The sequence below is a fragment of the Watersipora subatra genome, chromosome 2 (genome assembly GCF_963576615.1).
Source record: "Watersipora subatra chromosome 2, tzWatSuba1.1, whole genome shotgun sequence".
NCBI lineage: Eukaryota > Metazoa > Bryozoa > Gymnolaemata > Cheilostomatida > Watersiporidae > Watersipora > Watersipora subatra.
The window spans coordinates 42942736-43014824 of NC_088709.1; the positions used below are offsets into that span (position 1 = coordinate 42942736).

The 72089-nt window shown below is 35.8% G+C and overlaps 1 protein-coding gene and 1 non-coding gene across 2 annotated transcripts; one reads left to right on the forward strand and one right to left on the reverse strand.

Moving 5' to 3' along the window:
- Window positions 1–12072: 12072 nt before the first annotated feature.
- Trnac-gca (transfer RNA cysteine (anticodon GCA)) lies at window positions 12073–12144 on the reverse strand. The gene has a single exon. It is a non-coding gene; the product is annotated as a tRNA-Cys (tRNA).
- Window positions 12145–24177: 12033 nt separating this feature from the next.
- LOC137387500 (uncharacterized) lies at window positions 24178–32438 on the forward strand. Its single transcript, XM_068073939.1, has 5 exons — window positions 24178–24425; window positions 26671–26797; window positions 28180–28382; window positions 29219–29432; window positions 31292–32438. Exons 1-5 carry the CDS (start codon window positions 24308–24310, stop codon window positions 31416–31418), a joined length of 789 nt encoding a protein of 262 aa, XP_067930040.1. The 5' UTR covers window positions 24178–24307; the 3' UTR covers window positions 31419–32438.
- The last annotated feature ends 39651 nt before the right edge of the window (window positions 32439–72089 follow it).

The following is a 72089-nucleotide window of genomic DNA, read 5'->3' on the forward strand; positions in this document are numbered from 1 at the left end:
TTGTATATGAAATATATGTATTGCCACAACATCATTCGTTAGCAGCATAACAACAAGCGAATTATGGACGGTTAGACAACAGTCAATAGGGCGACAGACACTTGGATGACACTTTCAGTTCGGAAGGTGACAACTTCAGACGGAAGGAAGAGACAGCGAACGCAAAGGCGACAATTCCGGACTTTTAGGCGACAATTCTGGACTGAAAGGCGACATCTAGATTTACTCATTAGATCAGATGCATGGACTGAGTTGTAAGGTTTGATGCAACGCAACTTTGGTTGCTTTTGACTAACTGTACACTACAATATTTTAATTCTATAAGTTAAACAATTAAAATACACAACTAGTGGAATTTTAAACAATAATATTATTGTTTATAATAACAAAAAGTTACAATAGCTAATAAAAGTTACACTCATATGGCTGCGAGTCTCAACAGTATTTAGGCGGAAGGTTTCAACAGGTGGGGATAAAGACTTCAAAGGCAAAAGAGAGAGGCTTTTCAGCAGGCAGAGGAGAGAACGCCTAAGCAGGTCCTTAGGAAAAATGAGGCTTAGTCATTAGAGATATGTGAAAAGTAAAAGTTTATGGCAGAGAGGTAGCTGCAAATGCAAAAAGTTAAAGTTAAATGTAGATGAAGAGCCAGAAATGTAAAAAAAAGAGTTGTGTGAAAGGAGTGTGAAAGGAGTGTGAAAGGAGTGTGAAAGGAGTGTGAAAGGAGTGTGAAAGGAGTGTGAAAAGAGTATGAAAAGAATGTGAAAGGAATGTGAAAGGAATGTGAAAGGAATGTGAAAGGAGTGTGAAAGGAGTGTGAAAGGAGTGTGAAAGGAGTGTGAAATGAGTGTGAAAGGAGTGTAAAAGGAGTGTAAAAGGAGTGTAAAAGGAGTGTAAAAGGAGTGTAAAATGAGTTTAAAAAGGACTGTGAAAGGACTTTGAAAAGACTGTGAAAGGAGTGTGAAAGGAGTGTGAAAGGAGTGTGAAAGGAGTGTAAAAGGACTGTGAAAGGAGTGTGAAAGGAGTGTGAAAGGAGTGTGAAAGGAGTGTGAAAGGAGTGTGAAAGGAGTGTGAAAGGAGTGTGAAAGGAGTGTGAAAAGAGAGTGAAAGGAGTGTGAAAGGAGTGTGAAAGGAGTGTGAAAGGAGTGTGAAAGGAGTGTGAAAGGAGTGTGAAAGGAGTGTGAAAGGAGTGTGAAAGGAGTGTGAAAGGAGTGTGAAAGGACTGTGAAAGGAGTGTGAAATGACTGTGAAAGGAGTGTGAAAGGAGTGTGAAAGGAGTGTGAAAGGAGTGTGAAAGGAGTGTGAAAGGAGTGTGAAAGGAGTGTGAAAGGAGTGTGAAAGACGTGAAAAGTGTAAAAAAGTAGAGGTTTGAAACAATATCTGTCTGCAGAAAAATCACCTACAGACACAAAACATGAAATTACACTTGTTACCAGGTAATTCTGATAGTATCGCTGATTTTCATCAACAGTTCCTTTGTAATGAGCTCTTCGGCTTCATACCTAGTCCACAACTGTTTAACTTGTGTTCTCGAGATTTCATTTTTTCTGATTGTGATCATGAAAGGATATGGTAAGCCACTCACTCCGTAAACATTTTGCTAAGCTCTGACTCCTTGTGAAGCTTATTGACCACACAATAAAAGTTTGGGTTGCAATTATTGCCTAGCTTCCTATTCAGTTGGTTGTGCCAACCTTCCACATCGTTGTTGGTTCGTATTAATCGGTGGTAACAAGACCAGCTGGATAGCTGCCATACAGTAGAGTCTATCCAATTGGTTTGATAGTAGTCATACAATTGCGTTACCTCATCTACATTAATATTCTGTGCATTTCTCCATAAATGTCCAAAAGCTGCATGAAACTGGCTTGCTGGTAAGTATGAAATGGTCAATAATTGCCGCATGAACTTGCGGACCTGTGGCGATGTGCGATAAAGTCTCTAAAGGCCTAACTTCTGAGCCTTTCTATAAAACGCCCGGTTTGGTGAAAAAGGCAGCCAAACATATCTATTTCAAAAAACCTCCCCACTGGCTTTCCAAATAGCTGACTCATAATCAGCAACAACTGCAGTTGCTGCTGGGTGTGGTATCAATTATTTTACTGCAGTAAAAACTGCGATTTAGTCTATTGTTCGTTTTTTTGACATAAAGGCATACACCACCGGCACCTGTTTTGTGGCCCCTGTCTTAGAAAAACCTGAATTGAAAAAGTTGATAAAATGGCTCCCTCGCTGCTTCGAGAGTACCATCGACATACCATGTCTTCGTTTTACTCAGTAAGGAAATTCCATGGTATGTGGCAACAATTATGGCTCTTTCTACCCCAATCCGAACATCCTCCTTGAAGAAGTTTGGTGGAAGCTTTCCTTCAACTGCAAGGAAAGAGTTTAAAGGTATAAAAGGCTTTATTGTTTATAATGATAAAAGGCACAGTGATAGATGAAATTACACAATAGAATATTGAGTAAGATGAATTACTAAAATGCAATACTCGCTCACAGTTATTACCAGGGATTACTCTCACCTCATAAATAAATCTAACTCTAACTTCTTGTGAGATAAAAATCTAAATTATTTACCATTGCTGTGAACTACATGTATATAGTCTATGCGCAGCTTCATGCAGTGAGGTCATCCATATTCTGGCAATAGTTAGTCTAGTGAAACCAGTGACTGTCTTATGAAGTGCATTTGACAGTTTATGCAGAAGAGATGCATACCTTTGTAGGATGACTCTTTTTGGCAGGTTTAGTAGCTCATGATTGTCCACACCTCGACTTTCCTAAGTTCCATTGGTACCAATAGCTCTTGCAGCGCACTTTGCTTGCCAATTCGCACATTTCCAGCAAGTTTTTGTTTCCAATAATGACTTCCTTTGTCTGTCTAGTGTGTACAGGAAGCCCTCATTGGCTTTTAGCATTTTCTTGCCAGTCCTGCAGGATTGATCACAAAGCTGAAAGCCGTCACTGACCTGTGTAGGAAGATAAATAAATTATGTATAAAACAAAAGTATGTTGATTAAATTTCATCATTAAGTGTTTATCTTTCAGAACAATATAAATAGTAGAAATTATACCTTATTTGTGTACTACTTTCATGCTGGTCTTCCAGCGTAGTTTCCGATGTACAAGTTTCTGGTACTAGCCGACCCGCTATTCTTAGTGAAGGCACAGGTGGCTTTATTTGCCTATGGGCCATCACATGGAGTATCCATCGCCATCGCGTAGCCATCCAAAGCCATCACCATCCCGTAGCATGGATCGGCCTTGAGAATCTTCCTCATAGTTTAACAGGTTGCTTTAAAAGATAGTTCCGAGAAATTAAAACATTTTGTGACACTGTATGAAGATGAGCTGTGTTGAACTGCATTTAATTTTGACAAATGCATGTGACATCACTTTGTATTTATCTCTGTTTTATTCAAGCCATTAAATAGTTATCTCTAATTAGTAATTGCTCAAAACTGAAATTTTGTGGTATACTGTAGAAGTCAATCTTGTACATTCAGCATGATTAAAAAAGATGTATGAGCGATTAGCTGCAAGGTCTAACACTTTCAAATTAGCTTGTCTTATAAGAAGATGTTGTTGGAAACCAGGTCATAGGTAGCTTACATAATGAATAATTCTGTAATAAGAACCATGCGCTTCACATTAGGGCAAGGAGTCCATGGGCTGCATGTCTACCAGATAATAAAAAGCATCCAAAAACCAAATTTTTTAAACTTTGTGGACATTAGCCTGGAGAGTTATTAATTGCAACTTATGTCCATAATTATCACAAATTGTGAAAAAACGAGAAAAAAAGTGTAAAACTGCAGTAACTTTTAAAGTTGATGATTGCGCAGCTTTATTCTAAAAATTTCAAAGCTTTGGTCATAAAAATTATTCCCTGTGTAATAAAAATTTTAAAATTTTTCCAATTTTATGTCCACTTCGGCTGCTAATTTTGCAATTTCCTTAAAGCAGTTTAAGCAGTTGCTTTAAATAAAAATTTCCTAAAGGATTTATACTTCATGACTATAGCAGAGCAAAATTTAAAATGCATAGCCTATGCATTTTGCATTTTACATTTCATTGTCATTATCGCCATTCTGTACCTCTTTATAAATCTTTACTGAGACTCCTGTGCATTTTAAGTGTACACATATATCGCAGCCATCGCATGCGAAAGCTCGGTGGTTGCGAGCAACAAGTTTATCGCAGTGTCCGCAGTAGTCTTTTGGCATTGTGATAAATATTGTAGACCTACTCTCTTTCAAGTACAACAACCACATCAATGTGTTTCTCAGACTGCCTCTGTTATATATGGGTAGTAACAGGTTCCACTGCGGTGCTTCTCAACATTTTACCTTTGTTTTCAAATTATTCTCACTTTTCAAATTTCAAATCCTATCAGCCTGTTTTTCTGGTTTTACATCTGGTCTAGTTACAGTAAGTGCATTTCTGGCTTTTCATTCTAGTCTGGTTCTCCTGGCTTTACATAAGCATCAACCTTTCGTGCAAGTCTTACCTATTGTTGTTCGTAACTGTTCCATCTTTGCGTCAGCTTTGCACTTCCTCTGCCGCATAGTCAATCTAAGGGGAGCATCAATTTAAAACATTAAGTCCTGATAAGTTGTTGTGAATTAATAGTGAACACTAACAAGACACCAACTTTATCAATGCCCAAATCGGAAATTTGCATTAGTAAATTTTTAATCCATTGCTCTACCTTATTTCCTTGGCATCTATTACCTGCTCATACCCACATTAAGCTGACTAGATTATTCTTTTACACGGAGTTGACTTTCTTATTGTATTAAAGCTTGTACCACATATTCACTTAATTGAGATGGATACTATTAAAAAGAAGCTGCCGAAAATTTATCTGTCTTTAATAACTCAACTATTTTTCTGTTCATCCTTTTCCACAAATTTAACTCATGCCAGTTCGTCAACTCAAAATGCTCAGAAGTCATTTAGATATTCACTACTTTCTTTTTCACTTCCTTCCTTGACTGCTTGTGAAAACTGGCAAGTTGCTTATCAGTGTGGCAAGAGTCTAAAATTCCTTACCACCTAATACATTACATCATGGAAGTACCAATTTTTTAACCCCTTTGAAGCGATGCATTCTTGAGCCCCTTGCATAACCCGGTTGATGAATTATTATACTATTGCTGGCTCATGTATCATGTATTAGCAGCCTCAGTAGTGTGTGTGTGTGTGTGTGTGTGCATCCATGTGTTGTATTTCATCAATTAGTAGAAATATAACATTAAGCAAAAGTGAAGATATAGTTATAATATCGATTGAGGTAAATTAAGGTATTTCCATCATGTCGCCTTTCCGTCTGAAGTTGTCGCCTTTTGAACCAAAAGTGTCGCCTAAGTGTCTGTAGCCCTATTGACTGCTGCTCAAAATCCAGTTAGCTAACAAGCCCTGTAAAAACTATCTTCATAGTTTGCGATGAAAAAATAATGTGTGATTTTTTGTTTTATCTAATAGTGTTTTAACTAGAACTGTACTTATTGGAGTTGTGAGCTCATGAAAAGAGTGTGTCGCTAATAAAATCAGCAGAATGCCCATTTATACAATCAAGTGGTTACTTAATACGACATCATTATAATGGTATTACTAATCACCTACAATTAAAACTAGTGCAGTTCGTTATTATTATTATTGTTGTTGTTCAAAGCTGCTTATTTATTAAAGTAAAAAGCGGGTAGATTGCTTGAGACAAAGGCAAGCTGGTTTCATTAGTAAAGACAAACAATATCCACTTATGGTACAAAGAGGTAATGATATTTATGAACACATCTATAAAAATAATCTAAATGTACTTTTAAATATTAAAGAGATTACGTGTCATATGCGTACAGACAGACAGATTGCTTAACAAATATAGAGTAAGAAAGGGACCCTATCAAAATTATTATATAGGAACTCTTGTAACTGAATTTCAAGAGATAAACTTGTGACTTGCTCACCGAATGTTTTGTGCTGAATGATAATATACTTATAATATAATAATATAAGATAATATTTGACTTATAATATTGGTTCAGACAAGCATCCAAATAGGTTCAGCAAACAATGATGGATTACAAATCAGCAGTAAAAGACTTGTTTGCTTTTTCCGTAAATTTTCATTATAGACTGCAAAAGAAGGTAACTCTGCATTGCACATTTTTGAATATCCATGTAATAATGTATGTACTATATTTGCAACTGGTTCGCATCAACTGCTTCCTAGAATTGCTAAATAAATATTCAATGAGTGGATCACCACTATTTAGGAAAAAAAACAAGATGAGCCACTTGTCTAATGTTCTAACATGGCCATACACTTACTAGACATACACTTACTGGATGTACACTTACTAGACATACACTTACTGGATGTACACTTACTAGACATACACTCACTAGACATACACTTACTACACATACACTTACTAGATGTACACCTACTGGACATACACTTACTAGACATACACCTACTGGACATACACTTACTAGACACACACTTACTACACATACACTTACTGGATGTACACTTACTGGCCATACACTTACTGGATGTACACCTACTGGCCATACACTTACTGGATGTACACCTACTGGACATACACTTACTGGATGTACACCTACTGGACATACACTTACTGGATGTACACCTACTGGACATACACTTACTGGATGTACACCTACTGGACATACACTTACTGAATGTACACCTACTGGACATACACTTACTGAATGTACACCTACTGGACATACACTTACTGGATGTACACCTACTGGACATACACTTACTGGATGTACACCTACTGGACATACACTTACTGGATGTACACCTACTGGACATACACTTACTGGATGTACACCTACTGGACATACACTTACTGGATGTACACCTACTGGACATACACTTACTGGATGTACACCTACTGGACATACACTTACTGGATGTACACCTACTGGACATACACTTACTGGATGTACACCTACTGGACATACACTTACTGGATGTACACCTACTGGACATACACTTACTGGATGCACACCTACTGGACATACACTTACTGGATGTACTCCTACTGGACATACACTTACTGGATGTACACCTACTGGACATATACTTACTGGATGTACACCTACTGGACATACACTTACTGAACATACACTTACTGGATGTACATTTACTGGATGTACACTTACTGGATGTACACTTCCTGGACCTACACTAGCTGAATGTAAACTTACTGGATGTACACTTACTTGACATATACTTACTGGATATACCCTTACTGGATGTACATCTACCGGAAGTACAGTTACTGGGCTTATGCGTACCGTTTAGAAAAATGCATCAAAAAGTACCTCAGAACGAAAGCTGTTATTAACTTACAATTTATAGTTTGTGATCACTTTTTATTGAAAATCGCAGTAGAGTGCATCAAAAACTTAATGATTTTATGTTGCTGTTAAGTTATGACTAGCTATGTGTTATAAAGTCATCCCATGTTGAAATATATTTTATATATTTGTGTGACCCGTAGACCTACTGCTAAATTCTTTATCCTGTATAGCTAGTCTATTGTCCTGTATTATCCTGTATAGCTAGTATATTGTCCTGTATTATTCTGTATAGCTAGTCTATTATCCTGTATTATCCTGTATAGCTATGGTCTTTTATCCTGTCATTATCCTGCATTGCTGTTACTATCTTTTGTGTTCAGTAGTTGTTTAGTCAGTCAAATATACACACATACGTATCCTGAACTCTCACCTGTCATCCATATTCTGGCAATAGTTAGTCTAGTGAAACCAGTGACTGACTTAACAAGTGCATTTGACAGTTTATGCAGAAGAGACGCATACCTTTGTGGATGACACAATTACTGAACATACACTTACTGGGTGTACACTACTGGGCATACACCAACTAGATATACACATACTGAATATACCCTCACTTGATGTACATACACTTGCTGGAGGTACACTAGCTGGATGTAAACTTACTGGATGTACACTTACTTGACATATACTTACTGGATATACCCTTACTGGATGTACATCTACCGGAAGTACAGTTACTGGGCTTATGCGTACCATTTAGAAAAATGCATCAAATAGTACCTCAGAACGAAAGCTGTTATTAACTTACCATTTATAGTTTGTGATCACTTTTTATTGAAAATCGCAGTAGAGTGCATCAAAAACTTAGTGATTTTATGTTGCTGTTAGGTTCTAACTAGGTATGTGTTATAAAGTCATCACATGTTGAACTATATTTTATATATTTGTGTGACCCGTAGACCTACTGCTAAAGTCATTATTCTGTATAGCTAGTTTATTATCCTGTATTATTCTGTATAGCTATGGTCTATAATAATCCTATCATTATCCTGTATTGCTGTTACTATCTTTTGTGTTCAGTTATTGTTTAGTCAGTCAAATGTACACACATACACATCCTGAACTCTCACCTGTCTGATATATAAAACATACTGCAAGCAACCTAACACTATAAAAAATTCTCAACTCAGATTTATTGCAGCAACAAATATACTTTCTTTGTTTTACCTGTTTTGATTTGCAGCAATCAATATTTCTTCTACTTTCCTGATGATTATGCAAATGTAGGAGATCAGCAGTTTGCTTTCGATTAACATTGTGTGAAATTTCAAACCCCTGCATATAATTCCTTTACTTTATAATTTTTCCAACATTCAGTAGAAAGCTTATTTCGATACTAAGGTAGTTTTCGACGTAAGATGTTCGAAGTCTGTCAGAGTGTTACAGTTTTATACATGAGAGAAGTTGAAATCTTATATAGCTTTGGTTAGAATAAGTTACATATGTTCTGCATCTTTGTCCCGAGCCCTGCCACAAACCGATCTGTTACCATGACTACAGTTCTTTATCACCAGCCCTACCACCAACCCAACTGTTACCATAACTACAGTTCTTTATCACCAGCCCTACCACCAACCCAACGGTTACCATGGCTACAGTTCTTTATCACCAGCCCTACCACCAACACAACTGTTACCATGACTACAGTTGTTTATCACCAGTCCCACCGCCAACCCAACTGTTACTATGACTACTGTTCTTTATCACCAGCCCTACCACCAACCCAACTGTTACCATGACCACAGTTCTTTATCACCAGTCCCACCGCCAACCCAACTGTTACTATGACTACTGTTCTTTATCATCAGCCCTACCACCAATCCAACTGTTACCATGACTACTGGTCTTTATTAGCAGCCCATCCACCAACCCAACTGTTGCCATGACGACAGTTCCTACATTAAATATCTCGAAAGAAAGCAATGACAAAAATCTATTTTTACTGATGACCTCTTTATTAATTTACTTTTTTACGTAAAAACAATTTGTCATATAAAACCTAACTTTTCTACCTGTAATTTGCTTTTTATTACATAAACTTTAGTTTTTTACCTATAATTTAGTTTTTTACAGTTAGTTTCATTTTTACACAAAGTTATAACATATTACATTTCTGTCATGCTACCTAGTTGTGAAGCTGTGTAATACATTTCTTTCATGTGGCGTAATTACCAGAGTAGGCATCAAAGAGTTATCATAGATTATAAGGCCACGGCACATGTTATGTGAGTTAAAATATATTCTTACGGAAATACTTGCCTTTGAAACACTTAATAAAAGTTTTACCATATTGAGGGATTAACTGTACATCATGCCTAAGAACTATATGTAAGTCTTAAAAAATCAGATGTTTTTTTGTTAAACCATATATGTGTTCAGTTAAACTCTATATGAGTGCAGTCAAACCCTAGGCATGTACAGTCAAACCCTAAGCGTTTACGGTGTGACTGTACAGTGTAATAGCTAACTGCTCAACTCCGGTATTCTAAAAGAGCAGATGTGAAAGTTCAAGCAATCATGCTGTCTCACTCATGTAGATGTCAACCTCAACTCTGTTCACATCTCTGGCAGACGAAACAATGGATATTATAGCAACCACTCCTTGTGACACGAAGATAGCAACAAGAGTGACAATTTTAGTGCTGGTTATAGCCTTTGTAGTCATGCTTGCTGCAGCCTTGTTATATCTCTATATAAAAGAGCTAACGATATTTTGGAACACATACATCAAGTGCCGTTGGAATGCAGGCCAAAAACAATCAGAAATTTCAGGTAGGCGCAGAAACTTGTCAGCTTTGTGGCTATTTATGTGGTAAATTTAGCCTAAGAATTCAGCCCACAACTTTAGCCTTCATCTTTAGCCAACAATCTTAACCAGATATCTTAGCCCACTCTTTCAGTAGGGCCTATGTTAATTTATAACATCAAATATCTTTTGAGTTTAACTCTTGAGCTATAACAGGCCTCATTGCTTGTTGGTGAAACAAGCCTCGAGGCAGTAGAAGTATTCATCAGCTAATATAATAAATTACAATATAATCTATAATATATATATTTATATTATTGTATTATATCTAATGTATATTAAACTTATCTTATATTTATATTATTATATTATATATATTATATATAATATGTATTGTTTTTATTACATTATGTTAATATAATAAACATAATTTAATAGACTCAACAATACAAGGCATCTGGGCATCTGGCTTGCATCAAAAAAGTTCTCTTCAAGCCAATATATAAATTAGTTTCTAAATATATGAATTATATACTGATAAACTAATATAATTTGGTTTATAAGTATATATAAAAAGGGTTATATATATTTATAAATCATATAAATTCATATTATATATATATAATTCATATCTCTCATATAAATTGGTTTTTACTTATGAAATGGCTTTTCAAACGAATTGATCTCGTAAATAGTGTCTCCACTGTAACTGGATTATGTAGAGCTGTCACGATAACAGGTTTAGCTGTGTACCACTTTTATCAAAATTTAAAACTGGTCTAACTTGAATATAAAAGCCTTTTATAGTGTTTTCTTTCGTGTTTTCTGGAAAATTCCCAGTAAATTTTATTGCCCCACTATTTGCCAGTTTATGTCTACAGTGTGTCCAGACTCCTCTAGTGCTTAATACTCCAGAGTTCCATATACACATTGAGTTGTCCTTTTAATAATTTCTGGCTTTAGATAAGCCAAAGGAACCCAACATTCAAATATAAGTATTAATTTTACAGCTTAGGCACTGAATATATGCTTGCTATTGTGGTGTATATGAAAATTTCTATTCAATGCTATATAATGCTACTAATACTAGAAATATACCTTATATATTTCTATTATATGTTGAAAATAAAAAACCCAATTTATTTTTCAAGCCAAAAACGTAGATAGAACACTTAAATTTGCTTTTTCATAGGCCTAAGGTTAAGCTACAAACATACTGGTTAGTGCTAATCATATCATAGTTAGAACAGGTCTTGAACGAAATATAATAAGTATATGATTCTGTCACTTATTATTATGCAATCAAGTAAAATATTATAAATTGCAAAAGAAAGACCCTGCAATACTTATATTGTATGCTCGAAAACCCGGGAAGATCAGGAATTCCTTACAAACCACTTAATAAAAGAGCTAGAGAAGTACTATAACATTTGCATTCCTGACAGAGATTTCCTCATTGGCTCAGGTAAACCCAAAGTTTTCAATTCATCATAGTTATCAGTTGGTCTCCTTTTAAAGCATGAAGAGCGCGTTAAGGAAATGCTATGTAAGCAGGGAATGCTGGGAATTGTTTTAAACTCTATTCTGTATCGAACAGTTCATTGTTCCGCGTTTAGTGGCATGGGCACTGCTGTGAATCTAGCATATGCTATGATATTTATAATCAATGCAAAAACCATCTTTACTTATACTGATTGCTAGCAAATGAGAGACACTAAGATTTGAACCCAGGGCTGACTAAACTAAAGCTGATTGCTCTTTCCCTGAACTATATCCTGAAAAGTTGACAGGCACACTGAAAAAATCATAAGCATGCGTTTCGTGGCTGTTCTTTTCAAAAGCATATAAAATAATCGGAAACGAATCTGATTCATTCGAAAAAGCACATCATTTACTTCTTTTCAAAAAGGCCAGAACAAAGGGGACACTGGGAGTTGAACCCAGGACCAATCGGACTGCAGCCGATGGCTCTACCACTGAACTATATCCCTAACTGAAACTGTGAGGCTGTCAAAAACAGAATAAAGGGTTTTGAAGTATTTGTTTTCAAAATAAAACAAAATCTTGAATAACTGTGGTGATTAATAAACAATCCTGGTTTCGTCAAAAGAAAGTCACGATGCAAGGAACACTGGGATTTGAACTGACAGCCTATCAGACTGCTCTACCACTGAGCTATATTTCCACCACATACAATGCTAAAACAATAATAGAGGAATTTGAGAAGTGAATTTCCACAAATGCGCCAAATCTGTAATCTAAGGAACCAATGTAAATTTTGTTACAATCATTCCAGTAGAAATGACGGAATACCTGAAGCGTAGCCTCAGAGTCATTGTCATAACAAGCTCTAATCTGCTGGAGACAAACTACTGTGACCTTTCCATCAATGTTGCTATAGCCAACCACATCCCTCTTATCTTTGTCAAGCCTCCTTCTAATGACAATTCAGCAGACAAACAGAAACTAGATGAAATGATTAGTGAAAGACCAGAACTTTCCGCTGCTCTTGCTGTGAGTAACATCTGACAATTTTAAAAAACGTAACATAATTTCCTTGTTTTAAGAAGTTTGAGCAATTCGTGAAGGCTGAATAGTTACAACCAACAGACAACTCCTTTTTAAGCGCAACCTAATTTTCACTTGTTGATAAGACAACTCATAATACTGCCAAAGCATTGTGAACAACAGAATAGCAGCTATTCTATTGTTCACATTCTATATTCTATATTTTATATGCTGGAACCAGACAATAGCTATTGTTTGGTTTTAAATGGTTGGAGAAATTTAGTATGCTAATTGTAGTGGCTGAATAATTACAATGAACAGACAACTCCTTTGTAAGCGTATTGTCGTTTCTATTGGTTAAGAAGTCATGTGAACGATGAAACAGTCTTCTTCTTGTATGTTGCTATCTATTATTTTGCTGAGATTCTTAAAATTTATATGTATTTTAGGTGATAATCTTGATTGGTTATTGATTATTGATTATTGATTATTTACTACATAATAGCTTCACTATTTAAATGCCAAATTTGATTAGTTTGCTCTTATGTAATACTTGTTGGTGTATAGTAAGAAATTCTTTTGCTACACTTACGTGTAAATGTATTAATATTCTCTAAGACAATTGATCAAATTTACGTTACGACACTGTGAAAAGAAAAATGATAAAAAGCATTTTCATTCAAATATGTGTTTTTAAATATTATTTTACTTCTAAGTGAAAAATTATTTCATCAGATGGTACTTGATAAAAATTAAAGGAATTATTTGCTTGTTACTCTCAAATGATTGAAATAACAAATATTCTATGTAATTACTTTTGCTGCTTCAAAATACTCTGGAAATACCTTTTAACTCTCACCAACTTATGTTTAAGTGAAACTTATGCCCATAGAATTAAGGGACAGAGGAGTGACAAGATAGATTTGCTACTACATGTATATCAAAAATTGCTAGCTACTAGACTTATACAATCCCTTAACTATTAATAAATATATCTGTTCATAAAATATCTATTATAATAAAGGTGAATAACATGAACATAAAATATAAATATGAATAATACAGCAATGTAATCATAAGTATAAATAATAAGAGATTAATAACATTGAAGTATTAAATAATGGTAATAATATTAATATAATAATATACTAGTAAACAATTATAAATATTAATAAAACACTTTTCTTTATTTAGGACCAACATGATATTTACTTATCATATTGACCTTGAGAAAGCTTTGCTATGATACGCGTGACAAATGTAACAGGTTTTTATAAAGCTTTTAAATGTTTGACTGCAACTTTTTAAACATAATACTTATTTGTTTCAGGTTTCAGAAGTTCTGAAATACACAAAGAAATCAAATGCAGATAACCTATCCAGCTTCTACAACGTTTTATATTTGGCAATGCCCGTTGCCAACCAGTCAGATATCATGGAAATTTCCCAGCAGCACTTGGCTTCCGGAATTGAAGAGAAACTATCATAGCATAGATTGAATGACTAAACAGTTTTAAATGTATTTGATATGCAGTGTATGGCGACTTTGAATGACTTTCTAATTGGATAGCTTTATTAAACATAAAATGAATATCAAGCAGTGTATGGATCTAAAGCTAATATTTTCCAAGTTACTCATTTATAAGTTTCTATAGAAATGATAGTGACTCTGTATTACCAACATGTGAAAGAATATGTGAAAGTTTATGTTAACGTATGACAATTAATTTTTATAGTATTTTTGTATACAATTTAGATATTAAAGAACAAATATATTGATATTTATTCATACTTCTAAATTAGTTTTATGTCGATCAAACATTCACTATATCCAAGTTGATAAATGAATGGCAGACTTGAGTTGTAGAACAGCATTAAAAGTTGTTTCCACCTTGTCAGGTTAAGACAACTTCTAAAAAAAAACAAAGAATGATCGAGAAACTTAAGAACATACAGTAGACCCCAACAAGTGAGATATAAAGTGAGATATATAAAACAAAAAATGCAAATTTAGAAGTTATTAAAGCTATATTATACGTAACAGAAGTATACTTAAAATGTGTTTGGTATATACCCTTTGGTGCATACAGCAAACACAAAAATGTATCTACTTTGTGAAATGTACGATGTACATAGATGAATGAGTAAGACATAAGCTAGAAATTTTAATGTCATGTTTTTATCGGAGTCTAATTTATGGGTATAAAATGCAGTGGTGTAGAATCACTCATGCTTAGCATTGAGAGGTTTATGTGATTATATTGTGTCCTTAGGTGCAGTTTACTCTTATTCATACAAGAAAACTAGCAAGTCCTGTGATTCCATTCAATATCAAAGTTAATAGGTGCATTTTACCTGGTGACGTTTTCTGTGTGGCTTGTTTTGAGGTGTGTAGAAATACGATAACCCATGGTTTAGCGTGATTAGATTTGTAATTGGCAAATAGCCAACAGATTTTAATGACCTGGAATTATGCCAAAAAACTTCTAGTATTTGCTAGCTTTTGATGTAAAAACAAGCTCTGTTCTGTTTGCTGACCTACATTTTATGAGTAAGTATTTTTGAAGGATCAGTGACGGTTATCATTTTTCGAAATATAATTTTACTCAAAATCCTTCTTGATACTTTGGCAGGCATTGATATGATCGTGGAGCAGAATCTCTTTCATAAATTGCCTACCAGCCAATGAGAGTGCGAGAAGTAAAAAAGAACAGCTGAGACCAATTTGTGACACCTGTCCATTTCTAAAGTTGCACGTAGCACCTGCAGTGATTTGTCTAACACATACAATGAACTGCAGATTTTTTTAGTCTATAGTTTTTTCAAAACAGATCCATTTATTAGATTTGCTAGAACTTTTCCAATAAAGGGTGGGTGTATAATGTCCTGCATGTCATTTAAAATAATTTCCAATTGCTAGCCTCTCACAATTGGAACAACTCATTGATTTGAACCACTCTTTGCAATTTGCATATTTTCTAATAGATGGTGTAATTGGCACATGTCATCACAAGTAGCTGGCACAAGACAACTCCAAATTTATATATATATATATATATATATATATATATATATATATATATATATATATATATATATATATATATATATATATATATATATATATATATATATATATAAATTACTGCTCTATATAATATATTATATATATATAATCGATAATAAAAAAGCAGTGTAAAATTTGATAAAAACTGTATATTGATAAAAACTGATATATGCATATACAGTTTTTATCAAATTTTACACTGCTCTATTATCTATTTTATATATCAGCTCAGGAAACTTTTAGCACTTTTTGGACAACGGGATACAATTCGGATTTATATATAAAAATTGTTTCCTCACCCCGGTTAACTCGTATGGGTGGTACTTTTCTGCTCTAACTCGGGTCTACTACCAGAGACCTGGGAGTTTGAGCACTCACCTCAAGATCTTAGCTGTTCCCAATAGCGCACTTTTCTGCAACTCACCTGAGTTGATTGCTGTTGGTATCTGGGCAAGCCACATTTTATGCGCCGGTGTTATCGTGCCCAGTGCCCCAATGACTACTGGGATTACAGTTGTTCTTACACTCCAGCATTTTTCAATCGCTTCTCCAAGAGGGAGATATTTCTCTACCTTTTCTTTTTCTTTGCTGGCTATATTGTAGTCATTGGGTACCGCTATATCTATTATAGTAGCTCTCTTGTTCTCCTTGTCTACCACCACTATATCTGGTTGGTTTGCTAGGACATGCTTGTCAGTTCGGATGTAGAAGTCCCAGATAATCTTAGTGCGGTCATTTTCATTGACCTTATCAGGAGCTTCCCACCAGTGTTGTGGTTTATTAAGGCCATATTCATCACATAGACTTCTATACACAACACCAGCGACATGATTATGCTGCTCAGTGTATGCGTTTCCTGCTAGCTGCTTGCATCCACTGATGATGTGATGGATGATCTCAGGCGCATCTTTGCACAGTCTGCATCTAGGATCGTCTCTAGTGTGATAGTTTTTTGTTTAGAGTTGCCTTGTTGGGAGCACTTGCTCCTGGGCTGCCATGAGTAGCGACTCTGTAATGGCCGTTAGGTTTTCTTTGTTTAGCCACATATATGTCTGGTCAAGATTGCCAACCTTAGATACTTGTCGGTGGCAAGCACCATGAAGAGGTTTCATGTGCCAGTCAATTTCCTCATCATCGGGGCGAAGCTCCATTGTCAGAGCAGCCGATTGAAATTCATCTAGCAACTTATCTGAAGTGGCCATGGAGGCTGCATAGGCTTTAATGCTTTGTTCTTCCTCTTTCACTGTATGCTGTAATATAATATATATATATATAAATATATATATATATATATATATATATATATATATATATAATAGATAAGTGGTCAGGCCTACTGCTAACAGCACTCTACGCTCTAAAAAGTGCGGAGTGTTATAACTTTTATATATATATATATATATATATATATAAAAGTCTGTGAGGCAACCTAGTTGTTTCATGGCAGGAAATCAACTCTCATTGGTAATGGGATTTGCGTCCCTTGCCTAAGCTCTGAGCTGCACTGATGAGGCTTTAATAGCCGAAACAGTACTGTCTGTAGCATGAGTATATATATAATATATATATATATATATATATATATATATATATAAATATATATATATACATGTATATATATATACATATATAAATGTATATATAAATAAATATATATATATAGCCTACTGATTAAGAAGAAGGTGGCAGTTCACTATAAGATAGTGCTCAATATTAAAATAGAGGATTTATATAAAATATATTAAAAACTGAAAACTTTTAAAACTGTTTACTACTTAAAGTTTCATGGTTGTTACAATTCATCAGGTAAAATTAAATATATAAAAAAAACAAAATATATATATGTATATATGTATATATATAATTTCTGATGTATAAATATATATATGAGAATTTACATGAGAATATATATGTTCTCATATATCTATATATCTATATACATATATCTATTCATATATGCAAATATATATTTCATATTAACATAATATATATGAATAATATATATTTGATATATATCAAATATAAATACATATATATAGTATATATATTACATAAAGTGCATGTATATATTATGATTTTATATAATTTACTATATAGAAGTAATTATATACACTATACATATTATACATATATATATATATATCATATTTCGCGATTTTAGTACAATTGCGTCAGATGAGTGCATCGCACAAAACAAATTTGCAGCTCAATTACTAAAAATTTACTTTCTTCTTAATTAAGTTTTTTCAAATATTTCATACTCCCCTAATTTTCTTTTAGGTTTTGAGTGTAGAGTTCTTTTTTTATATGCTTTTGCACCCACTTTTAGTTACTATATATATCATATATACATGTATATATATATCATATATACATGTATATGTATATATGTGTGTATATTTGTATTTTTACATACAGTCTTTTACTACAACGCAGCCCTCCTTGGTTCTAGCTTATTTTTTACTCGTAATGGTGATTGTTTTATTTTAATTATGTGTACAACATAACAACATGTGCTTGTAGCAGATGCCTGTTTCTAGCGACCTTATTAAATCATATTGGTGTATGCTGTGTTACTGTGATAGTATCCTAGCAAACCGATTGGCTACTTAAAGTCATCTGTGTAACCGTAATAAGATTTTTTAAAGTTTGTTAGTGATATCTACATAAATATTAACCTTTCAGATTCATTCACTTACTAATGGTAAATATTCTGCACTTCAGCTGTTATGTAATCTGTGCAATTTGATAGACGATTATATTCACGCCAAAAATAAATTGCTCCAATGTCAGAAGCTCATTCTAAATATATTTTTAAATGTTTAATGCATTTAAACTTATTTTTAAGTAGGGTATACAATATAACCCTACCACAGAGAACCTGTCTGATGTTGGCAAGATTGACAGTGAGCATGAAAGGCAGTTAAATTGGCTCTTTCACCTTTGTTTACTTAACATGATAGGCTAGCACCTATTGACTAGTTCTATTAGTAGATCAGTCAAACAGAGCTCAGCATAGACAGAGATAGTCTAGTAACATTGGTAGTTGTATACTGAGAAATATATGAAGATTTAGATATCAACAGTTAATCAAACTGTCAATAAAGCACCAACTTTCATTTAAAATAAGTCACTATAAACTTTGAGTAACACTAATGCAAATATGTAAAATGCTGCATAAAATTGTAAAATAGGCTTAAACCCAGGCAAAAGATTAAATATTTACATCGAATACTTATATTAGATATATAGATTCAATATTTCGATTAAACATTAATATTAGATATTTAAATTGAATACTTAGATTGGTCATTTATATTTGATATTAAAAAAACAACTACAACGCTAAATTAAGATTTTAAAAAGACCAACAAGTTAATCCAAACCTATTGTTTGCCTAAGGGCTGATCTATAATTGATCGATAGGAGAGATGGGGTGGGAGGCGCTGAGAAGGGGAAGGGGGAGTGGAGCGAGTAGATAAGAGGGAGAAGGAAGAGGGCTAACCAGGCTTATTACGAATGCTAATTAAATACTTCTTGTGATATGCTAATATATATCCCTAACAGCTCTGACTTTTGTTCTCAGATGACTAAGTTCACAAATATGTTGTATATCCCAAAATATGGCCTTTAGTTGTTTTTGAATCCTAGATAATTTCAATTGTGAAAAGTCGCATCCCTTTTGGCTGATGAATAATTTCTTACTATTTCCTTTTCTTCCTACTGGTTGACATCACAACCAATAAGAGTTCAGGAATCAATAGTACTGCATTTGTTCATTGGTTGATAAGCTGTCAAATTAAAATAAGATAATTGATAAACATGACAACCAATGCGAACTTGGAATGTATTTGTAACAAATTACTTTGGATTAAGAAAGATTGGCCAATCAAATATAAGTTACTAGTAAAACTTTGGCAAGCTGCACTCATTGTCAGAGTCAAGATACGTGACAACAGATGATTGAACATTTAACATTCAATTAATTCTAGTAAGTTTGTATTATTTCAAGTGCCTGCAAAAAGTATATTTTGAGGCTATAAATCATAACGCTATTAATCATTGAGTTGGTTGACGCCATTGAAATTTCTGTAAGAACCCACCTGCACCTGAGTTCTATGGTACATCTAAACCTCAGACAACCCATTAAGTCTCAATCTGTACAAATAGCAATTGTTCTTATTTACAGCTGAAACTTAATGGAGTCTTTTGTCTGGAGATGTTAAAAAGTGTTACTGAATATAGCTTGAAACTGTATAGTTTGTGAATCAATCAAGTTATTAATATAACAACTGCTAATAATATAATTTATGTCGGCCATGATACAAAAATACAATATTCCTATTTTAAATAGGATTTTGACTCCTTATCATGTGTGATAAAAGTAGCAAGGAGCGGATATAGCCCTTTATGTATGCCAAATTGATTAACACCTAGTTAGTATTCCTTATGTAGATACTCAGTTAGCAATAGTACATAGTGAGTATTCCTTATGTAGATACTCAGTTAGCAATAGTACATAGTGAGTATTCCTTATGTAGATACTCAGTTAGCAATAGTACCTAGTGAGTATTCCTTATGTATATTACTTAGTTAACAATAGTATCTAGGGAGTGTTCCTCATGTATATACTCAGGTAACAATAGTACCTAGTGAGTATTCCTTATGTATATACTTAGTTAACAATAGTACCTAGTGAGTATTATTTATGTATATACTCAGTTAAAAATAGTACCTCGTGAGTATTCCTTATGTATATACTTAGTTAACAATAGTACCTAGTGAGTATTCCTTATATATATACTTAGTTAACAATAGTACCTAGTGAGTATTCCTTATGTATATTACTTAGTTAACAATAGTATCTAGGGAGTGTTCTTCATGTATATACTCAGTTAACAATAGTACCTAGTGAGTATTCCTTATGTATATACTTAGTTAACAATAGTACCTAGTGAGTATTCTTTATGTATATACTCAGTTAAAAATAGTACCTCGTGAGTATTCCTTATGTATATACTTAGTTAACAATAGTACCTAGTGAGTATTCCTTATGTGTATACTTAGTTAACAATAGTACATAGTGAGTATTCCTTATATATATACTTAGTTAACAATAGTACCTAGTGAGTATTCCTTATGTGTATACTTAGTTAACAATAGTACATAGTGAGTATTCCTTATGTATATACTTAGTTAACAATAGTACCTAGTGAGTATTCCTTATATATATACTTAGTTAACAATAGTACCTAGTGAGTATTCCTTATGTGTATACTTAGTTAACAATAGTACATAGTGAGTATTCCTTATGTATATACTTAGTTAACAATAGTACCTAGTGAATATTCCTTATGTGTATACTTAGTTAACATTTGTACATAGTGAGTATTCCTTATGTATATACTTAGTTAACAATAGTATCTAGTGATTATTCCTTATGTATATACTTAGTTAACAGTAGTCCCTAGTGAATATTCCTTATGTGTATACTTAGTTAACAATAGTACATAGTGAGTATTCCTTATGTATATACTTAGTTAACAATAGTACCTAGTGAATATTCCTTATGTGTATACTTAGTTAACAATTGTACATAGTGAGTATTCCTTATGTATATACTTAGTTAACAATAGTATCTAGTGAATATTCCTTATGTATATACTTAGTTAACAGTAGTACCTAGTGAATATTCCTTATGTGTATACTTAGTTAACAATAGTACATAGTGAGTATTCCTTATGTATATACTTAGTTAACAATAGTACCTAATGAGTATTCCTTATGTATATACTTGGTTAACAATAGTACCTAGTGAGTATTCATTATGTATATATATACTTGGTTAATTTATTTATAAATATATTTTCATCTTTTTCATTGTATTATTAGATTTCATGTTTCATTCCTACTCCTGTATATTTCACTTCAACATGCTATACTAGTTTTACTTGTTAGTACGGGTATTTTATATCTTTCTCTCTTTCTTCTGCCGCTGTCGCTTATCAACTCACATTCCGCCAGTATAGCTGTCATTATAAAGATTTCTTGGCAAGCATTCAATAAAGAAATTAAAGAAGTACTTTAAAAAGCTAAAGAAAAAGTCTGAAATCACACACCTGCTGCTAGGTGTCAGTTCAGTGTGTTACTAGTGACAAAAAAAAGCTGTAAACCTTATTGGAAAATAAAAAAATCAATATTAAACTGAAGAAATACTTTTTAAAGAAATGAAAATGATGAATTTGCTAGTATTTCACAGCAAGCACTTGTTTGTTTGAAGTGCTGATCAACAGATTGTGATAGAAAATAAGATTAATGATTTTTTTCAGCATGTTTAATTTGCATATGGATACTGATTATGATATTCTAGTCACACCTGGTTCAATATGTTTCCTGGTGATTTGGTAAACAGAGAAACACTCTTAGGTTATAAACACAATACTTGTCACACTCAATAGATGCCATAAAACCAATATTTACAAAGAAGCTTGTTAACACTAAGTATTAATTTATTTTGTAGTTTTAATTATACATATTAATACCATCTAAATCTCACAATATCATTGAGTTACAAATTAATAACTCATATACTATAATGGTGTTATATTAGATTTTGTTTTATTTTATTATTTCAAGTCACATCATGTCATATTATATTACTATAACATTGTACTGTATTAAAGTTTGTCGTATTATGTTGTACCATGACATGCTATACTGTCATATTATATTTTAGGATATTATGATATATTGCAACATATAATATTATTTTATTTGGTTCTATACTACAATATATTATGTTATTTTAACTGGTATTCTAAGTTATTATATTGTATTGTATTATATTACAGTTTATGAAAAATATATACTTTTATTTTGTATTAAACAAAATTAGATCACATCACCTTATATTATACAACAACATATGATAAAATAACATATTTTATTAAACATCTTATGTTATGTTATAGTACGTTATTATATAACAGTATATTTAGGCCAGCATGGCTAAATTAGATGGCAATGCTGAGCATGTATTTAGAGCAAACTTCAATCTTTTAGCAGTTGTGAAATGTGAGATATGCAATAAGATTAATGTTCAAAACTTAACATCATACAAAAATGAACAAAAAAATTTGAAATCAAACAATGAACTCCCTTTAAATCAAACAGCTTAGCTCAGACTAGAAGAGATGTACAGGTACTGATCATAGAGCAGTGACAAACATCTTTCACTGGCATCTATAAAACACCATCCGATAACCTTTGTGTGCAAGAACAGAGACTAATTCACTTTAGTTTGTAATATTTTAAAGAATGGGAAATAATTGTTTATACTGAGATAGGAGATCTCAGAGTATTGGTTTATAGTTTGTATGTGAAAAAACAATATAAAATAGACACAAACATGGATTTAGCCTTACAATTAGGCATAACTTGATAAATCATTGTTAAATACTATCTAGCTTGACAGTTGAATAACAGCAGTTGTTAACACAGCGTTAGGTAAATCTCATAACCGATTTTCTCAAATACAGTACAACCTTTTCATACAAAAGTATATCATTCTTAGATTTACTTTTCATGTTAAAACTATTATATCTTGAATCAAATACTTTCAACTGAATACACAGTGATTACTTTGATTCATTTAACTGAGCAGAAATTTATTGTCGTTCCTTACAGCAGGTAGTTAGTTTAATAGTTGCATAGTATTGAAACATACACATTGCAGAAAACTATATAAAACAACATTTAAAAACTGAATTATATGTAAAAGAACTAATCAATTAAGTTGATTGATAATCAATAAAAGATTGAATGTAACTTCAACATGTGAAAGGAAGTGTTGGCTCAGTATTTGTAGATTGGGAAGTTGAGAATAATATAAAGATATGCATGTGACTTTTTTAAATTTAAACTAAGCAATGCTTAAACTGGTTTAGTTTATATAGTCTTTTAGCTTTTTTAGTTTTCTATAGTTTTTATATAGTATATTCAGTTCTTTTCAAATTTTCTCTTGTAACTTTTACCTATCCTTTTTTCACTTAAAAACCTGCAAAGTTTTGTGAAATTTTGAAAATTGTAAATTAGAATTTCTGTGGGTGTGAAATCAAATACTAGCTCAAAATTTACATCAGGTGTCAGCAAGTTTATCTCTAGAGATGATTGTGAGAAGAGGTTTGATTGCATATAAATTTATTGGAAGGAACCGCAGCATAGCGACTATAATGCCTTGCCTAACTACCAATCATTGCTGAGGTCAAAGGTGACTCAGTGTCTGCATTTTCTCTTAGAATATACAATGATTACTCGCTTGTGGGAACAAAGGCTATAAAGGCTTTGAATCGCTCTTGTTTAATCACCCAATAGATAGGCCACATCTGGTATAAATCAAAGCTGATTACATAAAGTTAAGCCACCAAAAGGTTTTTTACAGAGTAATACAAGTGCTTGATTCCATTGGTTGATGCAATCATTCAGCAATTAAGTTCACCTTACAATCACTATCACGAGTGACATACAAAGCAGGTGATTACTTGTATAGTTAAAAGGAAGGTAGACTGCGAGAAGACAACATGCTACCAAAAGGAATAGAACATCTGAAAAGTTATTTTGTGATGACATTGTTGGCGGCGTTAAGCCACATGTCAGCAGGATATCAGATCATCTGCCCTGGCAACAACATATCTTCAGGTATGTGGAAGAAGTTGGTCTTATCTGTCTGAGAATATTACTCTGATAGCCCTGCTATGTTATTAAATGAATAGGATATATAAGTTGGTTTCTTCAAATTGTCTAATATTGTCTTAATTACCTTAATATAAGATAAGAGTGTCAGGTTCTCCTAAGATACCATAACTAAGGTGTGGTGGTAGCACCATGTATAAAACAGTTTGGGTGACTTGACTTAAGGGGTCTTAACTGATGTACTTGAATAAGTATTGTGTTTATCCTATACTAAAGAATACATAATTGAATTTCATCCTTAAAGTCATTAAGTGAAGGCTGAGGCAAACCGGTATCCTCAAGTGAATGCTGATACAAACAGGTACTCTTAAGTGAGTACTTAAGGTAGCACTTCACAAAGCTTTTAAATAAAGGTGGAGTTCAATTAAAGGTTTTACGGTATTTACTGATTTTAAAATGTATTGAAGACTTGCTGTTCAAATTTCTATCATAAACTGTGGTATATTTTCTACCCAATATATTGATCAGACAAGTGATGGTCTAAGAGTAATAGTGATGATTAATTTTAAAAATCTATTGAACATTGACGATCTACAGCGGCGGGGTAACTCCTAATGTTTACCATCTTCTTAAGCGAGTAAAGTACCATAGTCTGAGTACCATAGTATTAACAATGTCAAAACTTTTTCAATGCAGCTACTGAGTTTATCAACTTTAGTAGACGAGTATTTTACTGAAGAGAAGATGTAAAGAGACTTGGTTCTCTCTGAGGATTACTTAAGCTAAAGCAACTGATTTTGCTAACAACTTTGTAAAATAGACACAAACATAGTTCAAATATAAACTCCAGTAGTTTGATTTCAAACACCTACAGAAAAAGTTAATAAGATCTATCATTAGATTCATTTTTTGGCCGAGACATGCAGAGAGTTTCCTATTAAAGCACATTTGAGATCTTTGGACTCTAATGATGCATCTCTTCCTTCCTTGTAAAAGATTTACTGTTGACTTTTGCTGTCATGGTAGTACACAAGGGTAGATGGAAACTAAGTGAAGGAGTGTTCATCAACAATCTATAAACACAGGCAGGTTGCTTCTTGATTAAAAGTCCACAACTCATGATCATTATAAACAGCTTAAAGTTTCTCTTACAGCGAACAGATTGGTGGCTGCTAAAAATAGAATAACTATTATCAGTCACGCATTGCTTAATAAGTCAAGTAGAAGGCAACTCCAAGTTTACAGATACTCATAGCTTAATATTACTATACCTATAGCCACACATTTGTTCAGGTTTAGCTAAAGGTATGAAAAAAGCAGAGTGGGTGTATATAAATGATTACCTGCAAACAGCAGTTTTTAGGCTAATAAGTTTACAATGTGAATGTGCTAAACCCTCTGTTTCAATATATAACAATTTATAACATTTTCTCTTTATAAGGAATGCTATGCAGTTTATACAATGTATATGGTTCTAAATGCTTTTTTTACAAAATCAAAAAATACTTACTCAACTTTATCATTGTCTAATATTTTATCACTGAACTGTCTCCGGTTTTGTTTTCCCTATAACTTATAATAAATAATGCTGAACTGAGAGAGAGAACATCGTATCTCTTTCAGGAGTTGTGAGAAGCATTTCGGCAAATAGCATATAGGCATCTTTGTTATTTCGACATATTCAGCACACCAACTGTCAAAATTTAATTTCGAAGACTTTTTTTGTTGATATTGTATGGAAAAAAAATTCATATGGCGCGGACAAAAAATCATTGTGTTCTACATCATGAGGTGAAAAAATCGTATAACAGGGACACCGTAACTCGAGGGTGCACTATAGTTGCTGCAGGTTTATCCAAGCTGCAAATATGTGTGGAGCAACTTCTCCAACAATCCATCAGTTGGAACTGAAGCTAAAACACATGAATACATAATAAGCGAATGACTGTATATGTAGCTGAGGTACTTAGCATAGCTCCTATTGTTGTAATCATCAGATAATGTTTCCATGATGTGCAGCTTTAGTAAGATAATGACTAAAACACCAACAGCTATCCTCAAATAAACCATAACTTTAGGTTGTATTCATAGATGTACTTCACAGTGAATCAAAGCCTGTAACTAAGACATCAAACCTACCTACTACTAATGTACACTTAGACTATAGCTGTTCGTGGTTCGATTATTAGTAGTAGAAATATAGATGATGCTGTTAACAGTTTTCATTTATATTTTATTGTTCTGTCTATAGATCTCTCATTTGTGAAACCCGTTGGAATGGAGTATCTTTCTGTTTATCCTCCTGTAATTATTTATACATATACTGGTCGACCTTTCATCATCAGCTGCTGTTCTACAGGCTTCTCTGACATTACATGGTGAGTCATGTTTAAGCATTTTTATTGCAAAATTCTAGATGCATTCTATCCATTAATAATAGTATTAAGAATAATAATAATGAAAATGAAAATGACATGACTACAACATCAGTTAATGGGCTTCGAGTTGTTAAATAGCACTCGTAGCAAAGGAAAAACTTGAATTATACTTGGGAATACTATATATAGCCACAGAAGTAGACAGATGTAGAAAAGACAACTCCCATCTTAACAATGCTTCACTCTTCCAGGTGTTCAGGGAGTGTCTCTTCTAGAATAACCCATCATCCTGGTATACTTGTGATCTATTGAAGTAAATAACCACAGCTATAGTTTGAGTACCCAACAATATAAAACTATGGGAAAGGAAACAGCTGACTTTGTAATTCATAAAGTTGGTGCAGTAGCGGCTCTAGGTAAAACTTGTTGCATTGAGAGACACTTTTTCATAATGGTACAGAAATCACTAAAATCTGTAAAACTAGTTTCATACACCAGAACTGGTTCAGAGACTTACATTAGCTTGAAAATAAACTTACACAAAATCTTAGTAGATTTTATCAGAAAGTATCAGTATTTTTTATTATATGCGATTGTTTTTGATCTTTGAGGTGATCTGATTGCAAGTATGTTTCAAAATCAAAGTTAATAAAACTTTATCGCGATTAGCTCAATTGAAAGTGTGATTATGACTTCTGTAATTGCAAAGAGGTTGACAGAATTGAAATACGTAAAGCTTCAACTTGAATGCAATAGCCGATATCAACTACAGCAATTATAGCGACTAGTGACATCAACAGCAGATATCAACTACAGCAATTATAGCGACTAGTGACATCAACAGCAGATATCAACTACAGCAATTATAGCGACTAGTGACATCAACAGCAGATATCAACTACAGCAATTATAGCGACTAGTGACATCAACAGCAGATATCAACTACAGCAATGATAGCGACTAGTGACATCAACAGCAGATATCAACTACAGCAATTATAGCGACTAGTGACATCAACAGCAGATATCAACTATTACAACGATAATTTAACCAGTGACATAATTTTGCATAGATTTTTCTTCTGAGCGTTTTAATTACAACCAAATTTATTGATTTTAATCTATAAAAATCCTGGCAATCAGATCACCTCAAACACTAAAATAAATTGCAAATAAAAAAATACTAATAATTTTTAATAAAATCTACAAAGATTTTTGTATAAGTTCATCTTGAACAGATGGAAACCTTTTTTGTTTTTGTTATAATCAGACTTAACCATTGTCACCGCTCTAATCTACATGTCTAGGTTCATGATTGCTGTATTTGTAGGCAGTACAGCAGAACTGCTCAAAAATATAATAATCTACCATTTTTGTTGCAAGGGAACGAGATGGAGTAGCCTTAGGCCCCTCCAACCTTGACACTCATGAGTTTGAGAATACCAGAGAAGTTATGCTACTTTATGGCATCGCCTTTACCTCTCCGCCCCTTCCTAGTGGGTTCCATGAAACAGTCTACACGTGCAAAGCCTATGCAGCAAACAGGACACACAGCATATCTCATCACATTCTAGTCCGTGGCTTTGGTAAGCTTTATAATTGTATTAGCCACTGCCAGGCATGGACAGACAACTCCGTCTTAGTAAAACTGTTAGCCCAAGTCAAATGTTTTATGCCATATGCTACCATGGCAGAAAACAGTTTTTAATTTTATGTTATATTCTATGTTTTATAAGAATACAGTGAGAGAAAATATATACAGGCAGCTAACTGCATAAGTAGACACTTGTATGTTAGTGATTGAATAATTGAGCTATCAGCAGGTGTCAGGGGGTGTCAGCAGGTGAGAGACTCTAACTGGCCATCCATCTTTGTTTAGTGTCAAAGCTAGTTTTTGTTTTTGAACTTTTAGCTGTTAGGACCAATGGTGTTCATGCTGTTGAAATAAGTATTGTAGAACATAGGGCTAGTTGAAAGAAGGTGGGGCTAGAGAGTCACTCTAGTAAAATAAGTATAATAGAACATAGGGCTAGTTGAAGGAAGGTGGGGCTAGATGAATGTTAAAAAGTTTGTTTAAATTTAGTCTAGTCCAAGTCAGAGTGAGTTCTACTGTGTACATGTAACACCAACTCTACTTACTAATCAGGGAGCCTACACATCTGTCTGTGCGTCATTACGCTAATGTGACCCTGTAGTTATGGTAACAGCTAGTGTAGTCATGGTAACAGGTAAACTTTCATACTAATAACACTCAGTGTAACTAATAACCAACATAGTTGGCAGCTGTGGACCTTTAACAAAATTCATATACTTGTATGTATAGAGAATTCTGACTAGAAGTAATTGTTGTACAGCTAGTGGGAGATAGTATGGAAACATTAAACAAACTCATTGAAATTTAAGGATCTCACACTACTTGCAGATGCACCCCCTGAGGCTAGTCCACCAACATTGAGTATAATGCCTCATCAAAAGGCATGTTACAGAAAAGGAGACACTGTAAGGATATATTGTAAACTCAGTTTTTCCTACCCACTGAGTGACTCCCTTGACATGTGGTACATATTGCTGACATACCGTAACGGAACCTCTATTGCCATCTCCTCAATAGATGGCCTCTACAGCAGGATGAAAAGGTATGCATCAAGTTTCACCTTCTGCCATTTTAGCTGATTTAAGTGGTAAATCCTCTCTTGTGCCGTGGTTGGGTAACCACATAGCCTTAGATACTGTGATACGCTTGGGTTCTCAAGAGCGGGTATATCTATTGTAAGAAAATTCTTTTACTAAGAGGTGAATTAATTTAGCATATTTTATGTAAAGAGATTAAACACAGTACCAGACAAGTTCTGGTTTGTGTAAAACTGGTTGGTGTTAGGACATGCAGTAAAATCTCTAGCTAAGATCTGGCCAACATAAATTTAGAAATTATTTGCTTCTAAGTACGAGTTTTGACTTTTTTTAAAATATTGAAGTTTTATATGTGAGGGTAGTGAGGCTAAAAAAAAACGCAAACGTACAAATATATAAGCTATGATAATTCTGGCTACACTTACCTGTAAGTAAGAGTAAGTTATATCCACATCTCTTCACCATCACCCTGACTTACATGTACATATTGCATAACCTACTCATCATTACCTTATTTCTAGAATTTATTTATCTAATTTATTATCTAATTGAATTTATCTACAAAGTAATAAATGAAAGCTTTTGTATTGGTTATCCTGTATCCATTTAGTTTTTTTCATATACATCAGTTTTTACGTATAATGCACTTAGACTAAGAACTTAGGCTAAGCGTAAATAACTGAAGTATCTATTTTAAGTTCTTGGGCATTGTAATGAGTTAAAAAAATAAAAATAATTGCAATCTTAACAGGTATTTTTAAAGCAAATAAACTTTGTGCTAGAGATTTGATAGTTGAAACTTTACTGTGAACAGTAATACCATAATACTCAACAAGTACTGCCTAGTTTAGAGCCTGGGTAATGTTGGAATATTCTTTGAATTGTGATGTGAGTTCAAATCCACTAATTCCACAATACTTTAGTAGGTTTTATCAGAAAATATCAATATTTTCCTATAATTTGGGAATGTTATTAATGCTTGGAGTGGTCTGACTACCAGGATGTTTCAAGGTTAAAACTGACAAAACTTGATCCCAGTTAAAATGCTCAAGTCAAGTGAAGGTGAAATTATGATGGTTATAGTTGCAAAGAAACTGATAGAATAAAGTCACATAATGCACGGTGACATGTACACCATAGCCAATATCAACTACATGTATATCAACAGTAGCAACTTCTGAGCGATTTAATCGCAATCAAGCTCTGCCAATTTTAATCCTGAAAGATCTTGGCAGTCAGATTACCTCAAGCATAAAAACAGTCACAATTGATAGAAAAGTGCCGATACTTTCGAATAAAGTTTAGTAAAATTTGGTACGAGTTCATTTTTAATAAGACCAAGTCACATGACGGTGCAATAATCTCTCTGAGATTGTAAGCCATAATGCACCTGTGACTTGAGAAACTCTTTGGATCAGAATCGTAGTATTATTACTAGTACTCTGGCAGTCTGGTGTACTGTGAGAGATCATCAGATATAATAACTATACACACAATTATTCTTGCCTTGTAATCAGACAGTTGATAGGTGCAGGTGGTAAGGCTGCTAAACCAATGTTGTGAGATCAAATCCTGCCTGAAGCAATATTTTTTCCTAACCACGAAAAGTGACTACGGATGAATGTACGGACAGACACGGATCTTACTATAGTAAAAACTAGCGGTGCTATCCGGCGTTGCCCGGGTAATAGAAAAGTCTTTGGACAGAAAATTGATTTGTATTTAACATATAACAACATTTGCCATTCTAACTTTCAAACTACATATCATGAGAGAAGTGTTTTGTGTAGAAATATGGTTTCTAAGAATGGAACAATATTAGTCTATGTTTGTTGTAAACTAGCAGTATAACTTATATTTACAGATCTGACTCGGTATCATTCTATGTGATGATAAGGAATGTGACAGAGAGTTGGCTAGATGAAGAATACACTTGTCAGTATAACCTTGACAGAAATATTTCAAAGTCATTCCTGATCAACAAGTGCTGACACAGTTGTATACATCAGATGATACACACCTTCTTTCCTGATAAACAAGAGCTGACACAGTTAAATACATCAGATGATACACACCTTCTTTCCTGATAAACAAGAGCTGACACAGTTGAATACGTCAGATGATACACACCTTCTTTAAAAAAAAATCCGTATTAAAAAGCTAGCCTCAAAGGCCTCAATATATACCCTAAAGATAAATTTACTCAAAATTTCAGTAGATTTTACATGAAAGTATTAATATTTTTCTACCATTTGAGGTTTTTTTTATGTTTGAGGGGATCTGACTGCCAAGATGTTTATAGATTAAAATTGACGAAACGTGATCATGGTTGAAACTCTCAGATCAAGAGAAAGTGTGATTTTGATATTTATAGTTGGAAAGAGACCATCAGGATAAAGACAAACTTGATTGCAACAGCCGATATCTACTATTGCAACAATAAAAACTAGTGATATCATTTTGCTCGAATTTTTCTGAGCGTAACCTCAATAAAATTTCGCCAATTTTATTTTTGAAATATCTTGGCATTTCAATCAAAAACTACTGCTAATGATAGCAAAATACTTATACTTTCTGTTAAAATCTTCTAAAATATTGTGTAAGTTCATTTTTAAAGATGCCTCCTTTACTTTACTCGCAATTCTATGTGATGTATTCTGAAATACACAATAATTTATTAACTTCTGACATATCATCATTACTGAATGTTAGTTTATATTTCAGAATTCTACTGGCTTGTAAAAATACAAAACTTGGTGATATAAATCTATACTTTTATTATGTATTCTATAGCTGTAACAAATGATCTTTCTCAGACATGTGATTATATCCATGAGTTTAATTCATGAATTTGCCTAGACATAGATGTACATATAGATGTGCATACTCTTTGACTTCTAACTGCTCTCTAAGTGAGTTGGGCTGTTACTTCTATGGTGTACATATTTCGTTATAATTTTTGCTATTTCATAATAAACTTTATATAAGAAGACAAAAAAGTGTCTAATTGTGCCGAAAACCTGAAAACTAACTTATGAAGACACCTTCTATGTGTGTAGATAGAAGGTGCCATAGAAAGTACAAAGAAGTACTTTCTATGTACATACATAGGAGGTACTTCTATGAAATACATAGAAGAGTACATACAAAAAAGTTATGTAAGAAGGGACATACATACAAGTACCTTCAATGTACATACATGGAAGATATTTTCATGTATGTACATTGAATAATTTGTATTGAGCTGTATGTATAAACTTTCACTGGCATTAGTGTTCATCAACAAAATGATGTTCATTACATGCCAACAAAAAAGAACAAACAGGAAAAAACAAAAATCAGGAATTATTGAATTATTCAAACAAAAGTATTTAAAAGTTGGTCATATAATAGTATTGCAAAGGAATCAACATAGTGAATTGGAGGTTGTAGTAACAAAAAGTTCATAAACTGAAACATATGATGGTGGATGTAGTATGTTGGTGTCACAGGATGAAAAACAATATTTTGTGTTTTTACTTCTGAACCTTTACGAGTTGTCACATTACACTTTGATATTTCTAAAATGTCCAATAATTCAATGTTGTTCATATTGTATTTCATGTCATTGCATTACATAGCATTATAGATAGTGCATTGTGCTTGACTGCTGGACTGCTGTACGAAGCATGACATTGTACAACATTGGACTGTATATTATCATAAGTTAATTTATATCATGTTGTATTATATCGTTTTATATGATATTTTATTGCACTGTATCAGATTATATTTAATTGGATTGTTTTTATCACACTGTGATATAGATTTATTTTATTATTTTATATTTTGTTTTATTAAATTTAATTTGATTTTATTGAATTGTATTTGACTGCGTTGTATTATACTGTATTATATCATCTAAGATCGAGTCCTACTGTATTACGTTGCTCAGTATTGCATCGTCTTTCATCGTATTACATCATATTTCATATTACAATCTAGCATCGTATTGTAATAGCTCGTATCATCTCGAACGATGTTGCTTCATATTATAATGCTTTGTGTTATGAATTGTACCACCTTGCATTGAGTCGGAAAAGAATGGGTTTGAGCTATGCTAAAAATTAGCTTTTGTTTTAGTAAACTATTGCTTCATATTATTATAAGTAGACAAAAGTGAATCAAGGAGCACAAGCTAGCTATCTCAATTATCAATACAAACTTTCTGTGTTAGTGCCAATTCATGGTACATTAGACTGCACATATGACCTCACATAGGGTATAGCGTAAACATCAAATAAATGTTTATGCTAAAACAAGCCTCACCTACATGCCTTATACTACCATGACAACTTTCCAAGTGAACCTGTACTAACAGCAGCACATTTGTAATGTGTGACTGTAGAAGGCTGCAAGACAAAGTTTAAGAACTCGGAGGCAGTCAAACATCGAGTTATGATCATCTTAATACTTGAGTTCCTTGAAATGCTGAATTTGAGCAAGTACAGTCTCTTGACATCTTAAGTAAATTTAGACACGTGATGTTTATAGTTGCTTAAAACGCTGCAGTTTTTAAATAAATATAATGACCTTTGTTCTTTTTTGCATAGTTCAGTTTTATGGTATTTGGATAATATTAAACAGTACTTCAAACATTCTAATTTTATGTTTTAAAATTTAGGACCCTACTTAGTATAGTAGTATTACGGTAGTAGTGGTGACAAAAGGCAATGCTGCCCTTGCTAATAAAGTACAATACCCTAGGACACTTATGTAGTCGCGGCATCTAACTTTCGCGTTTTCGCGGTGTCATCCTCTCGCGAAAGTTTCATGTGCGAAACTAAACTATCATAACAAACGAGCGAAAAAGCGAAACTAAATAGCTTTGTTCATTGATACTGTAGAATGGAATTTTATAACGACATTTATTTTAACGTTTTTAACGACCACTATAGCATCATTAAAATATAAACCAACAAAATAATTTGACTATCAAAATTTATTACGTTATTATTTTGCAATTAATTATGATTATTTTCCCATTAAGAATGATTTATAATGATAGGAATTTGATGTCAATGCACACGAATTAGTAGATTATCGTTTGCTTGGGACATCAACCAATGCAGTGAGCACCGCGTGTTGAAAGAAAATAAGACACATGCACTGACACTCGCAGTACTACACAAGCAGCATGGCTCTGGAAAGGTTTGGATTCACCACTGACACCTCTTCAATACCCTAGGACACTTATGTATTCGCGGCATCTAACTTTCGCGTTTTCGCGGTGTCATCCTCTCGCGAAAGTTTCATGTGCAAAACTAAACTATCATAACAAACGAGCAAAAAAGCGAAACTAAATAGCTTTGTTCATTGATACTGTAGAATGGAATTTTATAACGACATTTATTTTAACGTTTTTAACGACCGCTATAGCATCATTAAAATATAAACCAACAAAATAATTTGACTATCAAAATTTATTACGTTATTATTTTGCAATTAATTATGATTATTTTCCCATTAAGAATGATTTATAATGATAGGAATTTGATGTCAATGCACACGAATTAGTAGATTATCGTTTGCTGGGGACATCAACCAATGCAGTGAGCACCGCGTGTTGAAAGAAAATAAGACACATGCACTGACACTCGCAGTACTACACAAGCAGCATGGCTCTGGAAAGGTTTGGATTCACCACTGACACCTCTTCAATAACTTGTAATTTTTTGAGATTTGTTTTGTTTTAAGTGATGTGACTGACGAGACGTTTTTAAATTAAAATAGGCAAAACATGACCACAGTTAAAATGCTCAGAAAAAGACATCTCTTTCTTTTGAGCGTTTTAACAAAGATCAATTTTGCGGATTTTATTTTAAGTTCATTCGGAGGCTTTTACGTTTTCGATGGGACATGGCCAAGCGGGTGTTTGATAAAACTTAATCTTCTGCAAACCTTTATAAAAGTCGTTAACAAAAATATTTTGCCTCTGATGATGATAATAATGATGCCTAAGAACTACTAAAAGTTGAGGTTTGTCTCTATGGCTTGGAATGAAGTGATATTCCACAGCGATAAAAACCGCGTCCATGGCCGTTGGGCGAATAACTTTTCGAATAAATGATGTTGAGGTCGAGTTATCTGAAGGAATTTATCAATGCGTTGGAATTGACCAAACAAATCTGTTTGAGTTGACCTTGTGTTTGAGATGAAATGTTACATTTTATCCGAGGGCGAGTTATTCGAGTTGGACTGCACTTACCGTAAAAAATTCCCAAAAAGTTGGGGCGGCTCAGCCGGCCAGCTAGCTGCCCCAGTGAAAACGGGCCTGTTGATAGTCCAAGAAACAAATGGCAGCAAGCGATCAAATTGCATTATCGACCTTGCCCACACCATTCTACCTGCGGTTCACAATTACAACCTAGTCGCAAATTGAAATTTTTTTTTCGCTGAATTGAACCTGAGGAATCTAATTATGTTTGTTCCACTGCATTTATTTTCACATTACTATATTTTCGCACTCATCAGAGCTGCGAAATTAAGTTGCTCCGAAATTTTAGTCTGTGAGCTACTCACGAAACTAAATACTAGCGAAATATAAGTGTCCTAGGGTATTACAGAAGTGCAAGCAGCTAGTAGTTATTGCAAGAAAGAGAATAAAAGCAATGCAAAGTAAGTCATAGCCTAAAACCAGTAGAACTGGAAAGGAGGTCACAACAATAAAAATAAAAAAATTCTAAAAGTTATGAAATGTAACAAAAGTTACTAATTTGATGCTTACATATTTTAATTTATAGTAACTGTATATCTATATTCCCACCTCTGTTTACTCACTGTCTGTTTTTATACCCACAGATACACTTTTAACTTTTTTCAGAGTAAAAGTTAATATTATTAATAATAATATTAGCAATAATGATAATAAAACTCTTTTGATCTTTACTTTATTTAGTTTCTTACATTTAATTTGGTTGTTTATAAAAATTAACTTTCATGAAATTAAAAAAAAGGAAGTTTCATTGCTGTAAATAACTGATTGAAGTATGTATCATTAAGTTTGTGGGGTGTAGGACAAGTTTCAACAGAATCTAATTTATTTTATATAAAATAATTAATCTACAATAGATTTAGTCTGACAAACAAAGTAAACATCAAATCAGGTTGTCATCGCTTGCCAAGATTTGGCTGTTTTGGCTGTAAAAGTATTTGACATTCATCCAAGAACTTTGTTTTCTCTATTTTTATCCTAAGTCTACTTTCTAGCGAAAAACTGTATTTACAGTTACAAGGAAACAAAAACATGAGACAGGTCAATGCTGCAGGCCGATTGGCTTATAAGCTAACCAATAATATTAAAGAAAAACCAAGATTTTGAAAATGTTAATTGTGTATAATCTGCACTTATATCAGAAGTGCCAGTTTTTATCTAGTTATTCCAGGATGTTCAGCGATTCCTGGCACGTTGACAAGTTAGCATGGAGCTGCAATTTAGTGCAATGTGAAAATGTTAAAAATCTACCTGACCTACTAAAGATATTAGTCTGAAACTCTTTGCTAGACAAAGAGAGTTAACTCAATCTTACTCTATATTCAGATATACATAGTTTATTCAGATATGAGTTTATTTATCTGAATAAACTCTATTCGGATCAAATCATTCTTACCTAATCATAAACAGGCATGAAACAGTCATGGAAGCCAGAATGTTTTATTACTTAGGGTGGCTGTGGTTCTGTTAAATGCATTACAATATGTCTATCTGATGTATTCTTAGAGCGAGTATGTTTTGGATATCAGGAATAGCTTGTCATGATAATATTTATCACTGTATATTATTATTGTATATTATTATTATACACTAATATAGTTAACTTACAGGCTTGAGAGGCAGTCTATGAAATATTGCAGAATTATTACCTTATCAACCATTCTAACTACAGATGCATGTAGATCCGTAATAATCTGGCATACCAACACTTTCAGGTATAAAGATGGTGTAGCTTTGGAAGCTAGAAGTGGACGATTTTATGGATATAACAATGATACAACACAAGAGTTTCTTCACTATTACTCTTTAGATGAACATGACTGCAAGCAACACTCGTCCACTCTATTTTACCAGTGCATTTTTACCTGCGATGCTTATTCAACAGATGAACAAGAGAACATACCCCACAATACAACAGTATTCTTATTTCAAGAAGGTAGGCAATGGTACATTTTAGTTATGGAATAATAATAATTATCATTATTATATACTATTATAGTTAATTTACAAGATTGAGAGCTAGTCTATGAAATGCTGTAGAGTTATCTCTTCATCAATCATTCTAACTATAGATAGATAACTCCAGATAGATCTGTAGTAATCAGGTATACCAACACTTTCAGGTATAAAGATGGTGTAGCTTTGGAAAAAAGAAGTGGAAGATTTTTTGGATATATAACAATACTTTGTTTGGAAGCCGTAAGTAATGTTACAGTTCAGTTATGGAATATCACTTGCACGTTGTTAATTAGCCTGTCTTGACAAACTGTTGTTTTTGCGGAGTTGTCCCCCCGTCGAGCGGGCGAGCATTACAACAGCTTGTAACAATACCTACTGCACCTGATGCATCAGCTGCACTAAAAGGGAGTTGTTTTCTTTCGTCTATGCGGCTTGGCTGTGATGTTATGGCGGTCGCTCCATTAATAATCATAACGGATTTTGCGCAAAGATTTATGTAGAAAAAAATTAGATTACAACGTTTAACCAAAGACCAGTCTTTGTTGTAAACTTTAGTAGAACTTAAGAATAAAATAAATTGAAAATAAAATCCATAAAAACAAATAAAACTAACTGATACAAAAATAGAAATAAAACTGACTGAGCGCACAAATAACGACATGTTTAGTTGCCGTTGTTGCCTAAGTTCTCAAGTTTTACTAAAGTTTACCGCAGAGACTGGTCGCTGGTTAAACGTTGTAAGTTTAATTTTCTACATATATTTTTGCGTGAAATTCGTTTTGATTACCAATGGAGCGACTGACATAACATCGCAACCAAGCCGCATAGACAGATAAGAACAACTCCTTATAAGTGCAGCTGATGCATCAGGTGCAGTACGTCTTATGACAAGCTATTGTGTTGCTCGCCTGCTCGACGGAGGGACAACTTTGCAAAAACAACAGTTTGCCAAGACAGGCTAGTTGTTAATGTATCTGTGTGTGCAGTATCTTAAACTAAACTAGTTTGATGTTATACTTTACTGTTATATTATATTGTATAATATCATATTGCATAATATACATATATGTTATATTATATGATCTTAAATTGTGTAATAGTATATATAGCACAAAATGAAAAAAAAAATATATAATATATATGTATGTATATTATCCCACGACCAAACACGAGCGGAGCGATTGGTTGGGAGATTTATGATAAATGCACATGTGCACACAACTCACGAAAATTATTCATTAGTGGCCGCCGTAAACCCTTGTACCAAAATCCCATCAACAAATTTACCCATCGTTTTGTAAAGTCGTTAAATAATAATAACGATACAAAACACATATAAGCCTATTTAAATATGTTACCAAGTCTTTGTAAATTGTCGAAATTCTCTTAACACTCACCCATCTGATCGGATTATACACAAATAGACAGATTTATTTGGCCAAAAGTCGCCACAAAACGCTTGAAAAGCTCGGTTTAATAAGAGTTAAGACCGGTCTACGATACACCAATAAAGCCGTGCGACAGATAGTAGAACCATTTAGCAGTGCGCATTTCACGAGAAAACCGTGCTAATTTCAGTTTGAGGACAGACCGTTTGAGGCGTAGACCGAATTACATGTACAAAATTGTGGTACACAGTTTATCAGCCTGTTTTATTTTTCCAATCACCGAAGGTTTCATTGAATTATTTAAAACGTTAGCCAAAATTATTTACAACTTATGTACAAGCTAGGGCCGAACTACAATGGCCCTTTATGACGAGGCATTCCTCCGATCTAGCATGAGGTTTGACAATACACAAGAGTCAAGGTCCTACCACGGCTAAAGCTATCATTGATATAGGCCACCACGGAATGACCGCTGGAATATCGTTTGTCGCTCTCTCGAGTTCGAAACATCAATGACTTACATGTTAACAACTCCGCTAGGGAGCGCATCACTCGATTAGCTATCAATGACCAAATCATACAACGCAAAAGAGAGGAGACTAGACTGCGCGACATTTAACAGATACTGTATACTTATGACAGATATTGTAATATCAACAATTAACCAATTATTATTATACCTGGTTTCAACCCAACTTTACCTCCAAAATAAATTGTTAGTTGCACCTTTTTAGAGTCGTGCTCCCTCAAATTTATTTTATATCATCTCAAACAAGTCTCATTTACACTTTACTCTGTCGATTCCTGCTGAGAACTACTTTTTCAACAATCAACAGTACCCTTTCTTTTTTCCATTATCACTTTGGTTGTGGGCTGTATGTCAGTGGAATTTCTAGTATATATAACATAGTCATATAATATAGTTTATTAAAATTTTATAAAAAAATTCACGATTAAACCAAATGCTTTAACCAGGTGTACCTTACTTTCAGCAAATATCTGGTAATTTGTTTACTAACTAAAAGGATATCATCTCTTTCAACCATGTGAATAACTCTATGACTCTACGTTAAAAAGTGTAGTTTTCGCTTTTTAAGCTACAACTATTCTGGCTGACTGCGTTAGCAATGCCCAATGTTAACAATAAACTCGTCTGCAAAACCTCTTCTAACAGATCATGATGATTTCTAAATTTTGTTGAAAATAGTTTGTAGAGGGTAGCTCCAACTTCATGGGTGTGAATTATAGCTCTCATTGATTGTTCATCACACCAATGATATACAGCCCCCACAAGAATAGGCGACGGGCATCATGTGGGCGGGGCCTAATGATCGAGCTCTCTTGGGATGAACCCAAACACAGCACCCGAACAAACAAATATGCTGAATAAAGCCCCTTGTAAGTTTCCAAATATTATGAACAATAGTGGTTATTTTACTGATCTGTTGGTTTCATTTTGTTGTCTAATAAGTATGATTGCCCAGTTTTGTCACCATTATGATCAGCCAGTTGTCGTTCACAAGCATTCGTGATATTATTAGTCACAATCGTAAAATAGCTCAAATTCGGTTTTATGTTTAGATTTTGAGTATAAAAACTACACTCCACAGCTCTGCCTGCTGTCCCATCTTATTGGCCAAGTAAAACAATATGACAACGATGAAAGACTTTGTCATTTTATATTAGGGGTGGCAAAATCTTAATTAAAAACTATGGACAAAAGGCCGTTGTTCGGGGGATTTTGGGTAAATTATATTTAACTTCAAGCATATACTATGACACCTATCAATTTCAAAATTAGTAAAAGTAGATAATTTGAAATGTTTTATTTTCCATGAATCCATTTTGTTAGTTAAGGTGTTTGCCATTGTGAACCGCGGGGCCTACTGACTGAATGAGCTAATGACACCATAACAGCGAGTCCTGTTTTCCAAAACCTCACAAGTCAACGCGACCGCCTCGCGAGAATTGTGTTAGCTCCGAAACCCAGGCTAGCGCAATCTTAACAGAGCATGATCATTAAACCCCGCCCATATGATAGCTGTCGCCTATCCTAGGAGGGGGGGGGGCGGTATATCATTGATCACACTTGCTAGTCAAAAACAAATATTTTTCATTAAGATTACTTAACTTACTAATAAACTGTAAAAAAATTAAATTTAATAGGTTATATTTATGTTATAAAATGTAATTTACATAAAATTTATTACAAATATATTGATCTATATGCTACAATAGAATGAAATGATTTAGCCATAAATCCCTTCAACATTGGGACTACTGATTTTGAAAACAACAGAGAAGTTGTGCTTTTTTATTAAATAATCTTTACCTATCCAATTATTTTTGGTGGGTTTTTTGAAACACTCTACATGTGCAAAGCCTGAGCAGGAAAAATGACACAAAAAATATTTCATCATGTTCTCATTTGCGGCAACGGTAAGCCTTATCACTGATTTAGTCACTACAAGGTATGAACAGGCAACTCCACTACAGTTAAGATGTCAAAGCGGGTTAAAAGTTTTTTGTCATGTGCCACCATGACAAAAACAGTGTTTAATTTGGATTTAATACAGTACAAGGAAAAACATTTTAATGATTCTGCTGCATTGCTCCACAGCAAGCATAACTCTCAGAAAAAAACTTGCAAACTGTAATTTGAATTACAGTAATACGATTGCTGGATATCAACAATAGTATTATTAGTGGTATCACTTGTACTACTAGTAAAATTACTGCTAGATATAGACAATAGTATTACTAGTAGTATCACTTGTACTACTAGTAATATTTCTGCTAGATATAGACAATAGTATTACTAGTAGTATCACTTGTACTACTAGTAATACTACTGCTGGATATCAACAATAGTATTACTAGTACTATAAATTGTTCTACTAGTAATATTACTGCTAGATATCAACAATAGCATTACTAGTAGTATCACCTGTACTACTAGTAATCCTACTGCTGGATATCAACAATAGTATTACTAGTAGTATCACTTTTACTATTAGTAATATTACTGCTGGATATCAACAATAGTATTACTAGTAGTATCACTTGTACTACTAGTAATATTACTGTTGGATATCAATAATAGTATTACTAGTAGTATCACTTGTACTACCAGTAATATTACTGCTGGATATCAACAATAGTATTACTAGTAGTATCACTTGTACTACTAGTAATATTACTGCTGGATATCAACAACAGTAGTACTAGTTGTATCACTTGTAGTACTAGTAATATTACTGCTGGATATCAACAACAGTAGTACTAGTTGTACCACTTGTACTACTAGTAATACTACTGCTGGATATCAACAATAGTATTACTAGTAGTATCACTTGTACTACTAGTAATACTACTGCTGGATATCAACAATAGTATTACTAGTAGTATCACTTGTACTACTAGTAACATTACTGCTGGATATCAACAACAGTATTACTAGTAGTATCTCTTGTACTACTAGTAATATTACTGTTGGATATCAATAATAGCATTACTAGTAGTATCACTTGTACTACTAGTAATATTACTGCTGGATATCAACAATAGTATTACTAGTAGTATCACTTGTACTACTAGTAATATTACTGCTGGATATCAACAACAGTAGTACTAGTTGTATCACTTGTACTACTAGTAATACTATTGCTGGATATCAACAATAGTATTACTAGTAGTATCACTTGTACTACTAGTAACATTACTGCTGGATATCAACAACAGTATTACTAGTAGTATCTCTTGTACTACTAGTAATATTACTGTTGGATATCAATAATAGTATTACTAGTAGTATCACTTGTACTACTAGTAATATTACTGCTGGATATCAACAATAGTATTACTAGTAGTATCACTTGTACTACTAGTAATATTACTGCTGGATATCAACAACAGTAGTACTAGTTGTATCACTTGTACTACTAGTAATACTACTGCTGGATATCAACAATAGTATTACTAGCAGTATCACTTGTACTACTAGTAATACTACTGCTGGATATCAACAATAGTATTACTAGTAGTATCACTTGTACTACTAGTAATACTACTGCTGGATATCAACAATAATATTACTAGTAGTATCATTTGTACTACTAGTAATACTACTGCTGGATATCAACAATAGTATTACTAGTAGTATCACTTGTACTACTAGCAATACTACTGTTAGATATCAACAATAGCATTACTATGGTAGTATCATTTGCACCACTAGTAATATTACTGCTGGATATCAACAATAATATTACTAGTAGCATCACTTGTACTCACTTGTACTACTTGTAATATTACTGCTGGATCTCAACAATAGTATTACTAGTTGCATCACTTCTACTAGTAATATAATGTTATTATAGCTGGTCAGCAGATTTACATGCTGTATTATTATTGGTCAGTAGGTTTACAAATTGTATTGCTTTTTGCTTCGCAAACTGAAAGCTAGTGAAAACTTTATTCTAGCAAATACAGTAGCATCTCAGATATTTTAGTGTGAAGGAAGCTAGTGACAATATCAAACAGCATCTTTGGTTAAATGAAACAGATTTATCACTGAAAGCAGCCTGAAGAACACTCTTGTTTATCATAATACTACAGACATCATCTACCTGGCCAAGTAAGCACTTATTACTACAGACATCATCTACCTGGCCAAGTAAGCACTTATTACTACAGACATCATCTACCTGGTCAAGTAAGCACTTATTACTACAGACATCATCTACCTGGTCAAGTAAGCACTTAATACTACAGACATCATCTACCTGGCCAAGTAAGCACTGATTACTACAGACATCATCTACCTGGTCAAGTAAGCACTTATTACTACAGACATCATCTACCTGGTCAAGTAAGCACTTATTACTACAGACATCATCTACCTGGTCAAGTAAGCACTTATTACTACAGACATCACCTGCTTGGTCAAGTAAGCACTTAATACTACAGACATCACCTACCTGGCCAAGTAAACACTTATTACTACAGACATCATCTACCTGGTCAAGTAAGCACTTATTACTACAGACATCATCTACCTGGTCAAGTAAGCACTTAATACTACAGACATCATCTACCTGGTCAAGTAAGCACTTATTACTACAGACATCACCTGCTTGGTCAAGTAAGCACTTAATACTACAGACATCATCTACCTGGTCAAGTAAACACTTATTACTACAGACATCATCTACCTGGTCAAGTAAGCACTTATTACTACAGACATCACCTACCTGGCCAAGTAAGCACTTATTACTACAGACATCATCTACCTGGCCAAGTAAGCACTTATTACTACAGACATCATTTACCTGGCCAAGTAAGCACTTATTACTACAGACATCATCTACCTGGTCAAGTAAGCACTTATTACTACAGACATCATCTACCTGGCCAAGTAAGCACTTATTACTACAGACATCATTTACCTGGCCAAGTAAGCACTTATTACTACAGACATCATCTACCTGGTCAAGTAAGCACTTAATACTACAGACATCATCTACCTGGCCAAGTAAGCACTTATTACTACAGACATCATTTACCTGGCCAAGTAAGCACTTATTACTACAGACATCATTTACCTGGCCAAGTAAGCACTTATTACTACAGACATCATCTACCTGGTCAAGTAAACACTTATTACTACAGACATCATCTACCTGGTCAAGTAAGCACTTATTACTACAGACATCATCTACCTGGCCAAGTAAGTACTTATTACTACAGACATCATTTACCTGGCCAAGTAAGCACTTATTACTACAGACATCATCTACCTGGTCAAGTAAGCACTTAATACTACAGACATCATCTACCTGGCCAAGTAAGCACTTATTACTACAGACATCATTTACCTGGCCAAGTAAGCACTTATTACTACAGACATCATCTACCTGGCCAAGTAAGCACTTATTACTACAGACATCATCTACCTGGCCAAGTAAGCACTTATTACTGCAGACATCATTTACCTGGCCAAGTAAGCACTTATTACTACAGACATCATCTACCTGGCCAAGTAAGCACTTAATACTACAGACATCATCTACCTGGTCAAGTAAGCACTTACTACTACAGACATCATCTACCTGGCCAAGTAAGCACTTAATACTACAGACATCATCTACCTGGTCAAGTAAACACTTAATACTACAGACATCATCTACCTGGCCAAGTAAGCACTTATTACTACAGACATCATTTACCTGGTCAAGTAAGCACTTATTACTACAGACATCACCTACCTGGCCAAGTAAGTAATTATTACTACAGACATCATCTACCTGGCCAAGTAAGCACTTATTACTACAGACATCATCTACCTGGCCAAGTAAGCACTTATTACTACAGACATCATCTACTTGGTCAAGTAAGCACTTATTACTACAGACATCATTTACCTGGCCAAGTAAGCACTTATTACTACAGACATCATCTACCTGGTCAAGTAAGCACTTAATACTACAGACATCATTTACCTGGCCAAGTAAGCACTTACTACTACAGACATCATCTACCTGGTCAAGTAAGCACTTAATACTACAGACATCATCTACCTGGCCAAGTAAGCACTTATTACTACAGACATCATCTACCTGGCCAAGTAAGCACTTATTACTACAGACATCATCTACCTGGCCAAGTAAGCACTTATTACTACAGACATCATCTACCTGGCCAAGTAAGCACTTATTACTACAGACATCATTTACCTGGCCGAGTAAGCACTTATTACTACAGACATCATCTACCTGGTCAAGTAAGCACTTAATACTACAGACATCATTTACCTGGCCAAGTAAGCACTTATTACTACAGACATCATCTACCTGGTCAAGTAAGCACTTAATACTACAGACATCATCTACCTGGCCAAGTAAGCACTTATTACTACAGACATCATCTACCTGGCCAAGTAAGCACTTATTACTACAGACATCATTTACCTGGCCAAGTAAGCACTTATTACTACAGACATCATCCACCTGGTCAAGTAAGCACTTAATACTACAGACATCATCTACCTGGCCAAGTAAGCACTTATTACTACAGACATCATTTACCTGGTCAAGTAAGCACTTATTACTACAGACATCATCTACCTGGTCAAGTAAGCAATTAATACTACAGACATCATCTACCTGGCCAAGTAAGCACTTATTACTACAGACATCATTTACCTGGACAAGTAAGCACTTAATACTACAGACATCATCTACCTGGTCAAGTAAGCACTTATTACTACAGACATCATCTACCTGGCCAAGTAAGCACTTAATACTACAGACATCATCTACCTGGTCAAGTAAACACTTAATACTACAGAGATCATCTACCTGGCCAAGTAAGCACTTATTACTACAGACATCATCTACCTGGTCAAGTAAGCACTTATTACTACAGACATCATCTACCTGGTCAAGTAAGCACTTATTACTACAGACATCACCTGCTTGGTCAAGTAAGCACTTAATACTACAGACATCATATACCTGGTCAAGTAAGCACTTAATACTACAGACATCATCTACCTGGCCAAGTAAGCACTTATTACTACAGACATCATCTACCTGGTCAAGTAAGCACTTATTACTACAGACATCATCTACCTGGTCAAGTAAGCACTTATTACTACAGACATCACCTGCTTGGTCAAGTAAGCACTTAATACTACAGACATCATCTACCTTGTCAAGTAAGCACTTATTACTACAGACATCATCTACCTGGTCAAGTAAGCACTTAATACTACAGACATCATCTACCTGGCCAAGTAAGCACTTATTACTACAGACATCATTTACCTGGTCAAGTAAGCACTTATTACTACAGACATCATCTACCTGGTCAAGTAAGCACTTAATACTACAGACATCATCTACCTGGCCAAGTAAGCACTTAATACTACAGACATCATCTACCTGGTCAAGTAAGCACTTAATACTACAGACATCATCTACCTGGCCAAGTAAGCACTTATTACTACAGACATCATTTACCTGGCCAAGTAAGCACTTATTACTACAGACATCATCTACCTGGTCAAGTAAGCACTTATTACTACAGACATCATCTACCTGGCCAAGTAAGCACTTATTACTACAGACATCACCTGCTTGGTCAAGTAAGCACTTAATACTACAGACATCATCTACCTGGTCAAGTAAGCACTTATTACTGCAGACATCATTTACCTGGCCAAGTAAGCACTTATTACTACAGACATCATCTACCTGGCCAAGTAAGCACTTATTACTACAGACATCATCTACCTGGTCAAGTAAGCACTTATTACTACAGACATCACCTACCTGGCCAAGTAAGCACTTATTACTACAGACATCATCTACCTGGCCAAGTAAGCACTTATTACTACAGACATCATTTACCTGGCCAAGTAAGCACTTATTACTACAGACATCATCTACCTGGTCAAGTAAGCACTTATTACTACAGACATCATCTACCTGGCCAAGTAAGCACTTATTACTACAGACATCATTTACCTGGCCAAGTAAGCACTTATTACTACAGACATCATCTACCTGGTCAAGTAAGCACTTAATACTACAGACATCATCTACCTGGCCAAGTAAGCACTTATTACTACAGACATCATTTACCTGGCCAAGTAAGCACTTATTACTACAGACATCATTTACCTGGCCAAGTAAGCACTTATTACTACAGACATCATCTACCTGGTCAAGTAAACACTTATTACTACAGACATCATCTACCTGGTCAAGTAAGCACTTATTACTACAGACATCATCTACCTGGCCAAGTAAGTACTTATTACTACAGACATCATTTACCTGGCCAAGTAAGCACTTATTACTACAGACATCATCTACCTGGTCAAGTAAGCACTTAATACTACAGACATCATCTACCTGGCCAAGTAAGCACTTATTACTACAAACATCATTTACCTGGCCAAGTAAGCACTTATTACTACAGACATCATCTACCTGGCCAAGTAAGCACTTATTACTACAGACATCATCTACCTGGCCAAGTAAGCACTTATTACTGCAGACATCATTTACCTGGCCAAGTAAGCACTTATTACTACAGACATCATCTAACTGGCCAAGTAAGCACTTAATACTACAGACATCATCTACCTGGTCAAGTAAGCACTTACTACTACAGACATCATCTACCTGGCCAAGTAAGCACTTAATACTACAGACATCATCTACCTGGTCAAGTAAACACTTAATACTACAGACATCATCTACCTGGCCAAGTAAGCACTTATTACTACAGACATCATTTACCTGGTCAAGTAAGCACTTATTACTACAGACATCACCTACCTGGCCAAGTAAGTAATTATTACTACAGACATCATCTACCTGGCCAAGTAAGCACTTATTACTACAGACATCATCTACCTGGCCAAGAAAGCACTTATTACTACAAACATCATCTACTTGGTCAAGTAAGCACTTATTACTACAGACATCATTTACCTGGCCAAGTAAGCACTTATTACTACAGACATCATCTACCTGGTCAAGTAAGCACTTAATACTACAGACATCATTTACCTGGCCAAGTAAGCACTTATTACTACAGACATCATCTACCTGGTCAAGTAAGCACTTAATACTACAGACATCATCTACCTGGCCAAGTAAGCACTTATTACTACAGACATCATCTACCTTGCCAAGTAAGCACTTATTACTACAGACATCATCTACCTGGCCAAGTAAGCACTTATTACTACAGACATCATCTACCTGGCCAAGTAAGCACTTATTACTACAGACATCATTTACCTGGCCGAGTAAGCACTTATTACTACAGACATCATCTACCTGGTCAAGTAAGCACTTAATACTACAGACATCATTTACCTGGCCAAGTAAGCACTGATTACTACAGACATCATCTACCTGGTCAAGTAAGCACTTAATACTACAGACATCATCTACCTGGCCAAGTAAGCACTTATTACTACAGACATCATCTACCTGGCCAAGTAAGCACTTATTACTACAGACATCATTTACCTGGCCAAGTAAGCACTTATTACTACAGACATCATCCACCTGGTCAAGTAAGCACTTAATACTACAGACATCATCTACCTGGCCAAGTAAGCACTTATTACTACAGACATCATTTACCTGGTCAAGTAAGCACTTATTACTACAGACATCATCTACCTGGTCAAGTAAGCACTTAATACTACAGACATCATCTACCTGGCCAAGTAAGCACTTATTACTACAGACATCACCTGCTTGGTCAAGTAAGCACTTAATACTACAGACATCATCTACCTGGTCAAGTAAGCACTTATTACTACAGACATCACCTACCTGGCCAAGTAAGCACTTATTACTACAGACATCATCTACCTGGCCAAGTAAGCACTTATTACTACAGACATCATTTACCTGGCCAAGTAAGCACTTATTACTACAGACATCATCTACCTGGTCAAGTAAGCACTTATTACTACAGACATCATCTACCTGGCCAAGTAAGCACTTATTACTACAGACATCATTTACCTGGCCAAGTAAGCACTTATTACTACAGACATCATCTACCTGGTCAAGTAAGCACTTAATACTACAGACATCATCTACCTGGCCAAGTAAGCACTTATTACTACAGACATCATTTACCTGGCCAAGTAAGCACTTATTACTACAGACATCATTTACCTGGCCAAGTAAGCACTTATTACTACAGACATCATCTACCTGGTCAAGTAAACACTTATTACTACAGACATCATCTACCTGGTCAAGTAAGCACTTATTACTACAGACATCATCTACCTGGCCAAGTAAGTACTTATTACTACAGACATCATTTACCTGGCCAAGTAAGCACTTATTACTACAGACATCATCTACCTGGTCAAGTAAGCACTTAATACTACAGACATCATCTACCTGGCCAAGTAAGCACTTATTACTACAGACATCATCTACCTGGCCAAGTAAGCACTTATTACTACAGACATCATCTACCTGGCCAAGTAAGCACTTATTACTACAGACATCATCTACCTGGCCAAGTAAGCACTTATTACTGCAGACATCATTTACCTGGCCAAGTAAGCACTTATTACTACAGACATCATCTACCTGGCCAAGTAAGCACTTAATACTACAGACATCATCTACCTGGTCAAGTAAGCACTTAATACTACAGACATCATCTACCTGGTCAAGTAAACACTTAATACTACAGACATCATCTACCTGGCCAAGTAAGCACTTATTACTACAGACATCATTTACCTGGTCAAGTAAGCACTTAAAACTACAGACATCATCTACCTGGCCAAGTAAGCACTTATTACTACAGACATCATTTACCTGGTCAAGTAAGCACTTATTACTACAGACATCATCTACCTGGCCAAGTAAGCACTTATTACTACAGACATCATCTACCTGGCCAAGTAAGCACTTAATACTACAGACATCATCTACCTGGTCAAGTAAGCACTTAATACTACAGACATCATCTACCTGGTCAAGTAAGCACTTATTACTACAGACATCATCTACCTGGCCAAGTAAGCAATTATTACTGCAGACATCATTTACCTGGCCAAGTAAGCACTTATTACTACAGACATCATCTACCTGGTCAAGTAAACACTTAATACTACAGACATCATCTACCTGGCCAAGTAAGCACTTATTACTACAGACATCATTTACCTGGTCAAGTAAGCACTTAATACTACAGACATCATCTACCTGGCCAAGTAAGCACTTATTACTACAGACATCATTTACCTGGTCAAGTAAGCACTTAGTACTACAGACATCACCTACCGGGCCAAGTAAGTAATTATTACTACAGACATCATCTACCTGGCCAAGTAAGCACTTATTACTACAGACATCATCTACCTGGTCAAGTAAGCACTTATTACTACAGACATCATCTACTTGGTCAAGTAAGCACTTATTACTACAGACATCATTTACCTGGCCAAGTAAGCACTTATTACTACAGACATCATCTACCTGGTCAAGTAAGCACTTAATACTACAGACATCATTTACCTGGCCAAGTAAGCACTTATTACTACAGACATCATCTACCTGGTCAAGTAAGCACTTAATACTACAGACATCATCTACCTGGACAAGTAAGCACTTATTACTACAGACATCATCTACCTGGCCAAGTAAGCACTTATTACTACAGACATCATCTACCTGGCAAAGTAAGCAATTATTACTACAGACATCATCTACCTGGCCAAGTAAGCACTTATTACTACAGACATCATTTACCTGGCCGAGTAAGCACTTATTACTACAGACATCATCTACCTGGTCAAGTAAGCACTTAATACTACAGACATCATTTACCTGGCCAAGTAAGCACTTATTACTACAGACATCATCTACCTGGTCAAGTAAGCGCTTAATACTACAGACATCACCTACCTGGCCAAGTAAGCACTTATTACTACAGACATCATCTACCTGGCCAAGTAAGCACTTATTACTACAGACATCATCTACCTGGCCAAGTAAGCACTTATTACTACTGACATCATTTACCTGGTCAAGTAAGCACTTAATACTACAGACATCATCTACCTGGCCAAGTAAGCACTTATTACTACAGACATCATCTACCTGGTTAAGTAAGCACTTATTACTACAGACATCATTTACCTGGCCAAGTAAGCACTTATTACTACAGACATCATCTACCTGGCCAAGTAAGCACTTATTACTACAGACATCATTTACCTGGCCAAGTAAGCACTTAATACTACAGACATCATCTACCTGGTCAAGTAAGCACTTATTACTACAGACATCATCTACCTGGCCAAGTAAGCACTTAATACTACAGACATCATCTACCTGGTCAAGTAAACACTTAATACTACAGAGATCATCTACCTGGCCAAGTAAGCACTTATTACTACAGACATCATCTACCTGGTCAAGTAAGCACTTATTACTACAGACATCACCTGCTTGGTCAAGTAAGCACTTAATACTACAGACATCATATACCTGGTCAAGTAAGCACTTAATACTACAGACATCATCTACCTGGCCAAGTAAGCACTTATTACTACAGACATCATCTACCTGGTCAAGTAAGCACTTATTACTACAGACATCATCTACCTGGTCAAGTAAGCACTTATTACTACAGACATCACCTGCTTGGTCAAGTAAGCACTTAATACTACAAACATCATCTACCTTGTCAAGTAAGCACTTATTACTACAGACATCATCTACCTGGTCAAGTAAGCACTTAATACTACAGACATCATCTACCTGGCCAAGTAAGCACTTATTACTACAGACATCATTTACCTGGTCAAGTAAGCACTTATTACTACAGACATCATCTACCTGGTCAAGTAAGCACTTAATACTACAGACATCATCTACCTGGCCAAGTAAGCACTTAATACTACAGACATCATCTACCTGGTCAAGTAAGCAAATAATACTACAGACATCATCTACCTGGCCAAGTAAGCACTTATTACTACAGACATCATTTACCTGGCCAAGTAAGCACTTATTACTACAGACATCATCTACCTGGTCAAGTAAGCACTTATTACTACAGAGATCATCTACCTGGCCAAGTAAGCACTTATTACTACAGACATCACCTGCTTGGTCAAGTAAGCACTTAATACTACAGACATCATCTACCTGGTCAAGTAAGCACTTATTACTGCAGACATCATTTACCTGGCCAAGTAAGCACTTATTACTACAGACATCATCTACCTGGCCAAGTAAGCACTTATTACTACAGACATCATCTACCTGGTCAAGTAAGCACTTATTACTACAGACATCACCTACCTGGCCAAGTAAGCACTTATTACTACAGACATCATCTACCTGGCCAAGTAAGCACTTATTACTACAGACATCATTTACTTGGCCAAGTAAGCACTTATTACTACAGACATCATCTACCTGGTCAAGTAAGCACTTATTACTACAGACATCATCTACCTGGCCAAGTAAGCACTTATTACTACAGACATCATTTACCTGGCCAAGTAAGCACTTATTACTACAGACATCATCTACCTGGTCAAGTAAGCACTTAATACTACAGACATCATCTACCTGGCCAAGTAAGCACTTATTACTACAGACATCATTTACCTGGCCAAGTAAGCACTTATTACTACAGACATCATTTACCTGGCCAAGTAAACACTTATTACTACAGACATCATCTACCTGGTCAAGTAAACACTTATTACTACAGACATCATCTACCTGGTCAAGTAAGCACTTATTACTACAGACATCATCTACCTGGCCAAGTAAGTACTTATTACTACAGACATCATTTACCTGGCCAAGTAAGCACTTATTACTACAGACATCATCTACTTGGTCAAGTAAGCACTTAATACTACAGACATCATCTACCTGGCCAAGTAAGCACTTATTACTACAGACATCATTTACCTGGCCAAGTAAGCACTTATTACTACAGACATCATCTACCTGGCCAAGTAAGCACTTATTACTACAGACATCATCTACCTGGCCAAGTAAGCACTTATTACTGCAGACATCATTTACCTGGCCAAGTAAGCACTTATTACTACAGACATCATCTACCTGGCCAAGTAAGCACTTAATACTACAGACATCATCTACCTGGTCAAGTAAGCACTTACTACTACAGACATCATCTACCTGGCCAAGTAAGCACTTAATACTACAGACATCATCTACCTGGTCAAGTAAACACTTAATACTACAGACATCATCTACCTGGCCAAGTAAGCACTTATTACTACAGACATCATTTACCTGGTCAAGTAAGCACTTATTACTACAGACATCACCTACATGGCCAAGTAAGTAATTATTACTACAGACATCATCTACCTGGCCAAGTAAGCACTTATTACTACAGACATCATCTACCTGGCCAAGTAAGCACTTATTACTACAGACATCATCTACTTGGTCAAGTAAGCACTTATTACTACAGACATCATTTACCTGGCCAAGTAAGCACTTATTACTACAGACATCATCTACCTGGTCAAGTAAGCACTTAATACTACAGACATCATTTACCTGGCCAAGTAAGCACTTATTACTACAGACATCATCTACCTGGTCAAGTAAGCACTTAATACTACAGACATCATCTACCTGGCCAAGTAAGCACTTATTACTACAGACATCATCTACCTGGCCAAGTAAGCACTTATTACTACAGACATCATTTACCTGGTCAAGTAAGCACTTATTACTACAGACATCATCTACCTGGCCAAGTAAGCACTTAATACTACAGACATCATCTACCTGGTCAAGTAAGCACTTATTACTACAGACATCATCTACCTGGCCAAGTAAGCACTTAATACTACAGACATCATCTACCTGGTCAAGTAAACACTTAATACTACAGAGATCATCTACCTGGCCAAGTAAGCACTTATTACTACAGACATCATCTACCTGGTCAAGTAAGCACTTATTACTACAGACATCATCTACCTGGTCAAGTAAGCACTTATTACTACAGACATCACCTGCTTGGTCAAGTAAGCACTTAATACTACAGACATCATATACCTGGTCAAGTAAGCACTTAATACTACAGACATCATCTACCTGGCCAAGTGAGCACTTATTACTACAGACATCATCTACCTGGCCAAGTAAGCACTTATTACTACAGACATCATTTACCTGGCCAAGTAAGCACTTATTACTACAGACATCATCTACCTGGCCAAGTAAGCACTTAACACTACAGACATCATCTACCTGGTCAAGTAAGCACTTATTACTACAGACATCATCTACCTGGCCAAGTAAGCACTTATTACTACAGACATCATCTACCTGGCCAAGTAAGCACTTATTACTACAGACATCATTTACCTGGCCAAGTAAGCACTTATTACTACAGACATCATCTACCTGGCCAAGTGAGCACTTAATACTACAGACATCATCTACCTGGTCAAGTAAGCGCTTATTACTACAGACATCATCTACCTGGTCAAGTAAGCGCTTATTACTACAGACATCATCTACCTGGTCAAGTAAACACTTAATACTACAGAGATCATCTACCTGGCCAAGTAAGCACTTATTACTACAGACATCATCTACCTGGTCAAGTAAGCACTTATTACTACAGACATCATCTACCTGGTCAAGTAAGCACTTATTACTACAGACATCACCTGCTTGGTCAAGTAAGCACTTAATACTACAGACATCATCTACCTGGCCAAGTAAGCACTTATTACTACAGACATCATCTACCTGGTCAAGTAAGCACTTATTACTACAGACATCATTTACCTGGCCAAGTAAGCACTTATTACTACAGACATCATCTACCTGGTCAAGTAAGCACTTATTACTACAGACATCATCTACCTGGCCAAGTAAGCACTTATTACTACAGACATCATTTACCTGGCCAAGTAAGCACTTATTACTACAGACATCATCTACCTGGTCAAGTAAGCACTTAATACTACAGACATCATCTACCTGGCCAAGTAAGCACTTATTACTACAGACATCATTTAGCTGGCCAAGTAAGCACTTATTACTACAGACATCATTTACCTGGCCAAGTAAGCACTTATTACTACAGACATCATCTACCTGGTCAAGTAAACACTTATTACTACAGACATCATCTACCTGGTCAAGTAAGCACTTATTACTACAGACATCATCTACCTGGCCAAGTAAGTACTTATTACTACAGACATCATTTACCTGGCCAAGTAAGCACTTATTACTACAGACATCATCTACCTGGTCAAGTAAGCACTTAATACTACAGACATCATCTACCTGGCCAAGTAAGCACTTATTACTACAGACATCATTTACCTGGCCAAGTAAGCACTTATTACTACAGACATCATCTACCTGGCCAAGTAAGCACTTATTACTACAGACATCATCTACCTGGCCAAGTAAGCACTTATTACTGCAGACATCATTTACCTGGCCAAGTAAGCACTTATTACTACAGACATCATCTACCTGGCCAAGTAAGCACTTAATACTACAGACATCATCTACCTGGTCACGTAAGCACTTACTACTACAGACATCATCTACCTGGCCAAGTAAGCACTTAATACTACAGACATCATCTACCTGGTCAAGTAAACACTTAATACTACAGACATCATCTACCTGGCCAAGTAAGCACTTATTACTACAGACATCATTTACCTGGTCAAGTAAGCACTTATTACTACAGACATCACCTACCTGGCCAAGTAAGTAATTATTACTACAGACATCATCTACCTGGCCAAGTAAGCACTTATTACTACAGACATCATCTACCTGGCCAAGTAAGCACTTATTACTACAAACATCATCTACTTGGTCAAGTAAGCACTTATTACTACAGACATCATTTACCTGGCCAAGTAAGCACTTATTACTACAGACATCATCTACCTGGTCAAGTAAGCACTTAATACTACAGACATCATTTACCTGGCCAAGTAAGCACTTATTACTACAGACATCATCTACCTGGTCAAGTAAGCACTTAATACTACAGACATCATCTACCTGGCCAAGTAAGCACTTATTACTACAGACATCATCTACCTGGCCAAGTAAGCACTTATTACTACAGACATCATCTACCTGGCCAAGTAAGCACTTATTACTGCAGACATCATCTACCTGGCCAAGTAAGCACTTAATACTACAGACATCATTTACCTGGCCAAGTAAGCACTGATTACTACAGACATCATCTACCTGGTCAAGTAAGCACTTAATACTACAGACATCATTTACCTGGCCAAGTAAGCACTTATTACTACAGACATCATCTACCTGGTCAAGTAAGCACTTAATACTACAGACATCATTTACCTGGCCAAGTAAGCACTTATTACTACAGACATCATCTACCTGGTCAAGTAAGCACTTATTACTACAGACATCACCTGCTTGGTCAAGTAAGCACTTAATACTACAGACATCACCTACCTGGCCAAGTAAACACTTATTACTACAGACATCATCTACCTGGTCAAGTAAGCACTTATTACTACAGACATCATCTACCTGGTCAAGTAAGCACTTAATACTACAGACATCATCTACCTGGTCAAGTAAGCACTTATTACTACAGACATCACCTGCTTGGTCAAGTAAGCACTTAATACTACAGACATCATCTACCTGGTCAAGTAAACACTTATTACTACAGACATCATCTACCTGGTCAAGTAAGCACTTAATACTACAGACATCATTTACCTGGCCAAGTAAGCACTTATTACTACAGACATCATCTACCTGGTCAAGTAAGCACTTATTACTACAGACATCATCTACCTGGCCAAGTAAGCACTTATTACTACAGACATCATTTACCTGGCCAAGTAAGCACTTATTACTACAGACATCATCTACCTGGTCAAGTAAGCACTTAATACTACAGACATCATCTACCTGGCCAAGTAAGCACTTATTACTACAGACATCATTTACCTGGCCAAGTAAGCACTTATTACTACAGACATCATTTACCTGGCCAAGTAAGCACTTATTACTACAGACATCATCTACCTGGTCAAGTAAACACTTATTACTACAGACATCATCTACCTGGTCAAGTAAGCACTTATTACTACAGACATCATCTACCTGGCCAAGTAAGTACTTATTACTACAGACATCATTTACCTGGCCAAGTAAGCACTTATTACTACAGACATCATCTACCTGGTCAAGTAAGCACTTAATACTACAGACATCATCTACCTGGCCAAGTAAGCACTTCTTACTACAGACATCATTTACCTGGCCAAGTAAGCACTTATTACTACAGACATCATCTACCTGGCCAAGTAAGCACTTACTACTACAGACATCATCTACCTGGCCAAGTAAGCACTTATTACTGCAGACATCATTTACCTGGCCAAGTAAGCACTTATTACTACAGACATCATCTACCTGGCCAAGTAAGCACTTAATACTACAGACATCATCTACCTGGTCAAGTAAGCACTTACTACTACAGACATCATCTACCTGGCCAAGTAAGCACTTAATACTACAGACATCATCTACCTGGTCAAGTAAACACTTAATACTACAGACATCATCTACCTGGCCAAGTAAGCACTTATTACTACAGACATCATTTACCTGGTCAAGTAAGCACTTATTACTACAGACATCACCTACCTGGCCAAGTAAGTAATTATTACTACAGACATCATCTACCTGGCCAAGTAAGCACTTATTACTACAGACATCATCTACCTGGCCAAGTAAGCACTTATTACTACAGACATCATCTACTTGGTCAAGTAAGCACTTATTACTACAGACATCATTTACCTGGCCAAGTAAGCACTTATTACTACAGACATCATCTACCTGGTCAAGTAAGCACTTAATACTACAGACATCATTTACCTGGCCAAGTAAGCACTTATTCCTACAGACATCATCTACCTGGTCAAGTAAGCACTTAATACTACAGACATCATCTACCTGGCCAAGTAAGCACTTATTACTACAGACATCATCTACCTGGCCAAGTAAGCACTTATTACTACAGACATCATCTACCTGGCCAAGTAAGCACTTATTACTACAGACATCATCTACCTGGCCAAGTAAGCACTTATTACTACAGACATCATTTACCTGGCCGAGTAAGCACTTATTACTACAGACATCATCTACCTGGTCAAGTAAGCACTTAATACTACAGACATCATTTACCTGGCCAAGTAAGCACTTATTACTACAGACATCATCTACCTGGTCAAGTAAGCACTTAATACTACAGACATCATCTACCTGGCCAAGTAAGCACTTATTACTACAGACATCATCTACCTGGCCAAGTAAGCACTTATTACTACAGACATCATTTACCTGGCCAAGTAAGCACTTATTACTACAGACATCATCCACCTGGTCATGTAAGCACTTAATACTACAGACATCATCTACCTGGCCAAGTAAGCACTTATTACTACAGACATCATTTACCTGGTCAAGTAAGCACTTATTACTACAGACATCATCTACCTGGTCAAGTAAGCAATTAATACTACAGACATCATCTACCTGGCCAAGTAAGCACTTATTACTACAGACATCATTTACCTGGACAAGTAAGCACTTAATACTACAGACATCATCTACCTGGTCAAGTAAGCACTTATTACTACAGACATCATCTACCTGGCCAAGTAAGCACTTAATACTACAGACATCATCTACCTGGTCAAGTAAACACTTAATACTACAGAGATCATCTACCTGGCCAAGTAAGCACTTATTACTACAGACATCATCTACCTGGTCAAGTAAGCACTTATTACTACAGACATCATCTACCTGGTCAAGTAAGCACTTATTACTACAGACATCAGCTGCTTGGTCAAGTAAGTACTTAATACTACAGACATCATTTACCTGGTCAAGTAAGCACTTATTACTACAGACATCATCTACCTGGTCAAGTAAGCACTTAATACTACAGACATCATCTACCTGGCCAAGTAAGCACTTAATACTACAGACATCATCTACCTGGTCAAGTAAGCACTTAATACTACAGACATCATCTACCTGGCCAAATAAGCACTTATTACTACAGACATCATTTACCTGGCCAAGTAAGCACTTATTACTACAGACATCATCTACCTGGTCAAGTAAGCACTTATTACTACAGACATCATCTACCTGGCCAAGTAAGCACTTATTACTACAGACATCACCTGCTTGGTCAAGTAAGCACTTAATACTACAGACATCATCTACCTGGTCAAGTAAGCACTTATTACTGCAGACATCATTTACCTGGCCAAGTAAGCACTTATTACTACAGACATCATCTACCTGGCCAAGTAAGCACTTATTACTACAGACATCATCTACCTGGTCAAGTAAGCACTTATTACTACAGACATCACCTACCTGGCCAAGTAAGCACTTATTACTACAGACATCATCTACCTGGCCAAGTAAGCACTTATTACTACAGACATCATTTACCTGGCCAAGTAAGCACTTATTACTACAGACATCATCTACCTGGTCAAGTAAGCACTTATTACTACAGACATCATCTACCTGGCCAAGTAAGCACTTATTACTACAGACATCATTTACCTGGCCAAGTAAGCACTTATTACTACAGACATCATCTACCTGGTCAAGTAAGCACTTAATACTACAGACATCATCTACCTGGCCAAGTAAGCACTTATTACTACAGACATCATTTACCTGGCCAAGTAAGCACTTATTACTACAGACATCATTTACCTGGCCAAGTAAGCACTTATTACTACAGACATCATCTACCTGGTCAAGTAAACACTTATTACTACAGACATCATCTACCTGGTCAAGTAAGCACTTATTACTACAGACATCATCTACCTGGCCAAGTAAGTACTTATTACTACAGACATCATTTACCTGGCCAAGTAAGCACTTATTACTACAGACATCATCTACCTGGTCAAGTAAGCACTTAATACTACAGACATCATCTACCTGGCCAAGTAAGCACTTATTACTACAGACATCATTTACCTGGCCAAGTAAGCACTTATTACTACAGACATCATCTACCTGGCCAAGTAAGCACTTATTACTACAGACATCATCTACCTGGCCAAGTAAGCACTTATTACTGCAGACATCATTTACCTGGCCAAGTAAGCACTTATTACTACAGACATCATCTACCTGGCCAAGTAAGCACTTAATACTACAGACATCATCTACTTGGTCAAGTAAGCACTTACTACTACAGACATCATCTACCTGGCCAAGTAAGCACTTAATACTACAGACATCATCTACCTGGTCAAGTAAACACTTAATACTACAGACATCATCTACCTGGCCAAGTAAGCACTTATTACTACAGACATCATTTACCTGGTCAAGTAAGCACTTATTACTACAGACATCACCTACCTGGCCAAGTAAGTAATTATTACTACAGACATCATCCACCTGGCCAAGTAAGCACTTATTACTACAGACATCATCTACCTGGCCAAGTAAGCGCTTATTACTACAGACATCCTCTACCTGGCCAAGTAAGCACTTATTACTACAGACATCATCTACCTGGCCAAGTAAGCACTTATTACTACAGACATCATCTGCCTGGCCAAGTAAGCACTTATTACTACAGACATCATTTACCTGGCCGAGTAAGCACTTATTACTACAGACATCATCTACCTGGTCAAGTAAGCACTTAATACTACAGACATCATTTACCTGGCCAAGTAAGCACTGATTACTACAGACATCATCTACCTGGTCAAGTAAGCACTTAATACTACAGACATCATCTACCTGGCCAAGTAAGCACTTATTACTACAGACATCATCTACCTGGCCAAGTAAGCACTTATTACTACAGACATCATTTACCTGGCCAAGTAAGCACTTATTACTACAGACATCATCCACCTGGTCAAGTAAGCACTTAATACTACAGACATCATCTACCTGGCCAAGTAAGCACTTATTACTACAGACATCATTTACCTGGTCAAGTAAGCACTTATTACTACAGACATCATCTACCTGGTCAAGTAAGCACTTAATACTACAGACATCATCTACCTGGCCAAGTAAGCACTTATTACTACAGACATCACCTGCTTGGTCAAGTAAGCACCTAATACTACAGACATCATATACCTGGTCAAGTAAGCACTTATTACTACAGACATCACCTACCTGGCCAAGTAAGCACTTATTACTACAGACATCATCTACCTGGCCAAGTAAGCACTTATTACTACAGACATCATTTACCTGGCCAAGTAAGCACTTATTACTACAGACATCATCTACCTGGTCAAGTAAGCACTTATTACTACAGACATCATCTACCTGGCCAAGTAAGCACTTATTACTACAGACTTCATTTACCTGGCCAAGTAAGCACTTATTACTACAGACATCATCTACCTGGTCAAGTAAGCACTTAATACTACAGACATCATCTACCTTGCCAAGTAAGCACTTATTACTACAGACATCATTTACCTGGCCAAGTAAGCACTTATTACTACAGACATCATTTACCTGGCCAAGTAAGCACTTATTACTACAGACATCATCTACCTGGTCAAGTAAACACTTATTACTACAGACATCATCTACCTGGTCAAGTAAGCACTTATTACTACAGACATCATCTACCTGGCCAAGTAAGTACTTATTACTACAGACATCATTTACCTGGCCAAGTAAGCACTTATTACTACAGACATCATCTACCTGGTCAAGTAAGCACTTGATACTACAGACATCATCTACCTGGTCAAGTAAGCACTTATTACTACAGACATCATCTACCTGGCCAAGTAAGCACTTATTACTACAGACATCATCTACCTGGCCAAGTAAGCACTTATTACTACAGACATCATCTACCTGGCCAAGTAAGCACTTATTACTGCAGACATCATTTACCTGGCCAAGTAAGCACTTATTACTACAGACATCATCTACCTGGCCAAGTAAGCACTTAATACTACAGACATCATCTACCTGGTCAAGTAAGCACTTACTACTACAGACATCATCTACCTGGCCAAGTAAGCACTTAATACTACAGACATCATCTACCTGGTCAAGTAAACACTTAATACTACAGACATCATCTACCTGGCCAAGTAAGCACTTATTACTACAGACATCATTTACCTGGTCAAGTAAGCACTTATTACTACAGACATCACCTACCTGGCCAAGTAAGTAATTATTACTACAGACATCATCTACCTGGCCAAGTAAGCACTTATTACTACAGACATCATCTACCTGGCCAAGTAAGCACTTATTACTACAGACATCATCTACTTGGTCAAGTAAGCACTTATTACTACAGACATCATTTACCTGGCCAAGTAAGCACTTATTACTACAGACATCATCTACCTGGTCAAGTAAGCACTTAATACTACAGACATCATTTACCTGGCCAAGTAAGCACTTATTACTACAGACATCATCTACCTGGTCAAGTAAGCACTTATTACTACAGACATCATCTACCTGGCCAAGTAAGCACTTATTACTACAGACATCATTTACCTGGCCAAGTAAGCACTTATTACTACAGACATCATCTACCTGGTCAAGTAAGCACTTAATACTACAGACATCATCTACCTGGCCAAGTAAGCACTTATTACTACAGACATCATTTACCTGGCCAAGTAAGCACTTATTACTACAGACATCATTTACCTGGCCAAGTAAGCACTTATTACTACAGACATCATCTACCTGGTCAAGTAAACACTTATTACTACAGACATCATCTACCTGGTCAAGTAAGCACGTATTACTACAGACATCATCTACCTGGCCAAGTAAGTACTTATTACTACAGACATCATTTACCTGGCCAAGTAAGCACTTATTACTACAGACATCATCTACCTGGCCAAGTAAGCACTTAATACTACAGACATCATCTACCTGGTCAAGTAAGCACTTACTACTACAGACATCATCTACCTGGCCAAGTAAGCACTTAATACTACAGACATCATCTACCTGGTCAAGTAAACACTTAATACTACAGACATCATCTACCTGGCCAAGTAAGCACTTATTACTACAGACATCATTTACCTGGTCAAGTAAGCACTTATTACTACAGACATCACCTACCTGGCCAAGTAAGTAATTATTACTACAGACATCATCTACCTGGCCAAGTAAGCACTTATTACTACAGACATCATCTACCTGGCCAAGTAAGCACTTATTACTACAGACATCATCTACTTGGTCAAGTAAGCACTTATTACTACAGACATCATTTACCTGGCCAAGTAAGCACTTATTACCACAGACATCATCTACCTGGTCAAGTAAGCACTTAATACTACAGACATCATTTACCTGGCCAAGTAAGCACTTATTACTACAGACATCATCTACCTGGTCAAGTAAGCACTTAATACTACAGACATCATCTACCTGGCCAAGTAAGCACTTATTACTACAGACATCATCTACCTGGCCAAGTAAGCACTTATTACTACAGACATCGTCTACCTGGCCAAGTAAGCACTTATTACTACAGACATCATCTACCTGGCCAAGTAAGCACTTATTACTACAGACATCATTTACCTGGCCGAGTAAGCACTTATTACTACAGACATCATCTACCTGGTCAAGTAAGCACTTAATACTACAGACATCATTTACCTGGCCAAGTAAGCACTTATTACTACAGACATCATCTACCTGGTCAAGTAAGCACTTAATACTACAGACATCATCTACCTGGCCAAGTAAGCACTTATTACTACAGACATCATCTACCTGGCCAAGTAAGCACTTATTACTACAGACATCATTTACCTGGCCAAGTAAGCACTTATTACTACAGACATCATCCACCTGGTCAAGTAAGCACTTAATACTACAGACATCATCTACCTGGCCAAGTAAGCACTTATTACTACAGACATCATTTACCTGGTCAAGTAAGCACTTATTACTACAGACATCATCTACCTGGCCAAGTAAGCACTTAATACTACAGACATCATCTACCTGGTCAAGTAAGCACTTAATACTACAGACATCATCTACCTGGCCAAGTAAGCACTTATTACTACAGACATCATTTACCTGGCCAAGTAAGCACTTATTACTACAGACATCATCTACCTGGCCAAGTAAGCACTTAATACTACAGACATCATCTACCTGGTCAAGTAAACACTTAATACTACAGACATCATCTACCTGGCCAAGTAAGCACTTATTACTACAGACATCATTTACCTGGTCAAGTAAGCACTTATTACTACAGACATCACCTGCTTGGTCAAGTAAGCACTTAATACTACAGACATCATTTACCTGGTCAAGTAAGCACTTATTACTACAGACATCATCTACCTGGTCAAGTAAGCACTTAATACTACAGACATCATCTACCTGGCCAAGTAAGCACTTAATACTACAGACATCATCTACCTGGTCAAGTAAGCACTTAATACTACAGACATCATCTACCTGGCCAAGTAAGCACTTATTACTACAGACATCATTTACCTGGCCAAGTAAGCACTTATTACTACAGACATCATCTACCTGGTCAAGTAAGCACTTATTACTACAGACATCATCTACCTGGCCAAGTAAGCACTTATTACTACAGACATCACCTGCTTGGTCAAGTAAGCACTTAATACTACAGACATCATCTACCTGGTCAAGTAAGCACTTATTACTGCAGACATCATTTACCTGGCCAAGTAAGCACTTATTACTACAGACATCATCTACCTGGCCAAGTAAGCACTTATTACTACAGACATCATCTACCTGGTCAAGTAAGCACTTATTACTACAGACATCACCTACCTGGCCAAGTAAGCACTTATTACTACAGACATCATCTACCTGGCCAAGTAAGCACTAATTACTACAGACATCATTTACCTGGCCAAGTAAGCACTTATTACTACAGACATCATCTACCTGGCCAAGTAAGCACTTATTACTACAGACATCATCTACCTAGCCAAGTAAGCACTTATTACTACAGACATCATTTACCTGGCCAAGTAAGCACTTATTACTACAGACATCATCTATCTGGTCAAGTAAGCACTTAATACTACAGACATCATCTACCTGGCCAAGTAAGCACTTATTACTACAGACATCATTTACCTGGCCAAGTAAGCACTTATTACTACAGACATCATTTACCTGGCCAAGTAAGCACTTATTACTACAGACATCATCTACCTGGTCAAGTAAACACTTATTACTACAGACATCATCTACCTGGTCAAGTAAGCACTTATTACTACAGACATCATCTACCTGGCCAAGTAAGTACTTATTACTACAGACATCATTTACCTGGCCAAGTAAGCACTTATTACTACAGACATCATCTACCTGGTCAAGTAAGCACTTAATACTACAGACATCATCTACCTGGCCAAGTAAGCACTTATTACTACAGACATCATTTACCTGGCCAAGTAAGCACTTATTACTACAGACATCATCTACCTGGCCAAGTAAGCACTTATTACTACAGACATCATCTACCTGGCCAAGTAAGCACTTATTACTGCAGACATCATTTACCTGGCCAAGTAAGCACTTATTACTACAGACATCATCTACCTGGCCAAGTAAGCACTTAATACTACAGACATCATCTACCTGGTCAAGTAAGCACTTACTACTACAGACATCATCTACCTGGCCAAGTAAGCACTTAATACTACAGACATCATCTACCTGGTCAAGTAAACACTTAATACTACAGACATCATCTACCTGGCCAAGTAAGCACTTATTACTACAGACATCATTTACCTGGTCAAGTAAGCACTTATTACTACAGACATCACCTACCTGGCCAAGTAAGTAATTATTACTACAGACATCATCTACCTGGCCAAGTAAGCACTTATTACTACAGACATCATCTACCTGGCCAAGTAAGCACTTATTACTACAAACATCATCTACTTGGTCAAGTAAGCACTTATTACTACAGACATCATTTACCTGGCCAAGTAAGCACTTATTACTACAGACATCATCTACCTGGTCAAGTAAGCACTTAATACTACAGACATCATTTACCTGGCCAAGTAAGCACTTATTACTACAGACATCATCTACCTGGTCAAGTAAGCACTTAATACTACAGACATCATCTACCTGGCCAAGTAAGCACTTATTACTACAGACATCATCTACCTGGCCAAGTAAGCACTTATTACTACAGACATCATCTACCTGGCCAAGTAAGCACTTATTACTACAGACATCATCTACCTGGCCAAGTAAGCACTTATTACTACAGACATCATTTACCTGGCCGAGTAAGCACTTATTACTACAGACATCATCTACCTGGTCAAGTAAGCACTTAATACTACAGACATCATTTACCTGGCCAAGTAAGCACTGATTACTACAGACATCATCTACCTGGTCAAGTAAGCACTTAATACTACAGACATCATCTACCTGGCCAAGTAAGCACTTGTTACTACAGACATCATCTACCTGGCCAAGTAAGCACTTATTACTACAGACATCATTTACCTGGCCAAGTAAGCACTTATTACTACAGACATCATCCACCTGGTCAAGTAAGCACTTAATACTACAGACATCATCTACCTGGCCAAGTAAGCACTTATTACTACAGACATCATTTACCTGGTCAAGTAAGCACTTATTACTACAGACATCATCTACCTGGTCAAGTAAGCACTTAATACTACAGACATCATCTACCTGGCCAAGTAAGCACTTATTACTACAGACATCACCTGCTTGGTCAAGTAAGCACTTAATACTACAGACATCATCTACCTGGTCAAGTAAGCACTTATTACTACAGACATCACCTACCTGGCCAAGTAAGCACTTATTACTACAGACATCATCTACCTGGTCAAGTAAGCACTTAATACTACAGACATCATCTACCTGGCCAAGTAAGCACTTATTACTACAGACATCATCTACCTGGCCAAGTAAGCACTTATTACTACAGAGATCATCTACCTGGCCAAGTAAGCACTTATTACTACAGACATCATTTACCTGGCCAAGTAAGTACTTATTACTACAGACATCATTTACCTGGCCAAGTAAGCACTTATTACTACAGACATCATCTACCTGGTCAAGTAAGCACTTAATACTACAGACATCATCTACCTGGCCAAGTAAGCACTTATTACTACAGACATCATCTACCTGGCCAAGTAAGCACTTATTACTACAGACATCATCTACCTGGCCAAGTAAGCACTTATTACTACAGACATCATCTACCTGGCCAAGTAAGCACTTATTACTACAGACATCATTTACCTGGCCAAGTAAGCACTTATTACTACAGACATCATTTACCTGGCCAAGTAAGCACTTATTACTACAGACATCATCTACCTGGTCAAGTAAACACTTATTACTACAGACATCATCTACCTGGTCAAGTAAGCACTTATTACTACAGACATCATCTACCTGGCCAAGTAAGTACTTATTACTACAGACATCATTTACCTGGCCAAGTAAGCACTTATTACTACAGACATCATCTACCTGGTCAAGTAAGCACTTAATACTACAGACATCATCTACCTGGCCAAGTAAGCACTTATTACTACAGACATCATTTACCTGGCCAAGTAAGCACTTATTACTACAGACATCATCTACCTGGCCAAGTAAGCACTTATTACTACAGACATCATCTACCTGGCCAAGTAAGCACTTATTACTGCAGACATCATTTACCTGGCCAAGTAAGCACTTATTACTACAGACATCATCTACCTGGCCAAGTAAGCACTTAATACTACAGACATCATCTACCTGGTCAAGTAAGCACTTACTACTACAGACATCATCTACCTGGCCAAGTAAGCACTTAATACTACAGACATCATCTACCTGGTCAAGTAAACACTTAATACTACAGACATCATCTACCTGGCCAAGTAAGCACTTATTACTACAGACATCATTTACCTGGTCAAGTAAGCACTTATTACTACAGACATCACCTACCTGGCCAAGTAAGTAATTATTACTACAGACATCATCTACCTGGCCAAGTAAGCACTTATTACTACAGACATCATCTACCTGGCCAAGTAAGCACTTATTACTACAAACATCATCTACTTGGTCAAGTAAGCACTTATTACTACAGACATCATTTACCTGGCCAAGTAAGCACTTATTACTACAGACATCATCTACCTGGTCAAGTAAGCACTTAATACTACAGACATCATTTACCTGGCCAAGTAAGCACTTATTACTACAGACATCATCTACCTGGTCAAGTAAGCACTTAATACTACAGACATCATCTACCTGGCCAAGTAAGCACTTATTACTACAGACATCATCTACCTGGCCAAGTAAGCACTTATTACTACAGACATCATCTACCTGGCCAAGTAAGCACTTATTACTACAGACATCATCTACCTGGCCAAGTAAGCACTTATTACTACAGACATCATTTACCTGGCCGAGTAAGCACTTATTACTACAGACATCATCTACCTGGTCAAGTAAGCACTTAATACTACAGACATCATTTACCTGGCCAAGTAAGCACTGATTACTACAGACATCATCTACCTGGTCAAGTAAGCACTTAATACTACAGACATCATCTACCTGGCCAAGTAAGCACTTGTTACTACAGACATCATCTACCTGGCCAAGTAAGCACTTATTACTACAGACATCATTTACCTGGCCAAGTAAGCACTTATTACTACAGACATCATCCACCTGGTCAAGTAAGCACTTAATACTACAGACATCATCTACCTGGCCAAGTAAGCACTTATTACTACAGACATCATTTACCTGGTCAAGTAAGCACTTATTACTACAGACATCATCTACCTGGTCAAGTAAGCACTTAATACTACAGACATCATCTACCTGGCCAAGTAAGCACTTATTACTACAGACATCACCTGCTTGGTCAAGTAAGCACTTAATACTACAGACATCATCTACCTGGTCAAGTAAGCACTTATTACTACAGACATCACCTACCTGGCCAAGTAAGCACTTATTACTACAGACATCATCTACCTGGCCAAGTAAGCACTTATTACTACAGACATCATTTACCTGGCCAAGTAAGCACTTATTACTACAGACATCATCTACCTGGTCAAGTAAGCACTTATTACTACAGACATCATCTACCTGGCCAAGTAAGCACTTATTACTACAGACATCATTTACCTGGCCAAGTAAGCACTTATTACTACAGACATCATCTACCTGGTCAAGTAAGCACTTAATACTACAGACATCATCTACCTGGCCAAGTAAGCACTTATTACTACAGACATCATTTACCTGGCCAAGTAAGCACTTATTACTACATACATCATTTACCTGGCCAAGTAAGCACTTATTACTACAGACATCATCTACCTGGTCAAGTAAACACTTATTACTACAGACATCATCTACCTGGTCAAGTAAGCACTTATTACTACAGACATCATCTACCTGGCCAAGTAAGTACTTATTACTACAGACATCATTTACCTGGCCAAGTAAGCACTTATTACTACAGACATCATCTACCTGGTCAAGTAAGCACTTAATACTACAGACATCATCTACCTGGCCAAGTAAGCACTTATTACTACAGACATCATCTACCTGGCCAAGTAAGCACTTATTACTACAGACATCATCTACCTGGCCAAGTAAGCACTTATTACTACAGACATCATCTACCTGGCCAAGTAAGCACTTATTACTGCAGACATCATTTACCTGGCCAAGTAAGCACTTATTACTACAGACATCATCTACCTGGCCAAGTAAGCACTTAATACTACAGACATCATCTACCTGGTCAAGTAAGCACTTACTACTACAGACATCATCTACCTGGCCAAGTAAGCACTTAATACTACAGACATCATCTACCTGGTCAAGTAAACACTTAATACTACAGACATCATCTACCTGGCCAAGTAAGCACTTATTACTACAGACATCATTTACCTGGTCAAGTAAGCACTTATTACTACAGACATCACCTACCTGGCCAAGTAAGTAATTATTACTACAGACATCATCTACCTGGCCAAGTAAGCACTTATTACTACAGACATCATCTACCTGGCCAAGTAAGCACTTATTACTACAGACATCATCTACTTGGTCAAGTAAGCACTTATTACTACAGACATCATTTACCTGGCCAAGTAAGCACTTATTACTACAGACATCATCTACCTGGTCAAGTAAGCACTTAATACTACAGACATCATTTACCTGGCCAAGTAAGCACTTATTACTACAGACATCATCTACCTGGTCAAGTAAGCACTTAATACTACAGACATCATCTACCTGGACAAGTAAGCACTTATTACTACAGACATCATCTACCTGGCCAAGTAAGCACTTATTACTACAGACATCATCTACCTGGCCAAGTAAGCACTTATTACTACAGACATCATCTACCTGGCCAAGTAAGCACTTATTACTACAGACATCATTTACCTGCCCGAGTAAGCACTTATTACTACAGACATCATCTACCTGGTCAAGTAAGCACTTAATACTACAGACATCATTTACCTGGCCAAGTAAGCACTTATTACTACAGACATCATCTACCTGGTCAAGTAAGCACTTAATACTACAGACATCACCTACCTGGCCTAGTAAGCACTTATTACTACAGACATCATCTACCTGGCCAAGTAAGCACTTATTACTACAGACATCATCTACCTGGCCAAGTAAGCACTTATTACTACTGACATCATTTACCTGGTCAAGTAAGCACTTAATACTACAGACATCATCTACCTGGCCAAGTAAGCACTTATTACTACAGACATCATCTACCTGGCCAAGTAAGCACTTATTACTACAGACATCATTTACCTGGCCAAGTAAGCACTTATTACTACAGACATCATCTACCTGGCCAAGTAAGCACTTATTACTACAGACATCATTTACCTGGACAAGTAAGCACTTAATACTACAGACATCATCTACCTGGTCAAGTAAGCACTTATTACTACAGACATCATCTACCTGGCCAAGTAAGCACTTAATACTACAGACATCATCTACCTGGTCAAGTAAACACTTAATACTACAGAGATCATCTACCTGGCCAAGTAAGCACTTATTACTACAGACATCATCTACCTGGTCAAGTAAGCACTTATTACTACAGACATCATCTACCTGGTCAAGTAAGCACTTATTACTACAGATCACCTGCTTGGTCAAGTAAGCACTTAATACTACAGACATCATATACCTGGTCAAGTAAGCGCTTAATACTACAGACATCATCTACCTGGCCAAGTAAGCACTTATTACTACAGACATCATCTACCTGGTCAAGTAAGCACTTATTACTACAGACATCATCTACCTGGT

Bases quoted from the DNA above. Each gene is read 5' to 3' on its own strand.
- LOC137387500 (XM_068073939.1), top strand. From the start codon at position 24,308: ATGCTACCAAAAGGAATAGAACATCTGAAAAGTTATTTTGTGATGACA. The intron at 24,426-26,670 runs GTATGTGGAAGA...TTCTGTCTATAG, and splicing joins TGGCAACAACATATCTTCAG to ATCTCTCATTTGTGAAACCC. The intron at 29,433-31,291 runs GTATGCATCAAG...TTATATTTACAG, and splicing joins CTCTACAGCAGGATGAAAAG to ATCTGACTCGGTATCATTCT.